The following is a 72,089-nucleotide window of genomic DNA, read 5'->3' on the forward strand; positions in this document are numbered from 1 at the left end:
TTGATGAAGTTTGCTCATGTTTTTATCCTCTCCCATACTTTGTGGTAGATTAATTTCCTATTGTTAGATTTTTATTTTTTAATTTTTTCAATATTTGCTTATTTATTTATTTAGACAGAGAGAGATATAGAGGGGAAAAAAGGAGGGGCGTGGATGTGTCAGGGCCTCCTTCCACTGTAAATGAACTCTAGATGCATGTGTCACTAGAGCATCTGGGTTTACATGGGTACTAGGGAATTGAATGTGGACTGCCAGGGTTTGCAAGCAAGTGCCTATAACTGCTGAGTGTTATCTACAGCCCAATTGTTGAATTTTAAGAGTCATTTTTTTTAGATAAAACTCCTTTAGCAGACATGTGGTTTGCAAATAATTTATTCCTGTGAGGGGTTTGAATTTATTCTCATGACAATATCTCTCATGGAGTAAAACTTCTTAAGTTTTATGAAAGTTTTCCAAGATTTTAGCTTTTGGTATTGTATGTAACACCTTACCTCCCAAACTCATGATCACATAGATGTTCTTCTGTATTTTCTTCTAGAAATGCTATTATTTTATATTTAGTTCTATGATGTATTTGAGTTATTTTGTGAAATATGTTAGATATGGGTTAAGATTTATTTATTTTTATTTTTTTAATTTTTTTGTTAATTTTTTATTTATTTACTTGAGAGCGACAGACATAGAGAGAAAGACAGATAGAGGGAGAGAGAGAGAATGGGCGCGCCAGGGCTTCCAGCCACTGCAAACGAACTCCAGACGCGTGTGCCCCCTTGTGCATCTGGCTAATGTGGGACCTGGGGAACCGAGCCTCGAACCGGGGTCCTTAGGCTTCACAGGCAAGCACTTAACCGCTAAGCCATCTCTCCAGCCCAAGATTTATTTCTCCTTTTTTGCAGATGGATGTCCAGTTGGGCTAGTGCTGGTTGTTGAAAGTATAATTCTTTCTCCATTCAATTCCTTTGCACCTTTGCCAAATGTCAGTAGATGGTCTTTGTGTGGGCTTATTTCTAAGCTTCCTAATATGTTCTGTTGTTAGATTTATCTGTCATTTTCATATTGCAGTACCATCTTGGTTAATGTAGCTTTAAACAGTGTCTTGAAATGTGGTAGTGCGTGACCTTAAAACTTGTTCTTTCTCAGAGGGGTTTGTTGTCCTAATTATTTTGACATTGTCATTTCAATTTTACAAATAGCTTGATATTTACAAAACAACCACTTGCTCTAATTTTCATTGTGTCCTACACCAAACTTAAGAATACTGACTTAACAATGTTGATTATTCCAATTTATAAACACCAAAATATGTTTCTCTCTTTTTTTTTTTTTTTTGGAGGTAGGGCCTCACTCTAATTCAGGTTGACCTGGAATTCACTATATAGTCTCAGGGTGGCCTCAAACTCATGGCGATCCTCCTACCTCTGCCTCCCGAGTGCTGGGATTAAAGGTGTGTGCCACCACGCCCGGCTTCAATGTTTCTCTTTTAAAATATATCTCCTAATTTTTTTAAATGAGTGTTTTTTTTTTTTCATTTTCAGCATGCAGGTCCTGCATACATCTTGTTACATTTATACTTAAATGGTTTCATTTTGATAATGTTATAAATTATGTTTAAAATCTTCCAATTACAGTTTACTTTTGATATATAAAATTCAAGTTAGATGTTGACCTTGAATCCTTTGGTCTTGCTAATATGACTTATTACTTCTAAAATCTTTCAAGAGTTCTTCAGTGTTTTCAATACATACAGTTATGCTGTCTGAAAACAATCGGTTTTCTTTCTTTCCTTTCTATATGTATTTTACTTATCTTTTTCTTGCCTTACTGCATACACAAGAACTTCTATTACTGGACAAACAAGGATTGTGGGGGGCTGGAGAGATGGCTCAGAGTTTAAGGCACTTGCCTATAAAACCTAATGACCAGAATTCACTCATGTAAAACCAGATGCATGAAGTGGTGAATGTGTCTGGAGTTCAACTGCAGAAGCTGGAGGCTCTGGCACATGCCTTTAATTACAGCACTCAGGAGGATAGGAGTGAGTTTGAGGCCAGCCTGAGACTACATAGTGAATTGTTGGGCTAGCATTAGACTCTACCTTAAAAAAAGCAATAAACAAATAAATAAATAAAATAATGTCAAGGTATGGTCAGGTAATGTGTAATCTCAACACTTGGGAGGCTGAAGCAGGTAATCATGAGTTCCAGGCCATCCTGAGCCATAAGACAAGACCCTGCCTCAAAAAATGGATAGAAAGCCTTTAATCCCAGCACTCAGGAGGCAGATGTAGGAGAAGAGGCATGAGTTCGAGGCCACCCTGAAACTACATAGTGAATTCCAGGTCAGCCTGGGCTAGTGTGAGACCCTTCCTCAAAAAACAAAACCAAAAAACAAAAATTAGATAGAAAAATATATACCATGCCAACAACAATAAGAAAACTAGAGCAGCTATGCTATTATCAGATAAAGGAATTTAAAATTACAGAATTGTACTGTAAATAGTGTTGTGTGATAATCATAAAACACTCAACCTATCACAAAGGAAAACAATATCTGTACTGGGAATTTACATGAACTTGAATGTAAAAGACAATAAGGAACACATTAATAAACTATTAAATTATTATAGACATTCAGCAATGTTGCAGGACATAAGGACAATATAAAAACCAAGCCTGACCCTCAGCAAAATATCTAATCCACACTATGGAGCTGGGTGGAAATAGAGACAATGGCATGGTTTTTTCTGAATGATACTCCTGCTTTAGGATTTGGGTACTAGATTAGAGATGGGTAACATCTTCAATCTTCTTACTTTGTCTCTCCTAGGCAGTTGGTGTTCACCATATTTTCAGCTCTCTGTGGTAAAACTGAAGACACTTTCTAAAGAGTAGTAATTGGGCAGGAGAGCCCCAACTGCTCAGCTGTATCTACTCAAAACTTAGCCTCTACAACATAGTTCAAGGTAGGGTAACTTCTACCTTCTAGAAAGATAATTATGATGCTCCAAGGCTAAGTCTATATTGCAAGAACTATCTGTATTATTAATTTTGAATGCTGCTGGAGTGTTTTCATACTATTGAGCTGGGATAGAGAAGGAAAGAGAATCTTATTTCCAGTGCAATAGATTGTAATTGTCCCTTTTAGGTTTTAATATATATTCTTGCAGAAGTAATCCTTCATTTACTGTATGTCCTTAGAACCACTTCTAAAACTTTATTATTTATGTATTTAGTAAGTTCGTTTATTGAGTCAGAGTTTCATTACGTAGCTGATTGGACTGGTACTCCCTATGTAGATCTAGCTAGATTTGAACTTCAGGTGATCCTCCTGCTTCTGCATTCTGACTTGGGATTACAGGACTGTGCAACAACACCAGGCTTTTATTTGTTATTGATTTATCTTCCATTTTTGTCATTCCCATATACATATATAATGCATTTTTATACTTTATTTTTATTTTTTTATCTGTGAGAGAGGGAGAGAATGAGCATGCCCAGGTCCTCCAGCCACTGAATATGAACTCCAAACACATGTGTCACCATGTGCATCTGGCTAACATGGGCTCTGAGGAATTGAAAATGGGTCTTTGGGCTTCACAGATAACTGCCTTAATGATTAAGCTATCTCCCCAGCTACTGTAATGTATTTTGATCTTATTTTCCCTAATTAGCCTCTATTAGTGCCCTTCCCAATAACACTTTTCTTCATTCCCAATAAGGCACATCTTACTTTCACACCCCCCCTTTTTTTCTTTTCTTTTTTCTTTTTTTCTTTTTCTTTTTTTTTTTTTTTTTTGATGTAGGGTCTCACTATAGCTCAGACTGACCTGGAATTCACTCTGTATTCTCAGGATGGCCTCAAACTCATGGCGATCCTCCTACCTCTGCCTCCTGAGTGCTGGGATTAAAGGCGTATGCTACCACACCCGGCTTTCACCCCTTCTTATTTAATCCATTTAGTTAAATTAGGGTTGCTAGCATAATCATGAGTGGAAGGTTATTTATTCTGGAATGGGCAATTTGTCAGTCGCTACACTGTTGATGAATCTGATTTCCCTTCTCACAGCAACAATTAGCTACCTTTGGGCAGTGTGGGAGGTCTTGGGTCTTATGTATCCTTCTCCATTGATGTAGTATTGATGGGCTCAATCGTGTGCTGGACATTACAGTTACTGTGAACTCATCAGTGTAATGGCTGTGTTGCATCCAAAAGACAGTACTTGCAGCCCTCTTCCCCATCCTCCTGCTCTTACAGACTTTCCACATTCTCTTCCACAGGGCCACACAAAACCTGGGCTGGCCTAGAACTCACTATATATCCAAGGATGACCTTTAAATTCCTTATCCTCCTACTTCTACCCCAACTGTTGAGATTATAAGCATGTGCCTGACTCCACAGATTTTAATTGATTTTATATTTTTAAATAAATTTCAGTTTTTCTGGGAAATGACTTTTCAAACATAATAATGTTGCTATATCAGAAGTATAAAAACCAAAACCGTGTTATATTCTCTGCCTGATATCCTAAGATCTTTGTAATATCTGATTCTGGTTCTGCTGATAGATAGCATTATATTCTTTGAATGTTTTATTTTTAAAATTTAATTTCATTTTATTTTTTCTGAATTTTTTAAACATTTTCCATGATTATAAAATTATCCCATGGTAATACCCTCCCTCCCCCCTTTTCCCCTTTGAAATTCCATTCTCCATCATATGTCCTCTCCATCTCAATAAGTCTCTCTTTTATTTTGATGTCATGATCTTTCCCTCCTCTTATGATGGTCTTGTGTAGGTAGTGTCAGGCACTATGAGGTCATGGAAATCCAGGCCATTTTTTGTCTGGAGGGAGCACATTGTAAGGAGTCCTACCCTTCCTTTGGCTCTTACATTCTCTCTGCCACCTCTTCCACATTAGACCCTGAGCCTTGGAAGGTGTGATCGAGATGTTACTCAATATTCCAGTCACTTCTTTCCAGCATTATGATACCTTCTGAGTCATCCCAAGGTCACTGCCATCTGAAAAGACAAGATTCTCTCCCCAAAGTGAGAGTAGCATTAATATAAGGGTATGAATATTAAGAAGTGCTTACTGGGCAGTTTGATAAGCATAGTATATACGTTTTTCCAAATATCAGCAGATGTTACACTCCTAGGGCTCAAGACTACCCCTGTTTTAAGTTTTCAGTATCAGGGATGTATTCCCTCCCTTGGAGCAGGCCTCCAGTCCAATTGGAGGGCATTTGGTTTCCACCATGACAGATGTGCCACTATTGCAACTGTTGGCTCATTTGGCCTGGCTGGCCAATTATAAGGCTTGCAGTGTCCACTGTTGAGTATCTTATCTTTCTCCCATTTAACTGCATGTAAAAAGGCTTCTTCCAGCTTTCTGTCAGCTAGTCTACATGGAGGAGGTTATTAGCTCAGTTCCAGCAGGATTTCTCAGTGGCCTTGCAGCCCAAGTATGTAGAGTCTTCAGCAATAGGGTCTTACCATAGATTCCTGGTGGGAAGCCAAGGGCCTTGTTAATGGCCTATAATGTTTTGGGGGCATCAGAGACCTCCCTGGCCAACAACTCACTGAAAGGTATCCCATCCGTGGCACTGAAAATTTTCTAGCAACAATCTACGGCTCCTGAGTATTCCATTGTCCAAAACCGGAGGATTCCATATGATTTATTTGCATCCTCTTAGATTTTGATTATCCCTCCCTCCACCTTTCCTTTACTCAATATCCTCCCCTGACCTCACTTTGGGCCTTTTCACCCCTTTAATCTATTCTTTTACCTACACATATATAATACCAACCGATTAAGTACCCTCCTCCCTTCCTTTCTCTTCCCTTTGTATCTCTTTTTTAGCTTACTGGCCACTGCTACTGAGTTTATTCCTTCTCACACAGAAGCCCAATCATCTGTAGCTAAGATCCACATATGAGAGAGAACATGCAGCGCTTGGCTTCCTGGGCCTGGGTTACCTCACTTAGTATAATCCTTTCCAGATCCATCCATTTTTCTGCATATTTCAGAACTTCATTTTTCTTTACCGCTGAGTAGAACTCCATTGTATAAATGTGCCATATCTTCATTATCAACTCATCATTGAGAGACATCTAGGCTGGTTCCATTTCCCAGCTATTATAAATTGAGCAGCAATAAACTTGATTGAACATGTACTTCTAGGGAAATGAGATGAGTCCTTAGGATATATGCCTAGGAGTGCTATAGCTGGGTCATATGGTAGATCAATCTTTAGCTGTTTTAGGAACCTCCACACTGATTTCCACAATGGCTGGACCAGATTACATTCCCAACAGCAGTGTAGAAGGTTTCCTCTTTTTCCACATCCCCGCCACCATTTATGATCATTTGTTTTCATGATGGTAGTCAATCTGACAGGAGTGATATGGAATCTCAATGTAGTTTTAATCTGCATTTCCCTGATGACTAGGGACGTAGAACATTTTTTTAGATGCTTATATGTCCTCCGTATTTCTTCCTTTGAGAACGCTCTATTTAGCCCCACAGCCCATTTTTAATTGGCTTGTTTGATTTCTTACTATTTAACTTTTTCAGCTCTTTGTATATCCTAGATATTAATCCTCTGTCAGTTATATAGCTGTCTAAGATTTTTTTCCCATTCTGTAGTTTGCCTCTTTGCTTTATTCAGTGTCCTTTGCAGTACAAAGAATGTTTTATTTTCTTATCTTTTCACATTTCTTATATTTTTTACTTGAAATATAGATGTCTTTAAGGGAGGAATTGCATGTGTTCATGTCTCTCTTCCTTATGTAATGCTGAATTTAGCAAAGATGCCCCTCCATCCGATTGAAGTGGATTTCCCTTAGCGACTTCAAGATAGATTTTATTTTTCTTGCAGATTAAGATTTGTTTACTACTGCAATGAAGGAAATAAATGGTGTAGCTAGAAATTCACTATTAACTGTTGATTGGTTATTGTCTTCTCATAATTGGTAGTGAGGCATATACTTTTAGATTATTGTTCTATCTTCCCTTAAGCAACCTAGCAGGGTTTCATTTCATAAGAAAATCCTGAAATTAGTACAAACCCCTTTATATATGAAGTCCTCAGGCACTTCACCTACTCTCATGCCAACCCCCCAATTTTTAGAAATTCATTAACAGTTGCTACCTCAGTTGTCTTACCAGACTGCATAGTGTTTGTTGACATATATTCTAGATAAGTGAACACGTGGGTACTATCTCTCCCACAAAGTGTCCATTTCATATATTTGGGATAATTGTTTACCCTGTGACCTCAGTTACTTGATGATCTTAAAATTATTATTCAAGGCTGGAGAGATGGTTTAGCAGTTAAGGCATTTGCCTGGGAAGCCTAAGGACTCAGGTTTGCTTCCCCAGTACCCATGTAAACCATATGCAAGAGGTAGCACATGCATCTGGAGTTTGTTTGCAGTAGCTAGAGGCCCTGGCATACCCATTCTGTTCCCTGATTTCTCTGCCTCTTTCTCACTCTCTCCCAAATAAATAAATAAAAATAAATATTTTTGTAGTTTGTCCAACTTCCTGTTATGTCACTCCTGTTCATTTTAAAATTTAAATATTATATTCACTTTGAAGTGATTTTTGATTTCTAGAAGCAATACAGATTCTTGCTTTAGTGGCTTATGGGACAAAACGAGTAGGGCTCCAGTTATAAAATTGAATTTTTTTCCCTGTAGAGGACAAGATATACCTTGGGGGTAGTTGAGACTTTTGTAGGAATGGAAACCAAGCTCCATAACAGGAAAATAAAATAATAAAATAAAAAGAATTTGTCCTTGTCAGAGCCAGTAGCAATTTGGGTTTTACCAAATAATTTGCAGGCTATGAGAAAGAGAATTTAACCATTCTCTCAGGATCCAGTGAAAGAGCCACTAGGACAGTTAGTGTAGAGAAGCAGTTGCTCCTACTCCCAGAAGAGCCTTAGATGTGTATGGTCCCTTTGGGTGTTTTGTGGCAACTTCATTTCTATGTCTGACTATTGCAGCATTTCTGGTGCTCAAGTCAGCCCAAGCCCTAGAGATTTTGCCTCTCAGACTACTCAGACTTACAACTTCAGAGAACATCCAAACAATCACATAGCTCAAAATTGGGGAGCCACTGTAGTCAAGTTGTGAATTGGTGTAATGGCATAGCAAACAACATCATTTGCCATTGTTTTTTTGTCTTCTGAGGAAATAATACCACTTTCCTTTAATCCTAAATACATACTTGGACAATAAAGTAAAGAAAAAATTCAAATCCAACCAGACATGGTGGCTCATGCTTATAATCTCAGCACTCAGGAGGCTGAGGTGGGAAGATCACCATGAGTTCCAGGCCAGGCTAGGCTACAAAGTGAGTTCCAGGTCAGTCTGCACTAGAGTGAGACTCTGCCTCAAAAAATTCAAGTCCTTTGATTTAGGAAACAAAACTACTTAAGGATTGTCTATTAAAGCCAAATAAACCTGGATTTCAATGTAAACTCTTCTACTTACCAGTATATTGCTTTGTATAAATCATATATCTCCTCTGGGTACAGTCTCTGTAGGCAAACTTCATGGTAGCTTTGAGTTTTTCAGTCATATTGAAGTTCTTGATTCTCATCCAACTAGATCACGCTTTCCCTTCCCATCTCTCCTTAATTTCCCCTGTCTTTCTATCCTGCCTTATAGAATAAAGTGCAGAAGCAATTGAGTAAGATACTTGACATCAGCATCTGGCCTACACACACACACACACACACACACACACACACACACACGAATGTGAAGGGCTGGGGAGATGTCTCAATAGTTAAAGGCAGTTGCTTGAAAAGGTTGATGACTTGGATTTGATTCCTTAGTACCCAAGTAAAGTAAAATGCACAAGGTGGCACATGTGCCTGGAGTTCATTTGCAGTGGCAGGAGGCACTAGTGCAACTATATTATCCCTCTCGATGTCCCTCTCTAAATAAATAATTTTTTTTAAATTAAAAGACAGTAAGGCATTACAGTGCATGTCTTTAATCCCAGTACTCAAGAGGCTGAGGTGAGAGGATTGTTATAAGTTCAAGGTCAGCCTAAGACTATGGAGTGAGCTCCAGGTCAGTCTGGGCTAGAGTGAAACCCTGCTCATTTCTTTCTATATTTTTGTTCATTTTTATTTATTTATTTGAGAGTGACAGAGAGAGAGAGAGAAAGAGGGGGAGACAGAGAGAAAAGGGGAGAGAATGGGCGCACCAGGGCCTCCAGCCCCTGCAAACAAACTCCAGACGGCTGCATCCCCTTATGCATCTGGCTAACATGGGTCCTGGGGAATCAAGCCTCAAACTGGGGTCCTTAGGCTTCACAGGAAAGTGCTTAACCACTAAGCCATCTCTCCAGCCCAATTTTTAAAAAAAATACCGAATATCATTAACCATTAGGAAGATGCAAATCAAAATCATTGTTAGATGCTACTTGCATCAACTAATGTTGCTATAATAAATATAACAAGTGTTGGCAAGGATATTAAGAAACTGAAATTTTCATACACTGCTAGTAGTATTGTCAAATTTGATGGTTATTTTTAATTTTTTTATTTATGAGAGAGAGAAAGAGATGAGGGAAGAGAGAGATAATGGGTTTGCTAGGCCCTCTTGCCAGTGCAAATGAGCTCCAGATGCATGCCATCACCACTTTGTGCATCTGGCTTTGCATGGGTACTGGGGAATTGAGCCCAGGCTGGCAGGGTTTGCAAGCAAGTGTCTTTAACCACTCAGAAATCTCCTCAGCCTTCACAGTTACTTTAGAAAACATCTTTGTAGTTCTTCATAATTTATACAGTTATTATACAACTTAGTGATTCAATTAAGTATATACCTAAGAAAACTTAAATGATGTTTGCATACAAAGCTTATACACAAATAGTTACTAACGATGATGTCATAACATGGATGAATCTTGACAACCTTATGGAAAGTTAAAGAGGCAGACACAGGAGCCCCATATTGTATGACTACATATATATGTAAACTATCCAGAATGGGCAAATTCATTGAGAAATAAAAGATAAAATTATATGACGGAAGCAAGGGACAAAGTGAAATAGGTACATCATTTTGCACTAATGAGTACAGGGCTTCTTTTTATGGTGGTAAAAATACCTATCTTAGTTTTCAGTTTCTGCTAATGTAGTAAAACTACTGGATTTTATGGCCTGTGAATTACACTTCAATAAAGCTGCTTGAAATATTAAAATATGCATGTTATGCAGAAATATGAAGGTCGAAATCAGAAGAAACCATGTATATTTATGGCACTGAGACGGTAAAATGGCAAGGCAGATTGAAGTGTTTATCTTAAAAATAACAACCTCTTTTGAATTATTGGATTTTTATGTTGGTGTAGGTATCCATTTTATTTTTAAAAATGAACTAAAAGTAGAAGAAACACGCATTGTGGAGACAAGTCAAAAGAGATTCAGATGGCTGGGATCTGATGTGGAAGCCATAATTCTGTAAAATATTTTGAGACAAATACTCTACTAGTATTGTCAAACTTTGAAATCTAGAGCTATACTCATTTAGCAAAGAATTATAACCTCTCTCCTGCTGTTTCTTTGAGGTGGCAAGTTTATATTGTTAAGAATTAAATTACATGAGCCAAGTGTGATGGCTCATGCCAGTTACCCCAGCATTTGGGAGGTGGAGTCAGGATTATTAGAAGTTCAAGACCAGCCAAAGCTAGGTTGAGGCCAGCTGGGTGGGAAAGTTACATGCTTAAGTGTATGGATTCGATTAGGAGCAGAACTGGAGCAAGCGCTGAGGTCTCCCAATCCAAATGATTATTAATATATTTATTTCTTAAGCTTCTATTAGGTGTTGTATTGTAGCAGAAAGAACAAGATAAATTCTTTGCTTTAAAAAGGGAAAGTTGGGTTGGCGAGATGGCTTAGCGGTTAAGGCACTTGCCTGTGAAGCCGAAGCTTAAGGACTCAGCTTTGATTCCCCAGGACTGACATAAGCCAGATGCAAGAGGTGGTGCATGCATCTGGAATTCATTTGCAGTGGCTGGAGGCCCTAGTGTGCTCATTCTCTCTCTCTCTCTTCCTTTTTCTCTCTCCTTCTCTTTCTCTCTCTCAAATAAATACATTTTTTTTAAGTAAAGAGAAAGTCTAGGAGCTGTGAATGTAGCTCAGTTGGTAAAATGCCTGCCTTTCATGCAGGAAGCCATGGAGTTCAATCCTCAGTATTCATAAAACCGAGTCTGGTGGTGCATGCCTATAATATCAGCACTGGAGAAAGTGGAAGCAGCAGGACCAGAAGTTCAAGGTCATCTTCTGATACATAGCCAAGTTCAAGGCCAGACTGGACCACATGGGCCTTTGTCTCAAGAAAAAAAAAAAAAGAAGAAAAAGAAAACTTTAGAAAGGACATGTATGTATACCAATGATATCTGACAAATAATAGTTAAATTTTAGAAACTATATTTCCACATCTCTTTTTAGTATTAACAACTATAAAGTGAGATGAGGGACATCCTAAATAGTTCAGATGGTAACACAACAGATATTCAACTTACCAGAGGCATTCGGAAAATCAAAGGGGCTTTCTTTCCAGGAGGACTTTAGCACACCAGCACCAATAGGGGCCAATTGGGTCCAGGACCCAAGAGGGGGTACAATGCTCAGTAAATATGCCATTATCTAGGGGAGGATGGTACCCACCTTTCAGTTTTCTGCTTCTATTCCTGGGCATAGGCAAGACTTCCTTCAGCCCTCCAAGTGTCTGCTAATGCAGGGGAAGGTAAGAGGCAACACAAGACAGCAACTGTACTAAACACCACATCTACTTCACTCCACTATCCTTGAAAGGTAAGTTTGATCCACATTTCATGCATAACAATGAAGCTATGTCATTGGTAGGAAAAACGATTCCTCCAAATTTAAGTTCCAAAAGTAATGTGAATTTGCCTATCATTTTCCATTCTGACAAGACCTTCAAGTCTTTCCACTGCCTTCATAAGCTCTACAAGTAGTTATTTTGATTGTCTGGAACACAGTGGTTTCTTATTTTGTATAACTTTTATTTCTTTTATGAAAAAAGTCATATATATGAAAGGAGGAAGTAAATGAGAAAGAGAGTAATCTCATATCCCATCACACAGAGAAAACCCTATTTCTGTTGGGGTTACTCAGTTGTATAGTTTTCTTTATGTGTAGATTTATTATATAACAATATACACTGTTTTTCAAGAATTGTCTGATACTGCATCTGTGGTTATGCAAACTGTTTATTGTTGTCTACAGCGTACCATGAACATCTCTTCCATGCACATGGGTGAAAGTCCTGTACTAAAAGACAGAGGACTGTCTGCTGGTAACGAGTGACACCTAAAGGACAGTATCAGCATAAGGTTAAAGCACATAGCCCGGCAAATGCCTGCCAGGGAAAGCAAGGCTGGCAATATTTCCCATCAGAGAAATCAGAATTAAAGGCCAAAGACTTTAAACATATGGAGCATCTTCTAAATCCTTCTGGCCCCTCCCTCCGCCCCGGACTCCTCGGACACCCCTGTGGCCCCTGGGGGCGAACGCATCCTGGGCCTCTCTCTGCATCCAGTGAAAACCTCCCATTTTCTGCTTTTTCCTGAGCTCCTCCTGAGCCCTTGACACATCTGCACAATCTCTCACCACCTCCTCACTGCTCAAGTGCCTGTCCTGTGAGTCCTCCTGAGAGTCCTTGGGGGAATCATCTGTCCCCCTGTCCGTTTTTCGTTTTGCTTTCCGGGGCACATAATCTTCAGCAGGGCGCTTTTCGGCTGCCCTGGGCTCACTGGCTGGCTTGGCCTGGGACTCGGGCTTCCCCTCCCCTGGGGGCTTGCCCTCCCCTCCCGACTTCCCCTGACTGTCTGGCTCGCCCTGGTCTTTTGCTTGGCCCTGCTCGTCTGGCTCTCCCTCATCCTCGGACTTTCCTTGGCGCGCAGGCTTCCCTTCTGAGTCTGACTTGTCTTCATCTGGATTCCCTTCATCTTCTGTACTTCCTTCATCTTCTGCCATTCTCTTGTTTTCTGGCTTTCCTTCATTTTCTTTGTAGAACTGTTCCATGTTGAGATTTTCCTCTTTTTCCTGGCCTACAAGAAAAATACAGATTCTTGAGGGTTTATGGTATAGAACATGGCGGTAATAGTTGCTGTCCTTGACTCATACTTGTCCTGTGAATCACCTTGTAAGTGGACTCCACTCTTACATTCATTCTTTTCCTTCCCACTTAATAACTAACCTTGCACAAAGTTCCACAGGTGTTTGTCCCTACAGTTCAGGGAACATGCTGAGAGCTGTGTAGAAGTGTATTGGTTCCCAAACTTTATTGTGGCCTAGGATATGCCCATACCAGTACTAAACTGGGTAGTTCCAATTTAAACAGAACATGCAGGAATCCGAGCAGTCTTATCTCCTTTACCCCCATGTCTGCCAGTGTAATGCCTATAACTATAGACAGGACAGAACAATATCCAGTTATCAAATTTCAGGGCTACTCTGGTATTCTTCAAAGGACACCACAAATATCACACTTTTCTCTCACTTTAATACTTTGTACTCTAGCCTCACCAGTCATAAAACATCCATTCCCTTGGGACATTGGCAAGAATTATGTGTCCTGGAACTGCACTAAGGCTTATTAGAGGAGATATGGCAAACAGTGGCCTCTCCAACTTTTTGCTTTGGTTTAAGTCACTCCTACTTCTAGGGGTCATGGTGCAGATAACCTTCTCCCACTGACCTGCACTGCAATTACAGGATTTTCCTTTTCTTGGTTGAATTGGTGTCCACAACCGCAGACCTGCAAACCTGCAGAAAGACAGGAAACAGATGGTGGACAGAGGATTGTGGAAGCAAATGACCGGCAAGTAGGACACACACTCTTCAAAACTTTCCCAACTTTTACCATCCTCTTGTCCTTTCTCTTTCATTCTCCGACTCTCCTTTTATAGTTCTCTCATAAAAGCTCCCCTTTTTCTAATACTGGTAAGTGACAAAACATATTTCTAAGGTGTTTTTATGTTTCTGAAGCCCCACCCCAAATTCTCTCTCACTTCACTAAAATGAGTGTGATGTTAAGAAAGCAGATTCTACCCCACTCAGGTCTCCACATTCCCCTCAATCAGAGCACCCAGATACCACACCATTTCTCTGAAAATGGAGAAGGTAGAGGCAGCAGGTGCAGGGCAGATATGGCCATAGCACTCCTGTCATCTCTTCTTCCCCACATACACACACACAAAAAAACACACATTTCCCTGAAATGAAAGAGACAAAGTATTTCTTCACTCCTATACTTTTAGTCTATGATACCACCTCTGAACCCTTCTTAGTTCCGAAGCCACTAATTCTCAACAGGAAGCAGAACCCCAGCCAAAACCTGCTTCCTTCCTCTGTAGCAAAACTCACCCCAGGCCCTCTCATGCCACCATTTCAGGGTCAAAAATGGTTGGAGAAGGTGAAGGGATAGGAAGAGCTTAGACCTGGACCAGGATCAGGCCACCTTCCATATTCTGAGGTCACTGCCTGTGCTACTACTCTAAAGGGATTAGTTCATTTCCCCCCACCACCAACCCCTCCTCCAGCACCTCTTCTCTATTAGGTATATGTAGCTCCATTGCTGGCTTCCTAGGAGATCCCAATTGGTACTCAGTCTCTACTCCCGATCCCTCTCCAGCCCCTCACTTCATCCATTTCTTGCACCAAATGGGTTGGCATCTGGAAAGGAGTAGAGAATCCAGTCTTGGATCTGCTCTGGTCTTTGCCTTCTGTCATCTCTACTGAGTGATCTGCAGGCAGTGAGGAATTTATAGCTATTCCAGGGAGATGACTCCTTCTCACATTTCCCTCTGCCAGAAACCCACATTTCTCTAGGGAAATAAGAGCTGCTACCCTCTCTCTCCCCAAACACTCACACAATTTCCTGCGCCAAAATGAATGGGGGTGGAAAGGAGGTGGTATCTGGAAAGCAAGCGCAATTCTTTCCTCATTACTGTCTGTTCATTACCACCCCTCCCTCAGCGATCTCCCGGCTCACACTGACCTGCAGCGATATAGGGCAGTTGCTTCCCCTCTGACTCTCAGTCTCAAGTCTGCCTTTCTCCACGGAGATAAGGAGCTGGTACCTGGAGGAAAGAGACTTCTGCATACGTTGGCTCCTGATCACGTGAGAAAAACGTCACCACGGGCTCGGGTCCCTCGTTCCCCCCTCCCAGCACCAGAAAGTGCGTCAGGAGCCAGCCCACTTCTTCCCTCACTACCCCCACCTCCTTCTCTCCCTTCCCCCACAGCACGGGGCCCAGTCATTCATTTTGGTCTTTGGTAATCCCAGAGGTCAAATGACCCTGGACATATCCTGTGGTATGTGTTTAGTCTTGTGTGGTTATTATGAGTGGGTGTTGGGGGGGGAGGTGTACCTTCTCCTAGGACGACTGGCTGTTAATGTCTCTGAGGAATTTTTTTTTTTTTTTGTCATTCTCGCCTTTTATCTCAAGGCATCTACTTCTTCAATCTGCTTCTCCACTTAGCCACTGATGCTCAATCTGCTCCTGGTCTAGACCTTCACACAAAGGGCACAGAGTTGATTGTTAAATACGGAAGCAAAGAGAGAGAGAGAGAGAGAGAGAGAGAGAGAGAGAGAGAGAGAGAGAGAGAGAGAGAGAGAGAGAGAGATTTTATTTTATTTCTAATATTTTCGTTTTATTTAACTTACTCTTCTGAGCATGAGTTGTTCTTATAGACACGAAATTAAATGAGGTTGTTTCAGTTAGGATAAAGTGCTTAAGATGGAGATGTGGATGGGGAACAAAATTCCAAAACATTTCCACTCAAAAGTTTGGAATTGAATTGAATCTGATACATACAAAACATACATTTTTTTTTTTCATGAATTGCTGGTACTATCTTGTATTGTTTTTAAAACATGCATAATTATTTAATGTTCCCAATTTCTGAATCCCTGATAGACATGCCAAAATCTGATGATTGACAGAATGTCAGCTTTGCAAATATAGGCTATGGCTATTTTCATTCATAGGTTTAGCTTTGGAGAAAGGAAACAGGTTTAGGTACCAGGTAGTCCAGATTGTGGTGGTTTCAGAGGCTGTGCATCATCCTTCCTGCCCTGGCAGGAGGAAAAGAATGTGCTGCCCATTTACCCATGTCCATGTTCCAGAGCTGCTTCTCTCCTCCTGCATTCAAGCACCAGACTCTGCTGAGACCATCTCTCCAAAAGATGCTCTCCTTAATGCATGCATTTATTTAGCTTATTACCTTGGCCCCACAAATACCCTCTAGGATAGCAGCCCTAATAAAGAGGAGACGGTGTGCTATTCCTGTCATGGAAACATGAACAGATCACTTCTACCCTCGTGCTTTTCACGGTATACATAAAACCTGGGGAAGTAATAATTGCTGCAGGGAGAGATCTCGGACCTGCCTGCTTTCTGCTTTTATTTACAGTTTCTCACTAGAAGCCTTCCTGGACTCAGCTATCTCTGACCTGACTTGGAAAATACAGTCTTCTGGGTCTTTCTACTCTGCTATCATGAAGCAAACAGGTGGACGTTTAAGGAGTCCCCACCTACAACCAAGTTGCCTGTTTATATGACATTAATCAAGAAAAACACATGTGAAATTTTGGCTCTCTAATAATAGTTTTGGTATATTTGCTATGTGAGTTATAATTATGAATTTCATGTATTTTATGAGAACAGTACATTTGGAGATTCATTAGGCAAAGATGACAGATCTAGTAGTTTCATTATTTAAGGATATGAACTCATAGTCAAACATATGTAAGTTCACAGCATTAGTAACCAAACAAGAGCTGTTTGTGTCTTGATTTTGTATTCCTAGCCTATAGAACTAAGAGAGAAAAAAAATGTGTGCATGGTATTTTTTTATGGAAGCACAAATAAATATAGTAGCTTTTTGATCATTTTTAAACCAGTAAGTATAGTATTTGGACTTTCTCCTTTTTCTATGATTATTTCCATTATTTGGAGTTATTAGAATTTCTTTATGAATTCCAGAAAGCATTTTTCTATTCTTAAAAATAGGTGTTGAATTTTTAAAATATTTTATTTATTTATTTGATAAATAGATAGAGAGATATAGACAGATATAGAGAGAATGGGCCTGCCAGGGGCTCTAGCCACTGTAAATGAACTCCAGACACTTGTGTCACCTTGTGTATCTGGATTTATGTGGGTACTAGGGAATTGAAACTGAATCCTTTTGTTTTATAGGCAAACGCCTTAACCACTAAGCCATCTTTCCAGCCCAGTTGCTGAACTTTTTATAGAGATTATATTGAATCTGTATATTATTTGGGGCAATACTTGCATCTTAACAAGCTTAAAATATTAATCAGTGAACATGAGAAGTCTTTCTAATTAGAGTCTTCTTAAATTATTTTAATATTTTATAGTTTTTATTGTATAAATGTTTTACCTTCATGGCTACATATATTTCTAAAGCAATTCATATTTATTTTGATGTTCTTATAAATGGAATTGTTTTCTTTGCAGCTTTTTTGTACTCATCACTTTGTTTTGAAGTATTGTGGATTAGAATCTTGGGCTTCACATGTGCCATACAAGTGCTCTATCACTGAGTTATATCTCCAACCTGCTTTTTCTAGTTTGGCTTTTGAAGACAGGGTCTTTCTATATAACACTGGGCGGCCTGATATTCTCGATATTGCCCAGGATGGGCTTGAACTAATCATAATCCTTCTACCTCAGTCTCCAGAGTTCTGAGAGTATAGTTTTGCACCAACACATGTTGCTTGGACCCTTCATAGCTATAAATAAAAATGCAACTTATTTATAAAATAAGTTTCTGAAAGTTTAGTGAATTGCTTTGTTAGTTATAACATTTTTGAAAATTTTAGGGTTCTCTATGTATGAAATCATGGTATCTGTGAATAGAAATAATTATACTTCCTCCTTTCCAATATGGATGAAGAAAGCATTATGTCTACCTGCTTGTAGGAACCCATTAAGGTATTTAAAGTTCTGTTAAATGTGGGGTTTTTTTTAGAGATTTTTTTTTCTAGCATTATGTAATTTAAGAAGTGAAATGTGTATCTTGCTTACTATCAGTAATGTTTAGACCTCCAAAGCAGATGAGGAGTACTCTGATGAGACTTTGTATTGTGATTTTAGTAAATGTAGAAATATGTAATTTTGATTTATGTTTTGGATATCCATGAGGATAGAGGTCCCAAAGTTATTTTCTCTAGAGGGGATATCTCTTTGGAAATGGCCCAAGTGTGTATAAAGCTGTGCAAGACTGTTTTTTTCTGATTAGTTAAGCCAGTGCTAAAAGCATTGCCTAACATTTGGCTAATTGTACTGACCCTTAGTTTCTATTGTTTATCAGGTTTGGCATGGTTAAGGGATGGGAAACGGGAGCATTCCACTTAGTTCCATAGCTTATAATAGTGATAATTTCATCCCTAGAATCTGTAAACTTCCATGCCTTTATACTAAGTTAAATCTCAATGAGCTCTCCAAGTAGCTAATAATTCTGGAAAGGACTAATTTCCAGTATTATGGCATCAGGCAAAAGATTGAGGCTTGAGGGTGCCATCCCCTCCTACAAGTGGATTATGAGAAAGGACCAAGATTTGACTCCATTGTATATCAAGGAAACCTTGGTAGTTCTGCTGAGCTTTATTGGTGTTCTTTCTATTATTCAGGCCATAGTTGGCAATTCTACACACAGTATACCAGAGTCAGGGTTTATGAGAGACTCTACTTCCAGAATAGCCTAGTATGTGGGCAGCAATTTTATTTTAATGCATATAGTATAGGAACAAGAATGGTGGTGTATTTATTGGAGGGAATTGTCCTCCAAAGCCTCATGTGTTTTGAATACTTGGTCCCAAGTTGGAAGTAATTTCTAGGGCCTTTAAGAGGTAGAACCTTGCTGGAGGAGGTGTGTCACTGGGGTGGACTTTATGGTAATATTACCTAGCTATAAGCACAATACTCAGACTACTTCCTTCCTGATGCTGTGAAGATGTGATGTGATCCAGTGTTACAGTTACTTTCTCATTCCTGGGACAAACACCTAACCAGAAGCAGCTTATGCTAGGAAATGGTTTCTTTCATGCTTACAGATTCCAAGGGAAGCTTTATCATGGTGGAAGCATCTGCCTCACTTCATTGTACAACTATAGCAGAGAGACAAAAGTCTGCACCAGCAAGCATGTACTGATGCCTGGATTCAAGATCCCCAGTACCTACTCCAGCAAGGGTCCACCCACTGAAGACTAATTAGGAAGTTTAATAAAAATTACCTTAGGCTATGGGTCCATTTACATTTAAACCACAACATTCTGCCACTGGCCCCCATAAATTCATGATCATCTCACAATGCAAAAGATACTGCTTCCAACTTCAAAAGTCCCCATACCACTTTTAAAACTGTTCAAAAGTCCAAAGTCTTGCCAGGTGTGCATACTTTTAATCCCAGCACTTGGGAGACAGAGATAGGAGGATGGCCTTGAGATTGAAACCAACCTGGAACTACAGAGTGAGTTCCAAGTAGGCAGTGACTTCCTCCTTGGAAAAGTCAAGCAAACAAACAAAAAAGACCAAAGTCTCATCTGGGATTTAATACTGTTTCTTAACTGTGAGCCCTGTAAAATCAAAACACAAGTTACAGACTTCCAACACGTAATGGCACAGGGTAACTATTCCCATTGTGAAAAGAAGGCATAACAATGAGAGACTTGACCAGTGCAAAAATAATATACAGCAGGCAAACCTCAAACATTTGTAGTTCCAAATCCAAAAACTGTAGCCAGTAACGAAGTGTCTGAGTTTCTAATTCTGCCCCTCACAGCCCAAAGAAAATTTTATTCTGAGCTGGCAGCTCTCCTTGGAGCTGTTCCACAGTCCTGGCATCCAAACTCTGGGGTCTCCATTTCAACCCATGGTTCATTTTCATAGCTCCATACAATAGCCTTACAGAATCTTCATTCAGGGATTTCAACCCTGCATCACATTGTCACATTTTAGCAGTTCCTGGAACCATGTGCACTTCATGACCCATTTTCCTGCATTCTCATGCTTCCAAAACCAGTACCAGATGGGCAGCATAACCAAATTTGTAAAACCCATATGGTGGGGTGGGGATAAAGATTGACCTTGAAGAGCACAATACTCCTTCAAAATTCTTTTTTTTATTTTTTATTTTTATTTTTTTGGTTTTTTGAGGTAGGGTCTCAGTCTAGCCCAGGCTGACCTGGAATTCACTATGTATTCTCAGGGTGGCCTTGAACTCATGGTGATCCTCCTACCTCTGCCTCCCAAGTGCTGGGATTAAAGGCGTGCGCTGCCATGCCCAGCTCCTTCAAAATTCTTTAGGAACTTTGCTTTCAAAAGAATTTGCATTATTACTAGCTTGAACCTTTCAAGTTGGGTTTTGCCTCTTTATTACTATCCCAGTACAAAATAGTTGTACCATCTTTAATGGTGGCACTCTCCTTAACAATTACAGCTTAAATCTATAATCAGCCTCTGTGCCTATAACTTCAAACTTGCTTACATTTCTTACTGTGACAAACTTTACATCTTTCATGTCTTTTTGTTCTATACCTTCTGCCAATCATGCCAGTCCATTACTTCTAAATTCAATTTTGCTCATCTTCTCAGGATAAGGGTGGAACACAGCCAGCATTTCTGCTAGTAGCCCAGTTCCAACAATATTCTTTCTTTCTTGGAAACTTCATAAACCAAGCCTTCACAATCCGCAGTTGTCTTTGCATTTAGAATTTTCAAGCTTTCACCATAATAGCCAATCAAGATCTGTTTACAACACAGTCCATACAACCAAATCATTCCATATTCCTCTCACAAACACATTCCAAAAGACCAAAACCCACAGACAGATTCATGTCATTAATGACCCCACTTTTTTGTACCATTTTATATTGTAGTTAACTTTGCATTACTGGGACAAAATACCTTACCAAAATCAGTTTATGGGGGGGATGGTTTATTTTGGCTTACATTCTTGAGTGAAAGCTTCATGATGGCAGAGGAAAGCCATGGTATGAGCTGCAGCTGGACCTCACCTCTGCCATGATAGTTGGAAATAGCAGCAAGAGAGTGAGCCATCTAACACTAGCAAGCCAGGGCTAATAAATTTCCAGACCCACCCCCAGCAGTACACCTCCACCAGCAAAGTTCCTCCTCCTAAACTGCCATCAGCTTGGAATCAAGTATTCAAAACATATGAGTTGCCAGACATGGTGGCACATGCCTTTAATCCCAGCACTTGGGAGGCAGAGGTAGTAGGATTGCCATGAGTTCAAGGCCACTCTGAGACTACATAGTAAATTCCAGGTCAGCCAGAGCTAGAGTGAGACCCTACCTCGAAACAAAAACAAAAGCAAAAAATCAAAATATATGAGTTTATGGGAAACACCTAACTTAAACCACCACACCCAAATTTCCTGCTTATGCCATGCCTTCCCTACTATGATGAAACATCCCCTTAAAACTGTAAGCTGAAATAAATACTTGCCTTACATAAGTTGCTTCTGGTCAGATGTGTTGTCCTAGCAATGCTACAAGGGCTTTAATATTAGAAGCCCACAAGCAACTTATGGTCATTATAGGTGGTTCATAAAATTCATGAAGCATCAAAGAAAGACTCTTATATTTCTATAGAAAAGTAGCCTGGGACTACAGAGTGAGTTTCAGGTCAGTCTGGGCTAGAGTGGGACCCTGCCTTGGAAACAAAAACAAAAACAAAAACAAAAACAAAAAATAAAGTAGTCTTTAATACCACTGATAGGAATACCTACCCTGTTGCTACCATCCTTCACTGACATTAGAATCCATCATGTTCAGATTGCCAATGAGGGCTAAAGACCAGTGGCTCTCCAGGAACCCTCCAGGACTTCAGCATCAGATTCAGATTGCTGAGACATCCAGCCTCGTGGCTGATCAGGTACCAGGTTCTCAGATAATCCAGCCTGAAGACAATCACTGTTTGACTGCCCAGCCTTTATTATGTAAAACAATAAAAATAAATCTCCTTTATAATAGTCATTTCATAGGTTCTGTTCTTCTAGAGAACTCTAGCTAGTACAGATGAATTGATTTGTAAGTGGCAACATGAGTAAGATTAAGTTAAATTTGTAAATGAGGCATGTTGCATCCAGAACCTAGAAAGGAATGAAGTATAAATTTTTAAAAAATATTTCATTTTTTTTATTTATTTGAGAAAGAGAAAGCAAAGGGGAAAGAGAGAGTAAGGGAGAGAATGGGCACACCAAGGCCTTTAGCCACTGCAACCAAACTCCAGATGCATGCACCACTTTGTTCATTGAGCTTACATGTGTACTGAGGAATCAAACCTGGGTCCTTTGACTTTGCAGATCAGCACCTTAACTACCAAGCCATCTCTCCAATCCTATAGAGCAAATTTTTATGTTCCTATTAGTGTGTCAGATGGATTTTCTTGGAAGAAGATGTTATCAATGTTGTATTATATCAGTACACTTGGTAAAAGTAGGTGCAATTAAGGTATTTTCTTTTAGACTGTAATGACAATGCTGTTGAAGTAACTTGTGGGACAGCTAGTAAATGTGTATTGTTTCCTTGGGGGCAATAGCAGACTCTACCTGAGATATATTGATATAGTCCTTGACTAAATCATACTAGTGAAAGATAAAATAACAAAATCTTTACAAGTAATTGATAAGATTAAGTTATATTGTGTACAGGGACATAAATAAATAGGACCACAGCTTCAAATTTGGATTTAATTTTAATTCATAACACAGTATTCATTTTCCTTAAGGCTTAAAAAGAAGAAAATTGGGCTGCAAATGGAGGAGTAATGGAATTAGTCACCACTTTGTTGATTAGGTCTTAATAAGTTTTATTCCCTAAAGCCTCTGTTTTAATTTACATTGGGTCATCTTAAGTATTTCAAATGGGGGTGTAAATGGTTATTATTTTATCAAGCCAATTTGTAATTATAAATGCCCCTAATTCATTACTCATAGTGTCAGAGCGTTTCTGTCTACTATGGGATATTTTATTGTAATGAATTCTATTATTATAGGAAATTTAGTCAATATTATATTTAAAATGTAGGATATATTTTTCATTATCTTATATTTAGATACTTTTATAAGCTTGTTGGTAGTACCATGCTCAAGTTTAGTTGGATCCGCTGTAATAATCATGATAAGACCTCAGTACTATTAAGTTTTGAAACATTGCCAGTTAATGCAATGTTTCAGGTATGCACAGGTATGACCAGAACTTGTATGTTTAGACCCTTGTATCTGTAGAATTTTAAGTCATGTAGAAAAAAAAGAGGACTTATTAACCAAAATTAGAATAACAATCAAGTAGATAAGCTGACCCATTCTGTGGATAGTGGTCAACCTCTTTCCTCAGCCACCCTGTCATTGCCCAATGGGCCCATGAACAAAGTGGCCATGCAGGCTGTGCATGGGCCCAACAAGATGGACTTACACTAACTAAGGCTGACCTGGCTATGGCTACTGGTGAGTGCCAAATCTGCCAGCAGCAGAGGCCAACTCTGAGCCCCTGATATGTTAGCATTCCTCGGGGTGACCATTCAGCAACTTGGTGGCAAGTTGACTACATTGGACCTCTTCCATCATGGAAAGGGCAGCGTTTTGTCCTTACTGGAATAGTCACTTATTCTCTCCTGCACGTAGTGCTTCTCCAAAGCTACCATGGTCTTACCATGTGCCCCACCACCCTGAAGCAGCTGGCTTGACAGAATGGTAAAATGGCCTTTTAAAGAAACAGATACTGTACCAACTAGGTGGCAATAGCTTGGAGGTCTGGGGGAGTGTCCTCCAGCAGGCTGTATATACTCTGAATCATTGTCCTATACATAGTGCTGTTTCTCCTATAGCCTGGATTCATGGGTCCAGGAATCAAGGGGTGGAAATGGGAATGGTCCCACTTACCATCAGCCCAAGTGACCCATTAGCCAAATGTTTGCTCCCCGTTCCTGCAGCCTTACACTCTGCTGGCCTAGAGGTCCTGGTTCCAGAGGGGGGAGTGCTTTTGCCAGGAGGCACAAAAAAAAAAAAAACATTCCATTGAACTGGAAGCTCCCCCCTGTCCACTTTGGGCTCCTGATGCCCTTGAGTGAACAGGCTATGAAAGGAGTTATGGTGGTGGCAGAGATGATTGATCCAGACTACCAGGGGTAAATTGGACTTCTCCTCCACAATGGAGATAAGGAAGAGTATGTCTGGAGTTCAGGAGATCCTTTAGGGCATCTCTTGGTGTTACCATGCCCCTTTATCAAAGTCAATGGACAACTGCAACAACCCAATCAAGGCAGTGTGATAAATGGCCTAGGTCCTTTAGGAATGAAGGTATGGGTCACCCCTCCAGGTAAAGAATCAAGACCTGCTGAAGTGCTTGCTGAAGGTGGAGGAAATACAGAATGGATAGAAGAAGAAGACAGTTACAAATACCAGCTAAGGCCACGTGACCAGCTACAGAAACAAGGAATGTAATTGCCATGTGTGTTTCTGTCTTACCTTGTTAAGAATGTTTGTACATACTTATACCAATATTAAAATGCTTTTGTTCTTCCACTATTTCTGTATTAGGAAATTAATACTGATTAAGATCATATAGGCAGTTAGGCTCTGTTGAATTTGTATTTGAATTATATTAGAGACTGAGCATTCCTTATGGAACCTTGCTTTGTATGGGTTGGGGGCGGGGAGATTGTGTGTTTCTGGTTGTACGAGGGATAGATATATCACGTTAGGCAGAGTCATGACCTTGTACTGTCTTCATTTGGAAATTAAGTACAATGTAAGGAGATATGGTTTGGTGTCAAGTTGACAAGGGGTGGACTTGTGATGGTTAAGTTTGTGTCAACTTGATCTGTTTAGGAATCCACAAACATTCCTCATAAGTGGGTCTTTGAGATTGCTTCCAGGAAGGATTAACTAAAGGAGGAATCCTTCCCCCAGGGTGAGCCCTTACCCCAGAGTTGGCGCCTCCCCTATCCCGAGGGGAGGCTTTATCAAAAGAAGCTCTGGGAAGAACGGTATTCTCCTCCCCTCCCACCTGGTTGCTGGTGCTGCTTGCAGTTTGCCTGTTTAAAACCTGTCAATTTCTTTTTATTTATTTATTTATTTGAGAGTGGCAGACAGAGAGAGAGAAAGAGGGATAGATGGAGGGAGGAAGAGATATAAAGAGAGAGAATGGGCACATCAGGGCCTCCAGCCACTGCAAAAGAACTCCAGATGCATGTGTCACCATGTGCATCTGACTTATATGGGTACTGGGGAATCAAGCCTTGAACCAGGGTCAGGCTTCACAGGCAAGCGCTTAACCGCTAAGCCATCTTTCCAATTTCCTGTCAGTTTCTTTTTGATGGCATCTTTAGAGCTAGGATGAATCATCTTGCTTTTTTAAAAATATTTTTGTTCATTATTTATTTATTTATTTGAGAGACAGACACAGAGAGAAAGACACATAGAGGGAGAGAGAGAGAATGGGTGCACCAGGGCTTCCAGCCACTGCAAACGAACTCCAGATGCGTGCGCCCCTTGTGCATCTGGCTAAGGTGGGACCTGGGGAACCGAGCCTCGAACCAGGGTCCTTAGGCTTCACAGGCAAGCGCTTAACTGCTAAGCCATCTCTCCAGCCCTCATGTTGCTTTTTAACAGAGTACTTTCAGGAGCCCAGAATATAAATACTAGGTCTTCTTTCTTAGATTCTTTTGTTTCATATGTGATGTCGTACAATGCATACCAGCAATCATTCAGAGGTGGCAGCTTCACAAAAGATGTGTAGCGGTCCACTTCAGTATCACTAATATTACCCACCAAGATCTGCTTTGCTTCCTCTACCATGATTTTTCTGTTGTCATCGCTTAAACAGAAGAGAACTGCTTTCTTTTTTTTTGTTAATCTCCTCTTGTGCAGAAGATTGTCCTACTTTCATATCATTAAAAACATTGACGACTTTATCATTCACTGTAACTCCAGATGCCATAGTGCCAGTGGCTGTGGCTGCAAAGGCGACAGGCGCTCCGGCTTGGTGGTGGCACTCTATTTTTTATATTAATTATTTGTGTATGTATGAAAGAGAGGGGTGGGAGAGAGAAACAAGAATGGGCATGCCAGGCCCTCCTGCCACTACATACAAAATCTAGACACATGCACCAATTTGTGAGTCTGGCTTTTTGTGAGTACTGGAATTGAATCCTGGGTCCAGAAGCTTTGCAAGTAAGCACCTTTAACCAATGAGACATCTCTCCAGTCATGTTTGTGTTTAAATCAACCATTTGTGGATTAAGTGAGGAGTATGTTGAGAATGCTATTCTATCTCATACATTATATTCTTATCTGCAATTTTGACAGTTATCTTATAGGTTATAGTATATATCTTTAAACTATCAAGATCTACCTTTCAATATAGAGTACGAAAGAACTTCCATTAATGTTGTATACTTTCATTTGCTGCTGTCCTTTGTGTTATAATTGACATGCATTTTATTGCTGTATATGTTATAAATCTTACAATATGCCACAAGTTGTGGCTCATTATAACATTCATGATATTTATTTCCCTTCCCAGATAACTTTGTTCTCTTCTGTCTAATGTTCAATGACTGAAAGTTATTTCATATATTTTGTGAAGATTTTAGATATTTCAGTTAGTGAGGCAAACCTAATCCCTGTTACTCCATTTTCATTGGAATCATAAATGTGGCTTAATGTTTTAAAAGATGGATAATCATACAGGCTTCATTTCATTAGTATCTACAGGGCACCTCCCTAATGGAAACTAGAAAAGTCATGCTGTAGCATTTTATTAATTCATATAGTGCCCCTATATTTATTTTCTAAATTTCTATCAATAATGTGCTTATTTAGAAAAAAAAAAAAATTGGGGCTGGAGATGGCTCAGTGGTTAAAGGTGTTTGCTTACAAAGCCTGACTGTCCAAGTTCAATTCCCCAGTACCCATGAAAAGCTAGATGCACAAAGTGGCATGTCCATCTTGAGTTCATTTGCAATGTTAAGAGGCACTGGTGCACCCATACTCACTTCTGTCTGTCTCTATCAGTCTCTCTCTCAAATGAAAAAAAATATATATATATTTATGTGTATGTATACACACACATATATATGTATACACACACACACACATATATATGCACACACACACACAAATTGTTTTATTAAATGAACTATTACTTGCATTATCTCAGCTTTGTTAGATGTTGATACCATCCTATAGTACCTAGGAGCATGTGAAATGATCACACAACACACAAGAGTTTAAAGGAGAGGCAGGGGCCTCCACTGGAGTAAAGCCCCATCCTGAAATTACTTACAGCTTTTTATTAAAAGTTTAAGGCAAAGCTGGGCATGGTGGTGCATGCCTTTAATCCCAGCACTCAGGAGGCAGATGTAGGAGGATCACCGTGAGTTCGAGGCCACCCTGAGACTACAGAGTGAATTCCAGGGTAGCCTGGACTAGAGTGAGACCCTACCTCAAAAACCCAAAATAAATAAATAAATAAAATTTCAAGGCAGTAAAAGCTATGGGGAATCTAGGCTGAACTGAAAAACAGTTTATTATTCTTGGCATAAGGCAGATCACGTGTTGTTGACTCATGCTTATTATATCAGAAATCTTTGGAGCTGTTGAGTTCCTTGTGTCCTAGAAGCTCACACTGAAGCTGAGTATTGTTCCATGTCCCCAGGCTTAGCTTATGCAAAGATTAACCTGTTGTGGATAAGTGTGATATCCAATTAGATTGTTACAAATATAAATGTATCCAAAATGTATATTAGCTATCATTGGTCAAATAGCACTTTCTTTCTTTTCTTTTAATAGTTTTATTTTTATTTGTGAGTCAGGGACAGAAAGCAAGAGAACGAATGCATGCCAGAGCCTCTCACCAGTGCAAACAAACTCCAGATGCATGTTCCCCCTTGTGCTTCTGGCTTAGGTGGGTTCTGCAGAATCGAATGGAGGTCCTTTGGCTTTGTAGGCAAGTGCCTTAACTGTTAAGCCAACTCTCCTGCACCCAGCACTATCTTTCTTGATCAGTTTTCAATCATACCGTCGACAAGGATTTATTGGATGTCCACGATGAGCTTTCTCTCAATGTTCAATCATTATGTATATATCAAGCCTTAAAAAATATTCTTTCAGCTGAGAGGGGATGTTCATGCCTGTAATCTTAGTAATTGGGAGACTGAGACAGGAGGATCTCTGTGAGTTCAAGGTTAGCCTGGACTACATAGTGATATTAGATATGGGCTACAGAGTAAGATTGTGTCCAAAGAAACAAAATGACATTTAAATATTGGTTCAAGCTGTGTGAGACTAAACTTCAAATATGGATATTTTCATAATTAGTCAATGATAAATCCTATAAACCAAAAATTACAGCAGCAATGAGCTATGTTATTGGAACAGGGCTTTGTGAACCAGTGAATACCCTTAATCTTACTGCCTGTACTTTGCCAACATTGTAGAGCTTTGTATATGGCATATGTGTATATATATATATATGTATGTTCATAATGTATTGGGGTGCACATGTATATGCACATGTAAAGGCTGGTTCTCAACATCATATATCTTCTCAATGACACTCCACCTTATGTTTTGAGATGTTTTTGGTTTGCTCTCACTGAACCCATAGCTCATAGATTTGGCTAGACTAACTAGCCAGTAAGGCAAGGCCCAGGGATCCTGTCTCCACTTCCCCAGCTCAGGGTTACAGGTGTGTACCAGTAGAGCATTTATGTGGGTGCTGTGGATGTACATTCAGATCCTCATGCATACATGCCAAATACTTTATCTAGTGAGTCATCTCCCTAGCCCTGAACTTATGAGCTTTTATGGAATAATCTGTCTATCCCTTTTGTGATGGAGACAAGAAAGCTTACTGCACTGTGTATAGCAATACTTGGGCAAATGCACAGACCCTTATATATGGCTGATCCTCCTATGGAACCTTATGCCCCATTCACTTCTTGCCTTTCATCTACCTATATGGACCCTGTTCACTAATGTGTTATTCCCTTGGATGGCCCTTCAGACTTCTAAAGCTATTAACAGATAAAGTGAACTGGTTAGCAGAGGAATCTTTATCCAGCAACTAGAATACTAAATTTATCTTTCTCTGAGAGATTGGTAGGGAAACCTGGATCTGCCTGCACATGAGGGATACACATTTGTCTTATCTTCTAGCGTGGCTAAGTTGTCATGTGACTGTTGACAGCAATTTCCTCTGATCTGAAACATTCTCTCCTAGAAGGAAGAGGCAGGCTCATACGACTCAGGAGATTGAACAACTCACTGATCTTGGGACATTTTTGAAACAAGAGTACATGGACTCTTCCAAAGTTGTAGTAAACAACTGCTCAGGAGAGCAACTCTCTGATCAGCAAGCTGTCTGTAAGTTGTGCAGTCAGCACCAGTAATGCAGCTTCCATGGGTTAGCATCTGTGGGTGGGCATTCTAATGATGCAGCTGCCTTTGAGTCATTCTCCTGCAAGTAGCCCCTCACCCGTGGTCTGTAAGTAACCCAAGTAAACTCGTTGGTTCATCAATTTAGACTTTGCTCTTTCGTTTGTTCCCTATCTGGGATGAATGGATTTGCTCACGTCTCCCTAGGAAAACTTTAATCAAGAGTGACATGTAAACTTCATTTTTTCTCATGCAGGAACTGCTGAGTATTTCTCAGCCAGTATAGGCAGAACATCTATTTTCCACTGAAGCTGATGCCAATATTGGCAATCAGGATTAAAAAGTCTGGTAGGGAATAAAAGCCTCTTTGCTCATAAGTTTGCAACTGTAGCTTTTATAAACTTGTCTTGTTTTTCAAGTGCCTGCAAGAAAATGGAAGGCTTTGGAATTAGGCATATGATTCATACTGGGGTTTATGATGTTTTACCTACCTTCCCACCATGGATTCCGAAGTGCTTTTGTGATGTTACAGTCTAAGGCTGCATATTAGAATCAGATGTTTTACAAATGAGTTATAAATATCACTTGCACAACTACTGAACTCTGACAACATAATGTAAAAACAGCCATAGAAATATGTAAATTAGTAAGTTAAGTAAATTAATATGTTCCAAAAAACTTTAAGGATGCTGAAACTAAAATTCCTGGAGAACTGAACCTGGGTTCTTTGGCTTTGCTGGCAAGTGCCTTAATTGCTAAGCCATCTCTCCAGCCCCAAATCCTAACTTTCAAATTTACTTCTGCTAAAAACTGACATGCCTAGTGTTCAGAGGCCCGGGATTTGATCCTTTGTACCATAAACATCAAATATCCTGTCTTCATACATGAAATGTACTTGTTTTCACCCACTTATACTCTAAGGGGAGCATTGTTTTATAAGACCTATTTGGACATAACACCAAGAGTCCTCAATGTGGTTTTCATAAAGATCTCCACATTTTGGTAGCCTCTGATACACTGATGCGACTTTCTGATATCCAATTCATTATAGAACAAAATTTTATAGTGATAGGATTCAGGTAAATGTGAGCTGGTATGAAGAAAGTGACTATATTGGATCATTCAGTGAGCTGTTCTCTCATACATCTTATGTAGTTTTCTGAACTGGGGAGAATATACTACTCTAAAAGAAATAGACAAGATCTTCCAAAAATAGATAAAACAGGGAGGGTCCTGTCTATTCTTTTTTAGAGCAGAGGGAGGACTCATCAGATGTTCCACAAGAATTAACATTTCTCACCTTGAAGATTTGTAGCAGTAGGGGTCCAGTGTACGAAGCATGAACTAACACACTGAACAATCTCCAAGGGAAATGATGAGAATGGGCCAGTGCATCAAAGGAAGCAGCTATCCTTTGTCCCACAGGATTCAGGAGGATAGGGAAGACTTCACCTTAGAAACACCCACAAATAACTGTGCTTATGTCAAGGGAAAGAAAACTTGGAGAAAGCTCACAAACTTACTACCTCACCTAGTCCATACAGCAGCCCTGGGAGCAAATTTCTTTTTTCCATATTATCAAAAAGCACAATGATCTTTAAAGATCCCAGAGGTAAACTAAATCTGAGATTCTATCACAAGAGCTGGGTATGGTGGCACAAACCTTTAATGCCAGCGCTTGGAAGGCTAAGGTAGGTGGATCAACATGAGTTCAAGGCCACACTGGGACTATCAAGTGAATTACAGGTCAGCCTGGGCTAGAGCAAGACCCTACCTTGAAAATCCAACCCCCCCCAAAAGGAGATCCTATCACAAGTATTTAGTAAGTTCTCTATTTGTTTTTGTAAGTTGATGAAACTATGTATTCAGTCTTATAAAGTAAAACAAAAAATATAAATAAAATGACAAGGGTGCTTTTTTCAAATTGCTTTATTAATTTCACAATATATAATGTGCATTTTTCCATGCAATAGATTAATTCACCTAACAAAAATGTGGACTGGGTAAAAACAACACTCATTTAGAAGTTGGCAATAGGAAACCTACAAGAAACAAGTAACACCAAAAGATTTACAAGGGTACATCACGAACATGTAAGTTTAGGTAATGGAGTTGTCCTATTATCTCCAAGAAAACCTTAGGGTTCAGGGCATTAGGCAAAACTCATCATGATGGTCATGGTGAGGGGGGTCAGTGCTAACTGCCCGCAGGCTGTGACTCAACTGCCTTTCCCTCAGCTTCTCCATAAGCTGTCTCACCTCCTCCCCAAACCTTTCCATGTTCTCTTCTCTCATCCTAGCCTGGGGCTCTCCAAGCCTATGCATCAGGTCCAATCTATGGTGCAGGTTGGGCTGCCTAGCACGGTACCTCCTGCGACTTCCTCTAGGCACACAGTGTTCACCAGCTTCCAAAGGCAGAGCCACCAGCTCCCTTTTATTAGAATTGGGCTGCTTTTCTTCCATTTCCTGATGGGCATTTTCTACGTTGAGACTCCCTGCCCCTTGTTCTTTGGACTCCATTGCTCCTAAGAGACAAGAGAGGAATAGATTCCCCCTCGCCCCCCCCCTCCCCCCCGTGGACTGATCAGCACCGAGGACAGAGGTCCTACTATGCACCTTTTAAATTTCATTTTGCAAACAGGAGGTCCAACACGCCCTCTAGGGGACACAACTCAAGCCCCTCCCGCCTCAAAGCCCACCATTTTCCCGCAGATCCATATCCAAGACCTCTGCAGACACCAAAATGGAGGCCAGGGATGGAGGGGAAGGGTAGGGGGTGGAGAAAATTGGGGTTAGGGGTATCAAACTGGGTTTTCCACACTTTTCTTCCTCCATTTCCCGCCCCCTCCCCGCAGCCGAGCCCCTGCACCGACCTGGGCCTATCCTTGCCTCCTCCAGCTGATTCTCCGCCCCAGGTGCGTCGCCGCGACTGTCGGCCAGGCGACCTGCAGACAGCAGGGACGGGGTGGGGGGGGCAAGGACGGCTGCAGCCAGGCGCCCGCGCCGAACCCCGCTCCGCGCCTCCCTCCCTCCCTCCGGTCCGACCCCCACCCCCACCCCTATTCCCACCCCAGGCGGTTCCCTCCAGCCCGGGCCAGGGTCCCGCCCCCTCCCCACCACCATCTTCTGTAGCCCGCGGACTGGGGACGGGAGAGGGACAGGGTGTGGGCCGAGCTGGCGCGAGCGGCGCAGGCAGGTGTCTCCAGACGGCCGGGTCTGGGCGTCCCGAGCGGCCCTCCCGCGGGGTCCGCGGCCGCCCGCCAGGCCTAGGGCCGGCCACCACCGCCCGCAGCCCGACGCCGAGGGAGGGTCCGGCTCCACTCCCGCGACTAGGAACCCCCGGCGGCTCCCTCACCGGCTCCTCTTCGGCCGGCCACCGCCTGGTCCCGACCGCCCCCGGCCTGCGCGCCCTCTGCGCCGGCAGCAGCAGCAGCAGCAGCAGGTGCCCCGCCAGAGAGGGAGCGACGGAGGCGGCGAGACACCACACTCCAGCGGTGGGGCGCTGGAGCCTGAGGCGCGCCAGGCTGCGTCGTCCAGTCACGTGAGTCCCGCGTCCAGGACCAGAGCCCCGCCCCTCCCTCGCACAGGACCAGAGCCCCGCCCCTCCCTCGCACAGGACCAGAGCCCCGCCCCTCGCTTCCACAGCCTCCCCCTCCTCCCGCCAGCCACCCGGAGTGGGGCGGCACGGGGCGGGGCGACCGGACCAAGCCCCTTCCTCAGCCTGGGGTCTGAGCGCTCCTGCCTGGGGCCTGTCTCCACCCTAAGCTTCTTTGTGTGTTGTAGGGCCTTTCTCTGACTGTGGCCAAGGGCAGGATCTTCTCAGGGGGATGTGCGCCATTCCCACTTCTCTACTTGCCTCTGTTGTCTTGCTCCTGCGGTCCACCTCCTTACTCCTGTTGTTTTAACTACCAATTTTTTCCGTTTTCTCTAAACAAAAATCTGTGGCAGACGTTACACTAAACGAGCCGGAGTGGATTTTTCTCATTTATGATGCTTTTCTGCATTACTCTTTTGATTCTAAATAAAAGGATACATACATACATACATACATACATACATACATACATATATATATATGTATGTATATGTATGTATATATATATATATTTTTTTTTTTTCTTAAAGTAAGGGATAAAAGCTTGCTGAGACTCAATCTTGTAGCCAGCCCAGCAATAGGAAAGCTGAGGCAGGGAGATTCGAATTTAATACAAGTCTGGGCTGTTGAGACCTGGTCTCATTTAAAATAGAAAGAAAAATTGGTTTGTTTGAAAAACAGGTTTAAATTTGGAAGAAAAAAAAAACCCAACCATCTGTCTCTTCTGCTAACTCATCATATAAATATAGACTACAGGCAGCTGCTTTTTTTAGAACTTGGAAAAGGACAGGACAGCTGAGGGCTCCTCTTATGAGGGCACCCCTAGACATGCAAGATATTTCCACGAGGTGAGCCAATGAGTTTATAGTGCAACCAAACCTTGCCAGATTTTCAGAATGAAAAGAAAATCACTCTCACAACTTTCTTCCTCAGATGGTAATAAGTGTGTCCATATTTACAGGTCTGTGACCATGTATTTAATCCCAGGTGTTAACCTATTTCAGGACTATGAATGTAAATTCAGTTACATGATCAATATATGATATAATTTTATTTATATGTTAGTAATGAGCAGTGGGAAAGTAAAATGTAGAAATGTCACTTATACTAATTTTTTTTCAAAATGTGATATATTTAGAAGTAAGTTTATTAGTTATTAAAAGTTATTAATGTAAAAATCTATACAATGAAAACTGTAAAGTAAACATCAAAATAAATGAAAGCATATACAACGGTAATCTCTTTTTGAAATTCAGTGCTCCAAATTGATTTATATATTTTGTGTAATCAAACCTCAAATTCCTGCAGACATTTTATTGACAACTTCCATAAATATAAGTAATATATTGTGATCATAATCCCTTTCCACCACCCTCTCTTTTCCCCCTCTCAAATCCCTCCTCCACTGAATCCTTTCTTCTCTCTTCTATTTTGATGTTATCATCTTTTCCTCCTATTATATAGGTCTTATGTAGGTAGCATCAGCCTCTGTGAGGTCATGAATATCTGGGTCACTTTGTGTCAGGAAGACAGTATTGTAAGCTCTACTCCCTTTCCTTTGGCTCTTACATTCTTTCTTCAACCATTTCCAAAATGGTCCCTGAGCCTTGAAAGGAATGATAGAGATGTCTCAGTGATAAAACTCCAGCGTCTTTTCTTCTCAGCCCATTGGTGAGTATTTTTTTTGGGGGGGTGAGTATTTTTTTGAGGTAGGGTTTCACTCTAGCTCAGGCTGACCTGGAATTCATTAGGTAGTCTCTGGGTGGCCTTGAACTCACAGCAATCTTCCTTCCTCTACCTCCCAAGTTCTGGGATTAAAGGCATGCACCACCTTGCGTGACTCACTTTCGTGAGATTTGAATCACTGCAGCAGTCATGGTCATCTGAAAAGAGAAGTTTCTCTAACCAAAAGTGAAAGTAGTGCTACTATAATAGCGTAAACATAAGTATTCAGAGGGCAGTTTGGTGAGCATAATATATCCATTTAGTCACACAATAGTAGTAGTTTCAACACTAGGGCTTATGATCTCCCAAGCCATAGGCTTTTGGTTAGGTTTTTAGTATCAGACAGGAATTCCTTTCCATGGAGGAGGCCTCATGTCCAATCAGAGAACAGTTGGTTTCCCACATAACAGACATGCCACCATTGCACCAATTGGTACTTTTGGCCAGCTTGTCAGCCATAAAGCTCCTACAGACATCTTTTTTATAAATTGGGAAAGTTAAACTCCAAATTTATGCAGAAAAGCCAAAGATCTAGAAGGGACAAATCAATTTTGTAAAAAACAAAAAACTTCACAGTTCTGGAAGATTTCAAGATAAGTTGCCAAAATAAAAGCAATGTGGTAACAAATGGAAACATTCACTTATAGATAAATGGAACACAATGGAGTCCAGAAATAGACCTATGTATATATGGCCAATTCATTTTTGACAAGATAATCTGGGGTTGGGGAGATGGCTCAGTGGGTAAAAGGCTACCATGTAAGCATGAGGATGTGATTTAGACCCCGAGCAACCAAGTAAAATCCAGACATAATCCTGGAGCAACCATATTGTTCTCACTAGTCTATCTAAACTGGTGAGCTCTAGGTAGAGTGGGAAACCCTATCTCAAAGAATATTGGTTGAAATACAAGATGTTGACCTCTGGCTTCTACATAGATACATACCCACATGCAAACACACACACACACACACACACACACACACACACACACCATACATTCATATACATGTAAAATAGTTAAGTAATTTTGGCTTGAGTTTAGGACAGAATTTTCAACAATTTTTGAAATAGCCTTAAACACAATTCTGGCATTTTATGCTACATATTTATGTGAAGATGTGTTTTCAACATTGAAGATTATAAAATAAAAATATCAGTCAATTAAAAGCTACAAGTCCTAGGGGTGTAACATCTGCTGCTGTCTGGCTAAATGTATATACTATGGTCATCAAACTGCCCAGTAAGCACTTCTCTTAATGTTCATACCCATATATTGATGCTACTCTCACTTTTGGTAGAGAACCTTCTCTTTTCAGATGACAGTGACCTTGGGATGACTCAGAAGGTACCATGGTCCTGAGAAGAAGTGACAGAGGAGTGCTCAGCACTGCAATATCTCTATCAAAACTTCCAAGGCTCAGGGTCCATTGTGGAAGAGGAGGTGGAAAAATCTAAGAGCCAAAGGAAGGGTAAGACTCCTTCCAATGTGCTCCCCTTAGACACAAAATGGCCTGGATATCCATGACTTCACAGTGCCTGATACCTACATAAGACCATCATAACAGGAGGAAAAATCATGGCATCAAAATAAAAGAGAGACTGATTGAGAGAGGGAGGGGATATGATGGAGAATGGAGTTTCAAAGGGGAAAGTGGGGGAAGGGAGGGCATTACCATGGGATATTTTTTATAGTCATAGAAATTGTTAATAAAAAATTTGAGGGTGGGGAGGGAGGGAATTACCATGGGATATATTTTATAATCATGAAAAATGTTAATAAAAATTTAAAAAATTTGATAAGTAGCCGGGCGTGGTGGTGCACTCGAGAGGCAGAGGTAGGAGGATCGCTGTGGGTTCAAGGCCACCCTGAGACTCCATAGTGAATTACAGGTCAGTCTGGGCCAGAGTGAGACCTTACCTTGAAAAACCAAAAAACGAAAAAAAAATTGATAAGAAAAAAAAATCAGTCAACTCTGAAAAGCATTAAAAGTGCTTTCCATCCTGTAGTATTAAATATTCAGCCAAGAGCTGGGCATGGTGGTGCACGCCTTTAATCACAGCACTTGGGAGGCAGAGGTAAGGATCACCATGAGTTCAAGACCACCCTGAGACTACATAGTGAATTCCAGGTCAGCCTGAACTAGAGGGAGACCCTACCTCGAAAAACAAAACAAAACAAAACAAAACAAAAAATCAGCCGAGATTTAATTATTTTAAAAATATTTTATGTGTGAATATATGTATGTATGTATTTGAGACAGAAAGTGATATGCAGAAAGAGTCAAAGAGAGTGCTTATAGACCTGTCAGGGTCTTTAGCCATTATAAATAAACTCCATACACATGCACCACTTTGTGCACCTGGCTTAACATGGGTACTGAGGAATTGAACCTGGACCATCAGGGTTTTCAAGCGAATGCCTTTAACTTCTGAGACATATCTCCAACTCCAAGACTTAATTCTTTCTGTAATAATACAATAAAGATATATCTGTTCAGTTTGCATTTTTTTCAAGGTAGGGTTTCATTCTAGCCTGGGCTGACTGGAATTCACTTTGTAGTGTCAGGGTGGCCCCAAACTCATAACAATCCTCCTACCTCTGCCTCACAAGTGCTGAGATCAAAGGCATGCCCCACCATGCCTTGCTGTAATTTTTACTATATCTTTAATAAATGGTAAAATTATGTTTGTGTGCCAAGGAGTTTTTTTTAAATAAATTTCTTTATGATTTATTGTGTAAATAAAAGCCAGGCATAGTAGTGTGTTCCTGTAATCCCCAAACTGGATCCCAGGAGAATCCCCAGGACTAGCTGACTACATAGCCAAATCAGTGGGCTCTGGATTCTATGAAAGACTCTGTCTCAAAAAAGGAGGTGGAGGGCTGGAGAGAAGACTTAGGGGTTAAGGTGTTTGCCTGCAAAGCCAAAGGATCCCGGTTTGATTCTCCAGGACCCATGTAAGCCAGATGCACAAGGGGGCACATGCATGTGGAGTTTATTTTCAGTGGCTAGAGGCCCTGGCCTGCCTATTCTACCCCCCCCCTCCAACTCTTTCTGTCTCTCAAATAAATAAAATATACTATTTTTTAAGGAGGTGGAGAACAGTTGAGGAAAATAGAACACATTGTTTTCTGGCCTCCATTCTCATGCATGCACACATGAGCCCACACACATATGAACATACACACACATATACCATACACACAAATATGTAAAAACAAAACTAAACAAAATTAAAAGGGAATGAAGATAATCCAATGGGGAAGGTATGGTTTTTTAAACAACTGTAACAACTGGAAATAATTTATTGGACCAAAAGAAGCTTTTCCTTTTTTATTTTTACTTCAAGTTAGGGTATTGCTCTAGCCTAGACTGACCTGAAATTCACTATGTAGTCTCAGGGTGGCCTCAAGCTCATGGCAATCCTCCTACCTCTGTCTCCCCAGTGTCGGGATTAAAGTCATGTGTCACAATGCCTGGACTAGAAGCTTTTCTTTTATTTTGTGGAAGTTTGAATGTGAAATGTCCCCCATAGCATCAGGTGTTTCTGATTAAGCCTCATATTCACTCCCAAGTTGTTGGCAGTTTGGAAGGTGGAGCCATGCTGGAGTAAGTGTGTCACTTGGGGTTGGGCTTGGGATAGTATAGGCCAAACCCTCTTGACAGAGCTAGCTCACTCTTACTGCTTCCTGCCAGCTGCTGTCGCAAGATGTGACGTCCTGCCTTTCTTGTGCCATGCTTTCTCCACCATGATGAGTCTTCCTTTAGAAACTATAAGCCTTTCCTCCCATCAACTGCTTTTGGTTTGGTGTTTTGTCCAGGTAATGAATAGATAACTGCAGCATACTTTGACAATGTATAGATTAATTCAAAAGAGAATATGTAGGCTGGAGACATAGCTTAGGGGTTAAGTGCTTGCCTGTGAAGCCTAAGGACCCGGGTTCGAGGCTTGGTTCCCCAGGACCCACATTAGCCAGATGCACAAGGGGGCGCACACATCTGGAGTTTGTTTGCACTGGCTGGAAGCCCTGGCACGCCCTTTCTCAATCTCTCTCTCTCTCTCTGTCACTCTCAAATAAATAAATAAAAAATGAACAAAAAAAATTAAAAAAGAGAATATGTGCATAAATATAAAACCTGAAATTATAAAAATTTTTAATTAAAACATAAAAATTCTACAATCTTAGACAATGAAGATTCCTTAGGTAGAATACAAAGGGTAAAGATAACAAAGAGAACATTGAGAAGTTAGAATTTTTGTATTTTTCAAAAATTCCTTTTAAAACAAGTGGGTAAGAAAAATATAGGAGGAAACCAGGCATGATAATGAGTGCCAGTACTTGAGAAGTTATTTACTCCTTGAGGCCAGAAGCTTCAGAACAGCTTAGGCAACATAGTAAGATCCTGTTTCAAAAACAAACAAACAAACAGACAAAAACACTAATTCATCTAGCAAAGGGTTTCAATCCAGAACGCATATATTCCTAAAACTCAAACTAAGGAGGCAATGATGCAATAAAAGTTCAAAAATAAGTGTTCAAAAGTAAATGTACAAATTACCAATGAAGTCTTTTGAATGGTTAAAGTTAAGAAGTTTCCTGGAGGGGTTGGAGAGATGGCTCAGCAGTTAAGTCTCTTACAAAAGCCTGATGGCCAGAGTTAGATTCCCTAGTACCCATGCAAAGCCAGATGCACAAAGTGGTGCATCTGCAATTTGTTTGCAGCAGCAAGAGATCTTGGCATACCCATTCTCATTGTCTCTCTCTCTCTCTCTGTTTACAAGTAAATATTTAAAAAAAAAAAGAAATTGGACTGTTCTTGGTACTGGAACGACCAGAACTCTCAGTCACTGATGGCAAGAAGTTAAACCATAGATAGGTTTTTTTTTGTGGCAATTTCTAGAAAAATTAAATTACATTTACCATCATTGCCAAGAAACTTAACCCTTGGGAATTTTGCCCACACAATTCAAAACATACTTCCTTAAAAATATTAGTACAGAACTGAAGGTTCAGGCCAGGCGTGATGGTACACACCTTTAATCCCAGCACTCAGAAGGCTAAGGTAGAAGGACCACTGTGAGTTTGAAGCTAGCTTGAGGGTACATAATGAATTCCAGGTCAGCCTGGCCTTGAGCTAGAACCTACCTCGAAAACCCGAAAATATATAAATAAATGAATTAAATAAATGAACATTCATATCAATTTCACTTATAATAGCTTCAAAGTGAATTGAATTTATCAAAAAATGAATGAATAAAACTTTATGTTCACACATCTAAACACTACTAAGCAATAAAAAGTAATAAACTACTAATACAAGCAATAACATAGATGGATCTTTAAATTATGCTTAGGGAGAACTATCAGACACTAAAAAGTGTCTTCTATATGATTATATTAGCATAACTTTTTGCATAAGGAAATAAAATATACATTAATATAAACTGGATCAATTTTTTTTTATCTGACTTAAGGTTGAGAATTTTCTGACTATAAATGGGTGTAACAGAAATTATTCAGCTAAGAAAAATGTATTACATCTTTATAGTTATTCCACAACTAACTGACAAATACATTTATTGGTAGCTATTAGCTTATTATAAGTGGCCTTCATTATATTAAGGAATGCTCCTTTTATACCTAATTTACACAGCATTTTCACAATGAAGAATTGTTGAAATTTAATAAATGCCTTTTCTGCAACTATTGAGATGATCACATGTTTTTGTCCATTCTGTTGATTTGATATATTGCATTTATTGATTTGTGTATTGAATATTCTTTGTATTCCTGGGATGAATCCCATTATGTCACAGCAAATAATATTTTCTGGTAAATAATATTTTTAATGTGCTGGTGGATTCAGTTTGATAGAATATTTTGAAGAGTTTTCCATCTTTGTTTATCAAACAAAGATTGGTCTGTAATTTTGTTTTCTTTCCATGTGCATGCGCATGTTTTTACATCCTTACTGGGCTAATTTTAATTTTAAAGATTTTATTGATAACCTCCATACATATACACAATGTATCCTTTTTGTGTATTTTTAAGAGTTTAAAAGAGTAAATTTTATTTTAATGTAAGGGGTAAATGAAGTAGAGAGAACACCGACTCCTCCGGAAGGAAGGGATTCCAGAGCTGGAAAATCCACTGCCCCAGTGGGAACTGGGAGAAGTCTGGCCTTGATGTCATGCTTATCCTCCTACCTGAACCTCTCATGTGCCAGAATTACCGTTAATAGCAGCCATACCTAGCATGTAACTTCTTTTCTACTTTTCTTGTAGTCCTTTTTCTTTTATTTCTTTTTCTTATAGTCCTCATGATGTCATTTACTCTAGTAGTGTGTTTTGATTCCTTGTGTATTAGATTTGATTTCTCTATTGGATTTTTGCTTTGTAATAACCATGAGACTTAAGAAAAGTTTTAAACTGTAACCAGCTATTTTGAAATGATAATAACTTAAAATTATAGTAGATAATAAGCAAATATAGAATGAAAGAACATATACTAAAAGAAAATTCAACACTTATGCTCTATTACTCATAACATTCTAAATTTCTAATTGCCCAATGTACATAATTATATATTTTCTACCTCTTAACATATTAATGGAGTTCTATTAATTTTACTTATTTTGTAGTCTTTATAGTAAAAATAGGAATTGTTTATTACCATAATTATAGTATTGAAACATTCTGAAGTTGTTTATACAATTATTCTTAGTAGTCAGTTTTTTACCTTACCAAGTTTTTGTCACACTCACTAATATTTTATTTTAAAAATTTCCTTTTTATTTATTTACACATGTGTGTGTGTGTGTGTGTGTGTCACTTGTCATTATAAATGAATACCAGACATTTGCACTGCTTCTTGCAGCTGGCTTGCGTTGTTTGTTTGGGAACTAAATTCAGGGCCAGTAGACATTGCAAGCAAGCACCTTTAACTGTTGAGCTACCTTCCCAAGCCCCATCATTAATATCTCTTTCAATTTGAAGAACTCTATTTTAACTTACTTGTAGGATAGACTTAGTGGAGTTATATAGCCTCTTGACTTTCATTTGGGCATGTCCTTATTTCTCTTTTCTTTCTAAACTATGGAATTTTGGGTACAGTATATTTTTGTTTATTTTTCTAAGACAACTTCCTATTATTTAACCTTGGCCAGCCTGTAACTTACCATGTACGTCAGGCTGATTTTAACCTTGTGATGATCTTTCTGCCTCTGGCTCTTGAGTGATGAAAATTACACATGTGCAACTACCACACTTGGCTTACTTTCCTTTTTTAATTTAATTTAAATTTTTTTTGAGGTATGGACTTAATCTAGCCCAGGGTGACCTGGGATTCACTCTGAAGTACAGGCTAGCCTTGAACTCATGGCTGTTCCTCCTACCTTAGTCTCCTGATGATGGGATGGAAGGCAAGCACTACCACCTCCTGCCTGGGAAGTTTTTTTTGGTTGAAAAACTTTTCCCTTCAGTAGTATAAGAATCTCATGCTACTTTCTCTTAGTCTGTAAGATTTCTGCTGAGAAGCTGGTGTCAGGTGAATTGGAATACATATATATGTATTTGTTTCTTTTCTCTTGCTGCATTTTTCCCCTTTCTCTGTGTGTGCATGCATATGTACACACTCGTGCACAAATATGCACATGTGGAGATCCAAGGACAACCTCAGGTGTCAGTCCATATTTTCCATTTTTTTTTTTGAGGCATGGTCCTTTGTTTTCTGCTATGTTTGTCAGGCAAGCTGGCCCATGAGCTTCCAGGAATTCTCTTCTTTCCACCTTCCATCTCACCATAGGCAAAAGGGGATTACAGATACTTGTGCTACTGTGTCTAGGTTTACATGGGTTCTGAGGATCCAAATATAGGTATTGGTATTCCCGCATGTGTGGCAAGCACTTTATCTACTGAGCTATATTTTCATTTGTGTCTCTTTTACCTTTGAGAACTTGTTTATAAGCTTGTCTTGGGTTTATGTGGTTAAATCTGGCTGGTGACCTTTGACCTTCATGTTCCTGGATATTTCTGTCCTACTTTTCTAGGTTTGGTAAGTTTCCTGTTATTATTCCTTGAATAATATATTACCTTGATGCCAATCTCAAGTTTCTCTTGAACATCAATAATCTAAATACTGGGCTGGAGAGATGGCTTAGCGGTTAAGCGCTTGCCTGTGAAGCCTAAGGACCCCGGTTCCAGGCTCGGTTCCCCAGGTCCCACGTTAGCCAGATGCACAAGGGGCACACGCGTCTGGAGTTCGTTTGCAGTGGCTGGAGGCCCTGGCGTGCCCATTCTCTCTCTCTCCCTCTATCTGTCTTTCTCTCTGTGTCTGTCGCTCTCAAATAAATAAATAAAATTTAAAAAAATAAAATAAAAAAATAATAATCTAAATACTTCCTCAAAGTTCACGTAAGTTTCTTCTTCCCTCTACATTTGTTCTTCTCCAACTTTATATATTTTAAGTTTTTAATTATTTAAGAGAGAGAGATTGGGCATGCCAGGGCCTCTTACTTCTGCAAACACCAGATGCAGGGGCCATTTTGTATGTCTGCTTTACATGAGTACTGAGGAACCAGGCTGGTATGCTTTGCAAGCAAGCACTTTTTACAACTGAGCAATCTCCCCAGCCTCCAGCTTTATATTTTTAAAAATAGCTTATCTTCAAGCTCACTAGCTCTCTCATGTGTTTGATCTATCTTAATATTAATACCTTTTATTGTGTCTTACATTTCACTGAATATATTTTTCAACTAAAGAATTTTTGTTTGATTTTTATAAATTTCTTCCATCTCATTATTAATTTTTGTTAAAGAATTTAGAAAGTTTTCTGTTTTCTTCTAGTTCATTGAGTTTGCCTTATATAACACCCATTTTAAGCTCTCTGGAGTTTTCTCATACTGGTCGGTTTCTAACATCTTATTCTGTATATTAGGTGGTATTACTGCTTATTGACATGTGATGCCATCTGAACACTGAAGGACTAGATAGATATTTATCCAGTCTTCCTAATCTGGCTTTCTTTGTGCTGATCTTCCTAGGAATTTGACCCAGGATTTTTATTTTGACTGAAACTGTAGTCACTTCCTCTATTCAGCAATGGATCAATCCCAGATCTAGGTTTGATGAGAGTCTGCTTTTGATGTATTGTCAATGTGTTATTTATGTGCTGTCCAATATAGCCTGTCTCCACAAGCCTCTTCCTGGGGCCTGAACAGGCTCAGGTACCTCATCTGCACTTCCTACACTACTTAAGCCACTGATTCTGCCAGTTGGCCTAAATTTCCATGGGTGGTCAGACTTCAGGCTCCTCTGTTCCACTTGTGGTTACCAAGACCACGAAAATGTGCTATAATCTGAACCTACAGTCTTTCAAGACCACATTGCTGTGAACTACTTATTAATGAGGTGGATTCCTCATTTTATAAGACTGCTACCACAATATAAATGTGATAGTAGCTGGAAATAGAAGTCTGATAGATTTGGGTCTCATGTGTTCTCCGGGTACTAGAACTGTTTCAGAAACTTCTTCTGCAGACAGGCCTCAGTATGGAAGCCATTAGGATCTTTCCAGTACTCAGCACTAAGCTACAGGCAAAATCCTGTGTTTGTTACCTTATTCTACTCCTAGAGAATGTGGTCTTGCTTCATTATAGCAATATAAATACAAGAATAAAACAATGAAAAGTACACAAATATAGATTGTCTTAAATAAATTATCATATAATTTATTTTCATAAAATAAAATATAAAGGTACATTTAATGATCAGATCTTTTCATGATTTGTTCTATGGGCAATAAAAATAAGATAAGAAACAGTATGCTCAGTGGTATAATACATATACATATATTTGTGTAAAGATAGGATGTAATAGATATATAAACAATCTTCGTTACTGAATATATCTATGTAACTAATTTTTTGGACTACTGTTGATCCAATGTAGGGCTTTGTACATGCATAGGAAGTACTATATCACTGAACCATGTTTCTAGCCTGATGTAATTTAATATTAAAGGAAATTATTTTTATGCCTAAAATCATCAGAAGTGAAAATGTAAGCAAATACAAACTAGAATTTTAACATAATTTTTCCATATCATAAAGAAATGATCATCACTACCTATCACTTTCTTTACACATTTACCTAGGATACACATTAAGCTATATAGGGATACTCAAAACATATTGGTTCCATGACATTATTTCTTATCTCCAACAAGAATGTATTTCACACATACTAGTCCAGAATTAGGAAGGAAATTATGGTCAAGCTGACTATTCATTTTTATGAAGTCAAATGTTTTCTACTTTGTTGTTCTGCTGCCTCTTAGATTGTTCTTATACTTAACCTAAGTTTGAGAATATGAGAAAGAGGAATGAGGAAGTAGAAAGCAAGTCATTATTATTTTCACTTTTTCTTAATTAATTGAGCACTTTACTGTATAAACATATGACATATAGGTCATCAAGTTATACTCTTTTTAAAAATATTCTTTTATTTTTGAAATTTTATTTATTTATTTGCAAGCACAGAGAGAGAGATAGAAATAAGAGAGACAGACAGAGAGAGAATGGGCATGCTAGGGCCTCTAGCCACTGCAAACGTACTCCAGAAGCATATGCCCTTGTGCATCTGGCTTATGTGGATCCTGGGGAATCGAACCTGGGTCCTTTGGCTTTGCAGGCAAATGCCTTAACTGCTAAGCCATCTCTCCAGCCCTCAAGTTTTACTCTTATGTTATCTCTCCCTCACCTACATTCCACTGAGGGCCCTTCACGGTGGAGTTATGGGTATTCCCTGTGGGGTTATGAAAGTACCAGTCAGTCTCTATGGTGGGGACAATGCCTCAGGATATTCCTTCCCACACTGTAGCTCTTTCTGCCTGAGAACTTCCTGCAGAGAAATGGCAGTCGATATTACGGAGGTTCAAAACTCATCAAAGTCGAAAATTAGAGGCTGCAGAGCTCAATATTAAAGGAAACTTGTAACATGCCCTCCAGGGCTTATGGAACATTGCAATTCACTTTTAAAAGAAATGACAAAGTAGTTGTATGCTCCACATCTTCTCACATTCCATTGTAACAAATTTGGACATGCAGGTATACTATCTGCGAGAAATCTTAAGAATCTACTTTGTAGTTGATGTTAGCTCTTATAAAACTTCAGGGAGAGAAGTCCTATTACTTAGAGTAACATAGAGGAAATTATCACTGAGAACAAATAACAGTCTGGCTAAAATGTGTATATCAGTTACATTTTCACTGCTGGGACAAAAATGATCGGACAGCTAACAGTTCCAAAGGGTAGAGTCCATCATGGATGGGAAGGCAGGGCAGACCATAGAAAGAGGCTGGTCTCATATCATCATGCCTGCAGACAGGAAGCAAAGAGAAACAAACCAAAACAGAACAATTGTGGGGCTGGATATAACATCTAAAGTTCTGCCCCTATACCCAGTGACGTACTTCCTCTAGAAAATTTACCTCCTAAATGTTCCATAGCCTTAAAAGACAGTACTATCAGCTACAGATTAAGTATTTAAACCTTTGAGACTATGGAGGGGCATTTTACATTCAATGAAGCACATTCCACCCTGACCTCCATAGATTCTATGGACATCTTGATGCAAAATGCATTCAGTGTGACTTTCAAAGTCCCCCCCCCACTCCTTTTTTTAGGTAGGATCTTGCTTTAGCCCAGGCTGACCAGGAATTCACTCAGTAGTTTTAGGGTGGCCTTGAACTCATGGTGATCATCCACCCCTGCCTCCTTAGTGCTGAGATTAAAGGCATGTGCCACTATGTCCAGCTAAAGACCCTATAGTTTTCCTACTCCCAACACAGTTCAAAAGTATAAAATCTCACAGAAATCTCTTACCTGTGATCCCTGTAAAATCAAAACACAAGTTACATATTTATACTACACAAAGGTACAGAGTGAAATCCCTATTGCAAAATGGAGGAATAGGATCATAGCAAGAAAACATTATACCAAAGCAAGACCAAACCCAGCAGGGTGAACACCAAATCCTGAAGTTCCATGTCTGGTATATGATACTGTTGAAATCCTTTGGGTTCTGAAAGGCTTCAGTAACATTGGCCCTCCAATTGTGTTGCCTGTAGCCTCTCTTATGGGCTTAGATCCACCCTGAGCCCACAGTTTTCCTTGGTGAACTTTGGGTGGTCCTATTGTCTCTAACATCCTGGGGTCTCCATAGTTCACATTCACAGCTTCACACAATGTCTTCTCATGGACTCTCTGCAGGGATTTGACTCTACCTTACATTGTTTAGCATCAGTGGCTCTCTGGAACTGTGGCAAAATATTCTATGACCCTCTCTGTCTTGTATTTTTCATGTCTCCATAATCAGTAGTACCAAGTGTATAATGTTGCCATGTTTTGCCCTTACATTGAGATGAAGCTGCCTCAGTATGTTGACTTGGGGAGCAAAGATACCTTATAATATTATTCATTCAGGCCTTATACTTTTAAGATAATTTGCATTTTTACTAGCTTAAACCTTCAATGGGTTGTATTTTGACCTCAGGACATCTTCCCTATTGTCTCACTGCAGAGCAGTTTGTTTATCATTAGTAGTGTTAATCTCTTTAACAATTATAGCAAAGTGTCTATAGTCTCTTCTGCGTGGGACTTTAAACATGCTCACATTTATTTCTCTGCCAGATCTCACATTTTCCATGTCTTTTTGCTCTGTATTTTGCTTTTATTTAAGAAAAGATATTTTAAAATATTTTATTCATTTATTTGTTTGAGAGAGAAAGAGACAGACAGAGAGAGAGAGAGAGAGAAAAGGAATGGGCATGCCAGGGCCTCCAACCACTGCAAATGAACTCCAGATGTGTCCCCTTGTGTATCTGGCTTGCATGGGTCCTGGAGAATCGAACTGGGATCCTTTGGCTTTGCAGGCAAATGCCTTAAATGCTAAGCCATCTCTCCAGCTGCTTTTTTTAAACTATAGATTCGAATAATATTTACTACAGATTTAAATAAAAGTTGCTTAAAAAAGCCATAGCACAGACGCAATGCTATTCTGCCTTGAAATTTCCTCTACCAAACACATTAGTCTTTAAATCCTTTAAATCCAGCCTCACTCAGGTTCCCAGGAAACAGGCAGAATGCAGCCATTTTGTTTTCCAGAATATCATACAAGTTGCCTCTACATCATTTCCAAATAGAATCCTTTTTCTCCTCGGAAACTTCATCATGAACTGAGTGGGCACAGTTCACATTTCTCTTAGCCTATTGTCCTTCTAAACCCCTGCCAGAAAAGTCCATTAAATTCTGCTTACAGCATTGTAGGGCTTCTCTAGGTCAAAATTCCAAAGTCTCTCATGTTCTTCCTGCAAATTAGTTCCAAAAATCCAAGAAGTACATTGTCAAATTTCTTGCAGTCACAGCCCTACTTCTAGATATTAATTTTATCTATTAGTTCTTTCTTGTTTGGGGGACAAAATATATGACCCAAAACAGCTTATGGGTAGAAAACAGTTTAATTTGGCTTGTGGTTCCAGAGAGTAGAGTCCATTGGGGTGAGGAAGGCATGGAAAGCCAAAGTGGGAAACTGGCATCACACAGTCACACCAGCAGACAGGAAGGAGAGAGGGAGAGAATAAGAATAATACATGAGACACAGTAAAACATCTTAACCACCTCCTTCTGCAGTACACAGTGACACACTTCCTCCAGGAAGGTTATACCTCCTAAAGATTCTACAACCTTTCAGGACAGTGCCACTAGCTGGAAATTAAGTACTCAAACACATGAGCTTATGGGAGACATTTTACATTTAAACCACCACAAGTGGTTTCACAACTTTTACAAAGTTGGTTACCTGAAAAATATCCACAAACAAATCAATATAGTGCAAAATAGGCTGGGATAGAGTGAGACTCTACTTTGAAAAAACAAAACCCAGCCAGGTATGATGGCGCATGCCTTTAATCTCAGCACTCGGGAGGCAGAGGTAGGAGGATTGCTGTGAGTTCGAGGCTGTACTGAGACTACATAGTGAATTCCAGGTCAGCCTGCGTGAGAGAAAAAGCCTGTCTCAATTTTTTTTTAAAATTAAGTTTATTAAAGGCATTGTGGGATAAAGTGAAGTTAATCTTTAACTAATAACTTTAATAATTTTTCAAACATCCAAAATTAATTTAATAATAATAATTTAACTTAGGTCATTTTGATTACTTTGAGACTTAGGTTTTTTATTTTAGGCTGACATCAAACTTGTAATGTAGCCAAGAATGACCTTGTACTTATGATCTTCCTGCCTCCATTTACTGAGTGGTGAGATTACAGGCATTCAGCACCACACCCAGTTTTTGCAGCGTTAGGAGTCATACACAAAGCTTTCTGTATGCTAGCAAGAACTCTACTAACTCAACTATATCCCCAGCCCAATTTTGATTTTTTTCTTTAGAATGGATGCCCAGCAATGGATTTGTAGACTCAATCAGGGGTGCATATTGTAATGTACTTCTTTTTTTTTAATTTTTTTAAGATTTTTATTTATTTTTATTTGAGAGTGACAGAGAGAGAAAGAAGCAGATAGAGAGTGAGAGAGAGAATAGGCGCGCCAGGGCTTCCAGCCACTGCAAAAGAACTCCAGATGTGTGCGCCCCCTTGTGCATCTGGCTAACGTGGGTCCTGGGGAATTGAGCCTCGAACCAGGGTCCTTAGGCTTCACAGGCAAGCGCTTAACCGCTACGCCATCTCTCCAGCCCTTGTAATGTACTTCTTAATAGAAATGTTAACAAACTTAGATACCATTACTTGCAAATAAATGGAAAACCCTATAGGAAGACCACTGGGCATGGTGGCACACATATGAATTTCAGCATTTAGGAGATTGAGACAGGCAAATCATGAATTTAAGACAAGCCTTGACTACATTGGAAGTTCTTTGAGGGGGGCGGATAGGAGAGGAGAAGAAGAGAGAGGGGAGGGTAGGGAAGGGAAGAAAAGATTTACATGATCTGAAGAGAAACGAGAATGGGAAGGGAAGAAGAAAGAGATGATCTTTTAGGAGAATGCAGAACAGATTTCCTAACTCCATGTCATAGAGTGCTTGCATTAGACAATTTTCCGACAATAAACTTTATCAATATACACCTTTAAAAACAACCAAGGGGACTACTGCCTGCAAAGCATGCTAATTAAATGTAAGGTAACAGGATTTAGGGTCCTGATACAGGTCTCTTCTATCTATCCCATCCTAATTTTAGGTCCTTCTCTGAGACTCAGATTAAGGTACTTTTTCTCCTTGCATTTTCTATTTGGTGCCAAACTTGCCATTGTCTTATTCTGAAACCTATTAACCCAGAAAATCCTCTCTTTATTCATTCCACCCATTATTACTCTCCAACTGGCTTCAGGTGAAGGGCTATATGACCAACCTTAGAGAGAGTATATTTCTCACTCATTTAGAAGTCTTCTCTCAGAAGAGTAGTGCTAGGCAGCTAGAGAGCAACCCCTCCAAATAACAACTGATTTATAAATTCACAAAGATAAGGCAGTAGAATAAAGAAGATGGAAAAGAAAATAGGGATATACCGAGACAGGCCTCATTTTTAATTTGGATTGATTCCTGTGCTTGGCACTAACCAGTTATGTGACCTTGGATATCTTATTTAAATATTTCTGAAATGTAAAGAGAGAAGACGGAGGAAGGAACACTAGAGAATCAGCTGTCATAATAGTTCAGCTGTAAGATGATAAGGACCTAAATCAGGAGAGTGCCAGAATCAGCTGTCACAGTGAAGACAGGGTTTACTAATTATGGAAGGCATGAGAACCATACAAGGCTTTGAGGCAACATGACTAGAAAAGTTAAGGAAGATTCGGGCTAATTAATATCAATAGCATAAGATCTCATTTAAAGATAAATTTTAGTATTAGTAGAGAATTAAAACTTTATCTTGGTTCCTTTATACCTATAAATACTAAATGCCATCATCTATACAGGGGTAAATTTTGTTGTAGTCACTATTTAAAACCTCAAGTTTAATCTCTCTGTGTGGGTTAATTTCAAAACTATATATATGTATGTGTGTGTATGTATGTATAGCTGTAGGTATATATGTGAATATATATATATATATATACATAATATATAAAAACCTATTTATGTGTACATAAATACATATACATATAAATATGTATACATATGTATGCATGCAATCATTCAAAATTTCATTCTTGTTTTTGTTCAGCAGAGAATATCCATTTAAGATAAAAGTGCTTCAAAACTAAAACAATCAAGGGGACTATTCTTAGCCTTTCATAGTCTAAAGTGTTTTCATTGCTTTGCAAAGGCATAAATTTCAAATGTTGTTTTTGGGAATTTTTTTTGTTGTTGTTTTTTGAGGTAGTGTCTCATTCTAGCCCAGGCTGACTTGGAATTCACTATGCAGTCTCAGTGCAGCCTCGAACTCACAGAAACCCTCCTACCTCTGCCTCTCAAGTGCTGAGATTAAAGGCATGTGCCAACATGCCGGGCTGGGTTTTGTTTTTTCAAGGTAGGGTCTCACTTTATCACAGCCTGATCTGGAACTCACTCTCATCCTAGGCTGGCCTCAAACTCACAGTGATCCTCTTACCACCACACCCTGAGGTTTTTGTTTTGATCACTCTTCTTAAATAACTTTAGAAATGTGACTTACATACAATAAATTGTACACAAAGTAAGTGTACATTTCAAATAAGTAATGACTATTGACAACCATGAAATCACTATATTTACTTTATCCAATATTTGCATTACTCCAGAAAGTCATACATCTTTACAATCAGTAAACCCAACAGTTTTTATTCCAGGAAACCGGTAATCCAGCCCCTATCACTGGGCAGGGCTTTCTGTTCAAGAATGTTGGATAAGAGGTATGCTATTGCATGTATTCTTTTGTGTTTCGTTTCATCAATGTTATTATCTGCTCAGCCGTGTGTGCCTATTTATTTTTCTATATATATGCTTAGTTATATATTGTTGCATTACAAATTATACCTATCCTTAGTGACCAAAAATAACAAACATTTGTCATCTCAGTTTCTGTGAGCCATGAAAGTAGGTACAGTTTACTTGGATGTGACATCTCCAGGTTTCTCACAAAGCTAAAATGAAGGTGTTGATAAGCCATAGTCACATGTTACTATTCAATTAAGAGGGATTCCTTTCCTAACTTGCAAAGTGAGCACTGTCTATTTTCTGACTACAGATGCAATGTACCAGCTGGTTCATGTTCCTTTCATCATTCTTTCCCTGCCATGATGGGCTATGTCCTCTGCACTGTAAGCCAAAATAAATCCTTCCTCACTCAAGTCATTTCTTGCCAGGTATTTGGTCACAATAACAAAATTAACTACTTCAGAAATTTTGTACCAAGGAGGGTGAATATTGCTATGTTAAACCTGCTTATTCTTATCATCAACTATATATTACTTTACTGACAACCAAAGAGAGTACCATCCTCATGTTAGAACAGCTATTATCAAAAAATAACGACCAGTGCTAATGAGGATGTGGAGAAAAGGAACTCTTATATACTGTTTGTGGAAATTGAAATTAATTTGGAAGTTACTCAAAACCTGAAAAATATAACTTATGATCTAGCATTTCTACTCCTGGGTAGATAAAGACAGTAGTTTTTTGCATACACACATGTGTAGATTGTGTGGTATGTGTGTACATGTGTATGTGGTATATACATATGTGTGTGCACTATATACCCATGTGTGTACACACCATATGCATGTACATTGAGAGGCCAGAGGAGGACATCAGTTGTCCTCTTTCACTCATCTTTATGTTTCCTTGACAAGGAGCAAATAAAATATGATCTCATTTATATATATGAAATCTAGAAATGTTGAAGTTACAGAAACAGTAAAGAGATTTGTTATTATCAGGTTCAAGAGATGGGACACTAGGGATATGTGGTAAATTAATATAAAATTTGGTTAGGAGAAAAAGCTCAAGAGGTACCATGTACAGCATTGTAACTATAGTTAATAGTAAAATATTCTCAAAAATTACTAAGTAGATTTTTCCTTTTCTCAGGACAATAAATACTCACATATTAATACATGTATTCATTTACCTGATTTAGCCATTCCATTATATACAAATATTTCAAAATGTTGTACATGGTAAGTATAAATGTTTTTTTTGTCTTTTTAAATTAAAATCATTATTTAAAAATTCTGGTTAGGCATGGTTGTGCACACCTTTAATCCCAACACTTGGGAGGCAGAGGCAGGAGGCTTGCCATGAGTTTGAGGCCACCCTGAGACAACATAGTGAATTCCAAGTCAGCCTGAGCTAGAGCGACACCCTACCTTGAAGAAAAAACAACAACAACAACAACAAAAAAACAAAAAAAAATTCTGTCTCCACTTACTGTGTGACTATAGACAGGTTGGTATATATATATACATATATATATATTGGTTTTTCAAGGTAGGGTGTCACTCTAGCCCAGGCTGACCTGGAATTCACTCTGTATTCTCAGGGTGACCTCAGACACACAGTGATTCTCCTACCTCTGCCTCCCAAATTCTGGGATTAAAGGCATGTGCCACCACACACGGCTAAATTTGGTAATTTTTATATCCTTTAGTTTCTCAGTAGTAGCATTATGAATATTATTGGATATTAATTCAGTTAATGTGTGTAAAGTGCCTAAAAGAGTACTTGTGATGTAAGAAAGATTATAGAGTGGTAGACACTATTAGCATTCTTTTTTGTTATAATGACAATACTGAACTTCCTACATTTCTTTATCTCTTACTCCCTTACATTTCTTTATCTCTTACTCTAATCTATCCTTTACAAATTTTGGGGAGAGAAGGCTGTAATTATTGTTCTGTGCATTAGGGCTGGCTTAGAAGCCTTTTTAAAGCTTTTATGGGGGTATCTGGCTACAGTTGTTGGAGGCTGTTGAGAATATTCAATTCTTTTGTGTTCTAACCTCTGAGTCCCATACTAATATTTGAGAAACAAGTCAAATGTAACTCAGCATTTCATTTCCATACCCAAACTTTTTAAAAAGTTGTGTATGTGTATTAATGGTGTGTGTGTATGTGAATGTGAAGGATGGTACCAAAACACATGTGTGGAGGTAGTAATACAACTTTCAGGTGCTCACTGTCATCTTCCACCATATTTGGAGGCAGTGCTTCTTTTTTTAAAGAATGTTTTATTTATTTATTTGAGAGAGAGGGAGAGAGAGAGAGGAGGGAGAATGGGCATACCAAGATCTTCAGCCACAGCAAATGAATCCCAGATAAATGTGCCACCTTGTGCATGTGGCTTACATGTTACTGACAAATAGATCTAGGTCCTTAGGCTTCACACACAAGCACCTTAATTGTTAAGCCATCTCTCCATCCCCTAAAGCAGTCTTTGTTGTTCAATTCTGGTGGTACAGGAGCTTCTCATTCTCTTATCTCCTCCCATCTTGCCCTAGGGACACTGGGAATACAGATACATTAGAGTGCTTGGCTTTCATATAGGTGCTAAGGATCTGAACTCAGGTATTCATGCTTGTGGAACAAGTACTTTATCCACCGACACATTTCTCCAGCCCCCTGCATCCAGCTTTTACCTGGGTTTGGGGAATCTCACCTCAGGTATTCATGTTTGTGCAGCAAGTACATTACCCAGAGAGCAATCTCCATAGCCTAATACCATACCCAAACTTTTTACTTATAAACATAGACCTCTGTGAAACACCCTGAAGAGCAAGTAGAGATGTTGCTATCTAAGTAGGAAGTTATATCTAACAGTAAACTCTTAAAAGATGAAGAGAAATAATGTAATCCAGTGATATGATAATTGTTGCTAAAAATCATCACTCTATTGGAAAATAACAAGACATAAGGCAAAAGTAACCAGTAAATGTTCTTATACTAGTGTATGAGCTGATGATTATCTTCATTTAATAGTGCTAGTGGAGCCAAAGTAGGAACTAGATGGATTTCCAAGATCCTTAGAAGGAAATCCTTGGGGCTTAGTCATTGATTGAAGTAGCTAGTACTTGTCAATCATATATGAGTACCATCCACAAAGTATATCATTTAATCCTGACAACCCTATAAGGTACTTAAAACTATCAGCCTTATTTTATAGATGAAGCACAGATAAGTTTCGGTATTCAATTTTTACATTCAAGGTAAGTCAATGCAATTACTTCCAAATAGGAGGCTTCTTACTAACATATAAACTATTTAGAATCTGTATACTTACAGCCATTTATAACTAAATCTATCTGCATGAAAAGTTGATCACGAAGGACTCAGAAATTCTCCATCCTACCAGTGAATCCTTTAGGCTCTATCACAACTAATAATTCCTTAAAATCGTCACTACAAAGCCGGGTGTGGTGGCTCACGCCTTTAATCCCAGCACTTGAGAGGCAGAGGTAGGTGGATCGCTGTGAGTTCGAGGCCACCCTGAGACTCCATAGTGAATTCCAGGTCAGCCTGGGCCAGAAGTGATACCCTACTTCAAAGAAACCAAAAAAAAAAAAAAAATTGTCACAACATTAAAAAAAAATCTCTTCAGACCACTTAACTTTTTTTTTTTTTTCCCTAGAATCACTTATATCAAACTTACAGTGGAAACTACATCCATAATGAACAATAGTCTTCCTAAAAAAATAAATGTAAAGAACTTTTCATGGTCTCTTTTCCATTACATACATACATACATACACACACACACACACACACACACACACACACACAATTTATTTGTGACAGAGGAGAGAGAGAGAATGGACACACCAGGGCCTCCAGCCACTGCAAACAAACTACAGATGCATGTGCCACCTTGTGCGTCTGGCTAACGTGGGTCCTGGGGAATTGAACCTGAGTTCTTTGGCTTTACAGGCAAGTGTCTTAACTGCTAAGCCACCTCTCCACCCCTCCATTGCTTACTTTTAAGTTGAACAAATGAACAACAAATTCATTTATGTAAGTACTAATGTCTTTAGCAAGATACATTTGATATGATGGCTGACTAACTAGTTTCTGTTAGTGAATGATTACTCTGTACCACTGAGTAAGATCTGGGGAAAAAAAAGAGGACTGAAATGTCTAGAAGAAACAAAAAAATATTCTGAATGAGAGTAATGTTAAAGCAATAAAAGTATGTTTCTTGGTACAGACTGGGAGAAAGTGCATGAGACAGAAATCAAACTCGTAAATATTTGTGACTTATTTTCGAGATCTGAAAATCTAAGAACAAGAGCTGGCGGATTTTAATCTTAGTGAGCCGTGTAATAGAAGCACATCACATTCTCATAAGCCCTCCCCAAAAAGGGCGGGCTCCAAGTGCCCTGTATATTTTGAACTTCTAAAAATTTGTCTGCCTGAACAGTCTATATTTATATTATGACTTCATCAGAAACAGGTGCTTGAATCTTTCTGTCTTCCTATCTTGAATTTTTCCCCAAATGTACATATCTTTACCATGTTTCTAATTATGAAAGTTATATTACAGAAAAAATAGGAAAATGAAATTATCTGGACAGAAGTTAACAAAACCCAGTTATTATTATCTTCTTTCCTGCTTCATCAAACACAATCCAATTTGGTTTCAGAAATTAGATTACAAGGGAAATGGTGGCTAAGGAGAGAGTAGGTGGTTGTAAGACTGCTGCTTTCCTGTTCTTGAAGCCTAGAAAAAGATAAGTAATCATATCTGTCAATATAACCACTGAAAGAGTAGCAATGGTTAATAGAACTATGAGAATTCTAGTTCTCTGGTAATCAGAGAAAGGTACATTCCAAACATAGGGAGAAGGGGCCACTTTTGACCTCTGAAATTAGCAAAGACAAAAATGAGTGACAGGGCCTGATGTGGTGAGGTGGGAGGTTAGTAGGGCCATTTTTGTAGCATTGCTGTTGAGAGGGAGAAGTTTGGACCAGAGTTGGAGGATGATATAATCCCCACGTGATCAGAAGCTGACATGAGCCCAAGTCCTTATATTCCTCAGCTTCTTTCTCCTCTGGATACCAGCTCTTTCCTGCCTTGAAGACTTTTGTGCTAGTGGCCAAGGAGAAGAGGTAAATTATTTGACTTTTCCTGGGATGAGAGTGGGTGAATATTAGATACTGGCATAGATCCAGGTTTGCTTTCTTCAAATCCATGCAATTTTAAGTTGAAGGGAGTTAATTGTACATTTTTGAGAGAAGAACCTAGGGATAGGAAGAAATTTTGAGAGTCACCTGAAATTTTGTAATAGTTGAGAAAAAATTAGCTTCTCTCATTCTAGAAAGCTTTATCTTTATCCTTTTCCCTGACTTTCCCCAATTCTTTGGAGAAAATGTTAGACCTGGAATGTGAGTTGATAGATGGAGAAAGTGAAATCCTGGAATGGGAGCAAGAAAAGTTAAGATAAAATTTAAAATACTTCACTTTCTTTAATGCCAGCCTGCAATGGTGGGGCTTGAACAGGGAGGGAGGTGGTGGGTTTTATAAGGACAAGGTCTGAGGGCGAAGGGTGGGGAATGAGCACAGAATTCCTGAAGGAAAGTGACAGGTTCAAGAAGGGAACTGAGTAGTAGATAACTTGAAGGGGCCACAGTGATAAGAATCCTAGATTCTATATAATGCATGTCTGGTCTCTGGAGCTGCTTGATCCACTGAGAACTCTCTCCTTCTTGTCCTCCTTCTTGTTATTTGTAGGTCCTGGAACCTGTGTTCACAGATACCTCCAGGCTAAAAGAATTAAAAGTAAGGTGATCATGCAACTATACCATGCCTGCATAGGTCATTGTGAAGAAGAAACTTTGAATGGGATTTCTGAGGGATGGAGTCTGGAAGGGCAAAAGCTGGGTAAATTATTGGCTTCACTGGTTAGTTGGAGAGGCCATTAGCCTTGTCTGTTAGTAAAATGGTATGTTAAGGGCTGAGAGATGGGTAAAAGGGGAAGAAGACATTGAGAGGGAGCTGGGACATTTCCAATTTCTGAAGGCTGGACTTGTGTACTGGGTGTGGAAAGTGGGCTAGTATGTTGACTCAAAAGAGAAACTGATTGAAAAGTAAGAAAGTAACCAATCTTTACATTTTCTTCCTGGAATTAAGGAGAAAACAACACTGCCATGCAAAAATCCTGCAAAGAGAATGAAGGAAAGCCCAAGTGCAGCAATGTGCCGAAGAGAGAAGAAGATCCCTGTGGAGCATTTGAAGGCCAACAAAGGGAAGGGAATTTTAGACAGAGACTACTTCAGTCTCTTGAAGAATTTAAAGAAGACATAGATTATAGGCATTTTAAGGATGAAGATATGGCAGGAGAGGGAGATGAGATGGAAAGGTGTTTGGAAGAGATTAGAGGTCTAAGAAAAAAATTTAAGGCTCTGCACTCTAATCACAGCCATTCTAGGGACCGTCCTTATCCAATTTAAGGTATTTCCTCCTGATAATTCATATTCTGTTATTAATATTGCTACTGCTTTCTTTTTGTCTACATTCTCTTGTTAGATATTTCCTCTCATTTTTCACCAATCCCTCAGTGTTGGTTATAGTCTTATGTCAATCACATGCTGTTAACAACTAATCTTTTGATTCCTCCTCACTCATTTAATAAGGGTGTCATTCATTTACATGGGAAGATAGTCATCTAATGGTGTATTTTAAAGCCAAAATCAACTACAAAACGGTATATATACTTTATGTGTACATTTTTATATGCCATCATGAAACTTGTACACCAAAAGTTAAATCTCTATGTGATCTATATTGTCTTTCCATTTTGTACCTATGTGCATCTTCTCATTTGCCAAAACTGAATACATTTTTGTATATATAACATATTACTTGTGTTACACATAAAAATGAAAACAAATTGACACACATGAAAGAGGCTTGTCAATTACTTTTGGAAAGCAGTGAAACAGTGAACTTTTAATAACAGAAATGTAAAAAAAAGACATGTAAGCTGCAAATTACCTTTGGATTTCTCAGCTGAAGGAATAAACTGTCAATTATAGACTATCCATGCTTAAGACTTGGTTCTTTCTTTCTTGTTCTCTCTATCACATGGTTTCATATGCCCAAGGCTGGCCAGGAACTCACTATGCAACCAAGGATAACCTTGAACTTCTGATTCTCCTGCCTCCACTTCCTGAGTGCTAGGATTGCAGGTGTTAGTCACCATGCCCAGTTTATGTGGTTCTGAAGATTGAACCCAGGGCCTTGTACATGCAAGGCATGCACTGTATCAACTGAGCTACATTCTCAACCCAAGGCTTGGTTTTTGGAGGCGTGGTGAGGAGGGGAGGTGTTTGCCTCACAGGGCTCTTTTGTAGAAGAACTGCTGTGAGAACATAATTCTGAGCTGTGTGTGATAGGGCACAGTTTGTACCTGTGCATACAGAAGCCTAGCTTGTACAGAGCCATCTATTTGAAGGGCCCATTGTGAGAACAAGTCCAAAAGGAGAGGTGAGCCCTTTCTCCCCATCACTAATAATACTTTTTATTATCTTTTTTTTTAATTCAATTCATTCTAGTAGGAATGAATTGGTATCTCTGTGTCTTTTCCTTGCTTCTCTTTTTATTTCTCCTGCCTTTTATTTCTTACAATAACTAATGAAAGTCAGCATCTGTAACTTAAATGTTCCAGACTCCCTTCATAAATAGAAATCTTTCACCAGGGTAATAATGGGTATTCAACTTTTCTAAATCCAAGGAAAACCAATAAGTTTTTATTATTTATCAAACACAGAATAAACAATAATTGATTGTATTAATATTCTTGACAGGCGAGACATTCCATAAATAATCTTTTCTCCCCTATGTATATGATCTGTAGACTGACACTAGAAACAGCTACTCAAACCCTTACAATGATGATTTCAAGCTAGGACCTGGCACCTTCTGAGAGTTGTCTTGTATATAAAGGGATACTGTCAGTGATGTGATGACCCCCAATATAGCAAACAGTAATGTTTACTCCATGGTAAATAATCATATCTACATATATGTCTATGTATGTATTTAATGTTAAATAAAAGCTTTCCCCCCCCTAAATGAAATATTACAGTGTCCTAATATACAAATAAGTTTCAGGAAACTTGTCGACAGTGTTGACTGGTTGATGTGTTCTCCCTCTACATGCATGCAGAGGGTATATTCACTGCTCCCCATGAACCCCAGGGAAATCCTTGGCAAACCACATCTCATTATCTCCTGTCAATTCAAAGACTGGACATTCCTTCCTCTAGGGACACAAAAACGGTCTGCATGGGAGTCAAAGTGACTGCCAACCCTGCTTGCCCTCTTTACAGATAGTCAGAAGTACTACAGTTGGTATTTCATGTACTGACTATACTACCTCTTTAATCTAGATTGGTCTTGCTTTTCAGTCGCAATACATTCTAATAAATTAATATGTCTGCTTATATTAATATAGCTCTCACATTTGGTGTCACCTCTGCTTTTAGAACAGAGTAAATAGGGATAAACCTTCCTAAGGATGGAGAAAGTGCTGTGCATTCATTCCCAACTAGTATTCTTGTGCCTAATCTGGCTTCTGAACATGCCTGTCCTTTTTTTCCCTGTATATTCTAATCAAAGAAACCCTTGGACCAATACAGGAAATAGACATTTTTGTCCAAGAAATGTGGGCAAACATGGGATCCATCTTTGTATGCCATCAAAATTAAGCCACGCTGAACCTTAAAATTGTAGTTGGCATCATGTATATATGCCACAACTTGCAGTTGATTCTCGTGAATTTTGGAAAAAAAGCCTCAGTTTTTCTCATGTCTTCCAAACACATACAGCTTGGCCTGATACCCAGTGTTGCAGACAGGTTCATGTTGCTGTCAGAAAACATCTTACCAAAAGCAGCTCGTGATAGGAAAGGGTTTATTTTGGATTACAGACTCGAGGGGAAGCTCCATGATGGCAGAGGGAAATGATGGCATGACCTCCTAGCCAACATCAGGTAGACAATAGCAACAGGAGACTGTGCCAAACACTGGAAAAGGGAAGCTGGCTATTACACCCATAAACCCACCCCCAATAATACACCACCTCCAGGAGATTTCAATGCGTATATTGGGGACCTAGATTCAGAATACATAAGTTTGTGGGAGACACCTGATTCAAACCACCACACTCATCATACCATCCAGCAGACTTACAAACCTTAAGATATTGTGCTGAGCAGCATTTTTAAGGTGCTTACATTCAACTGATATATTTCAAGCAATGTTGAAAGACTTTACTGTTGCCACAAGAAATGTTCACCTCTCTTCTAAGTTCCCCTGGGATGAAAGTATGATTTTCAAGGCTTTGAGAAACCATTTCCCTTGTAAAATAAATAAATTAAAAAAACCAAAATGAATAAATAAATAAATAAATAAGTTTGAAGTATAATCTACAGATCAACCTTGCCATAGCTCCAGAATCGCCCACTGTCTCTATCATCCCCCAAAGATAATCTGTTCTGATGTCATAGTCTGCTAAATAATCCAGTTTATACGTTGCATCATTTTTAAAGGATTTTAACAATCCCTTGTATTTGACTTTACATTTCTTTCTAGAATGAACACAAGAAATCAGTTTCATGGAACTGTTGCTTTTCATCTCATGCTGGGGATCATGCTAACTCACGAGTCCCTGGAGTAATGCAACTTCCTTAGACAATGATTCTTGAGTCTGGGCCAGTCTTCTGATTGACAAGATACACCTCACTAAATAATACTTTGCTTAGTCCACTTTTTCATAAAGAGTTTTATATGACCACAGAAAAAATGAGGAAATAAAGAAACACACAAGGGAAGTTCCACAGACATCCCCTTTTAAATTTTAAGCCATCTGCAAATGGTGTGAAATGCCTTCATCCCTAGATACTTCTTCTTCTTCTTTTTTTTTTTTTTTACTTCTTTCTGGTCTTTTACAAATGTTGAGAAGTTTTTTTTTTTTTTGAAAAAATATTGAGCTGGAGGGAAGGCTTAGTGGTTAAGGTATTTTCCTGCAAAACCAAAGGACCCAGGTTCGATTCCCCAGGACCCACATTAGCCAGATGCACAAGGGAGTGCACACATCTGCAGTTTGATCGCAGTGCCTAAAGGTCCTGGCATGCCCATTCTCTCTTTCTCTCCCTCTTTCTCTGTCAAATAAATTATATATATATATATATATATATATATTTTTTTTTTTTTTTAAAGGGTGGCCTGGAGACATGGCTTAGCAGTTAAGGTGTTTGTCTGCAAAGTGAAAGGACCTCAGTTCAATTCCCCGGGACCCATATAAGCCAGATGCATAAGGTGGCACATGCATCTGGAGTTTGTTTGCAGTGGCTAGAAGTCCTGGTGTGCCCATTTTCTCTGTCTCTCTTTTCATTTCTCAAATAAGTAAATAAAATTCAAATATTGTTAAAAAATTGTTGAGATGCCACGATATTTTAATACCCAGGACATGAACACTCACTCACTCAGGACCAGTACTTTCATCAATTGCTTTAGCCTTCAGTCAGACCTTGCTTCTCCTTTTAAAAGTTGATTGTAGACAGTCATGGTGGTATACACCTTTAATCCCAGCCCTTGGGAGGCAGAGGTAGGAAGATCGCCATTTGTTCAAGGCAAACCTGAGACTACATAGTGAATTCCAGGTCAGCCTGAGCTGCAGTGAAACTCTACCTCAGAAAACCAAACAATCAAAAACAAAAAGGGCTGGAGAGATGGCTTAGTGGTTAAAGTGCTTGCCTGCAAAGCCAAAGGCCCAAGTTTGATTCCTCAGGACCCACATAGGCCAGAGGCACAAGGTGACACATATGTCTGGAGCTCGTGTGCAGTGGCTGGAGGCCCTGGCACGCCCATTCTCTTCCTCTCTCTCTCTCTCTCTCTCTCTCTCTCTCTCTCTCTCTCTCTCTCTCTCTCTCTCCTTCTTTCTCTAACATAAATAAAACTAAAATAAAGAGATGCTTACCAGATGGGCAGGCCTCTCTTAAAAATAAAAAAAAAGAAGCCGTGTGTGGTGGTGCATGCCTTTAATCCCAGCACTTGGGAAGCAGAGGTAGAAGGATTGTCATGAGTTTGAGGCCACCCTGAGACTCCATAGTGAATTCCAGGTCAGCCTGGGCTAGAGTGAGACCCTACCTCCAAAAATCAAATAAATAAATAAATAAATTTAAAAATTAAAAAAAGAAAAGGTTGATTGTTTGCTGATGTATGTATGTATGTATGTATATATATATATATATGTGTGTGTGTGTGTGTGTGTGTGTGTGTGTATAATTTTTTGTTACTTTTATTTACTTATTTGAGAGAGAAAGAGGCAGAGAGAGAGAAAGAATGGACACACCAGGACCTTCAGCTATTGCAAACGAACTTCAGACACGTGTGGCCCCTTGTGCATCTGGCTAACATGTGTCCTGGGGTATCCAGCCTCGAACCGGGGTCCTTAGGCTTCACAGGCAAACACTTAACCACTAAGCTGTCTCTCCAGCCCAGCTGATGTATATTTTTATTTATATATTATAAACATAAAAGTATGCATATTAGTATAGTACAATATAATATTTCAGTATGTGTATACAGTATAATGATTAAATCAGGTTAAAATATCTATCTTTAAAAATTTATCATTTGTTTATGGGGAAGACTTTCAAAATTCTTCTACCTTTTTGAAATAATTTTTAAAGATGAATGTTTTAATTGTTTTTTTTTCTTTTTAGTTTTTCGAGGTAGGGTCTCGTGCTAGTCCAGGATGACTTGTAATTCACTACGTAGTGTCAGGGTGGCCTCAAACTCATGGCGATCCTCTTATCTCTGCCTCCCGAGTGCTGGGATTAAAGACCTGCACCACCACACCTGTCTAAAAGATTTATTTCTTTTTATTTAATAAAGTTATTTATTTATTTGCAAGCAGAGAGAGAGAGAGAGAGATAGAGAGAGAGAGAGAGAGAGAGAGAGACTGTGCGTACCAGGGCCTCTAGCCACTGCAAATAAACTCCAGATGCATGTGCCACTTTATGCATGTGGCTTTACATGGATACTGGGAAAATGAACCCATGTTGTTAGGCTTTGTAAGAAAGTGCCTAAACCATTGAGCCATCCTTCAGCTCTCTTCTAATGTTTTAAAATGTATAGTATATTGTTGTTTTCTATAGTGCCTCTACAACACAATGACACACTGAACTTTCTGCTCCTATCTAAGTAGGTTAGTACCTATTGGTCAATATTTCCCTAATTTCCCCCACTTCTTAAGCTTCTCAGCTTCTGGTGACCATCATTCTACTCTGATTTGGAATGAGATTGACTTTTTTGGCCATTGAAAGCTTTTATTACCACGAAAGAAGCCAAGAAAGGATGGACCCCATGGATGACAGCTTCTGAGCATTTGTGAGCAGGGAGGGCTGACAGGATGGGATTCTGTTCATCACATGCAGCATCATGCAAGAGACAGGCACGTGAGGTTAGGGAGAAGCTTTTGCTGCCTAGCACACTATTGTAGCTCCAGTTGGTCAGCCTAGACCAGCAGACTTCCTCCCAGACAAAAGAAAGCCAGGGACAATAGTTGCTCAGATACTACATTCAAATGGAAGTCAAATTAGGCTGCTGACACTAGCGCATTTCACCCTGATCATAAAACAAGAGTGAGAAGGCAGCACAGGCATAAGGCTCTACTCCATAGCTTCTCTCCGATAAGAGGCTTTGAAACCTTAAACTGGCAGAGCCTTGGGCCTTGCAAACAGCATATAACTTACTTCCAAATCAACTTTTAAAGTGATTGCTACTTTTGTTACCTATTATTATTTGGATTTTCAACAAAATTAGTGGAGTAGGACCCAGTAGAGGAATCTCGCTTGATCTGGAAATTTTCTTGGAGAGCCCAAATGCCATAAAACCAAGTTCCCAAGATCTTTTAGTCTTCCTTTAGCCTTTCATTACCTTCTTCCATTTGCTTAGGCAATCTCATTCAATATTCTTTTTTTTTAAATCTTATTTATTTATTTATTTATTTGAGAGTGACAGACACAGAGAAAAAGACAGATAGAGGGAGAGAGAGAGAATGGGCGAGCCAGGGCTTCCAGCCTCTGCAAACGAACTCCAGACGCGTGCGCCCCCTTGTGCATCTGGCTAACGTGGGACCTGGGGAACCGAGCCTCGAACCGGGGTCCTTAGGCTTCACAGGCAAGCGCTTAAACGCTAAGCCATCTCTCCAGCCTCATTCAATATTCTTTTGCTTGATGTATTATGTGTCTTTTTCTAATATACATTGATAATCTTTATTTATTTATTTATTTACTTATTTATTTACTTATTTATTTATGAGAGAGAGAGAGAGTATGAGCGTGCAAGGTTCTCCTGCCACTGCAAAAGCCAGATACATGCACCACTTTGTGCATCTGGCTTTATGTGGATACTGCGAAATCAAACCTGAGCCATCAGGCTTCATAATCAAGTGTTAACTGCTGAGCCATCTCTCCAGCCGTACATTGATAACCTTCCACTGTTTCACTAATTGTGCATACAATTCTGCTTTCTTCAATAGTTCACAGATGTAGCTGGGATTTAACTGGATCACTCTGCTACAATCACTGATGGCTAGCTCTTTCTTGTCCTGTTTCACCATCTGAGCAGCTTTGAAAACAGATAGACCTGTCTTTCTGGAGGCAGGATGGGAACATCTGAATGCCTCAACTGTAAAAGCTTTCAGCTTCTATGTAATCTCCTTTTTTAAAAAAAAATAATTAATGAGAGAACATCAGGGTCTCTTGCCACTGTTAATGAACTCCAAATGCATGCACTACTTTGTACTTCTGGATTTAAGTGGGTACTGGGGAATTCAACCCAGCTGGCAGGCTTTGCAAGCAAATGCAATTAACCACTGAACTACCTCCACACCTTGTAATCTCCTTTCTTAAATTGTTCATTTCCTCCTTTAATTTATTGCTCTTTACTTTTCTGTTTCTCTTCATCTAGCATATATTTTTTGTTCAGTTAGGTATTCTTCATCTAGTTCAGAAGAACTCACATCATCTGATTTGATCTCAACCTTGTGCACTCCCAGTTCCTCCTCCTCAAACAAAGCAATGAAGTCATGAAACCATTCTTCTTCTCCCTGGTCCAGGTGGAGATGGGCCTCCTCATCAATGAACTGTTCCTCAGGGAATGCTGATCCTCAGGACCAGCAATTGGAGGGCTGGTCCATGCTCCTTCTGGAGAATCTATAACCTTCAAACCAGCAAGCAGAGCCTCTGGAACCTTACAGTTCTCTGACTTCTCCACGATTCTGAATTCAATGAGGGAGGTTAGGCTGAATGTGGCCTCACATTTCCTCCAGTCTCCACCATCTAGCTTTGGAGAGAGATTAACTTTTGATAAATTTCACACACAAGAAAATTATGTGTCACTTGTCCTTCTGTGTCTGATTTCTTTCTTTCTTTTCTTCTTCTTCTTTTTTTTTTTTTTTTGTCTGTTTTGTGTTTGAGAAAGGTTCAAGGCAGGCTGGAACTCACCGTGTAGTCCAGACTGACCTTGAACTAATGAACCTCCTGATTCGACCTCCCACAGGCATGCACCACAATGCCCAGCTAGTTTATTTCACCTAACACATTGTCTCTAGTTCCATCTATACTTTCTCAGACAACAGAATTTTATACTTTCACATATTTGAATACGATTCATAATGTTGTATCATATATATATATATATATATATATATATATATATATATATATATATATAGTCAAAATAGATTTGAAGTTTTAAAATATGACAAAAAAGTCCACTGCATACTAATATATATGTGTGTGTGTGTGTGTGTGTGTGTGTATGTATATGTCACATTTCCTACCTATTTTTATGTGGATTGAATCATTGGTTATTTATTTATTTATTTTTTTGCTATTGAAGTAGCACTCCAATAAAGCTGAGAGTGCAAATGATTCAATATATTGAATTCAGTTCCTTTGTGTATATACTTAAGAATTGAATTCTTGATCATATAGTACTTAAATGTTTAGCTTTCTGTGGCATATCATACTTTTCTCCATAATGGCTGCACTATTTTTACATTCCCACCAACAGTGTTCAAGAGTTCTCTTGTCTCAGCATCCTCATGAGCACTTGTTATCTTCTATCTTTTTTTCATGTTGTTTGGTGTATATGTTTGTAATTTTTATAACTTACTGATGAATTCAACATTTTGTTTAATATGCAGTGGACTTTTTTGTCATATTTTAAAACTTCAAATCTATTTTGACTAATGTGGTGATTTGAATGTGAATGTATATCCTCCAACAGCCTGAGGTATTCTTCATTAAGCTTGGAACTTAAGTCTCCAACAGTATGATGGAGGGTATGTCAAAGGGGGTGGATTTTAAGTCCAGCCCTAAGGTGTGTTCAGAGCAGTTGGAGCTTGGCTGTTCCTGTTTGCTGGCTGTTGGTGCTTGCTGCTTTATGCACTTGTTTCTCCCTGCAATGGATCTATGGAAATGAGCCAGCTTCTTCTACCATTGATGGATTCTGTAAGCCTGTAATAAACCCTTTCCTCCCATAAGCTGTTTCTGGTTGAGTGTTTGTCTAGCAATGAAAAAGTAACTGCCACAACTAACAATACTATAGACACAAAATCTCTCTTCTGGTTACAAATTAGGTGTTAAAATTTTTTATTTATTTGAGAGAGAAAGACAGAGAGAGAGAGAGAGAGAGAGAGAGAGAGAAAATGAGAATGAAGCAGAGAGCGATAAAGAAGAGAGAGAAAGAGAGAGAGAAAGAGAGAGAGAGAGAGAGAGAGAGAGAGAGAGAGAGGGAGAGAGGGAGAACGGGCACTCCAGGGTCTCTGGCCACTCCAAACAAACTCCAGATGCTTGTGCAACCTTGTGCATCTGGCTTACTTGGTTACTGGAGATTCAAACCAGGGCCCTTAGGCTTTGCAGGCAAGTGCCTTAACCTCTAAGCAAACTCTCCATTCCTAAGTGTGTTTTGCACCCTTTCAATTTGAGTCCATTACTACCTTTGAGTCTCTTGTCTACAGTATATATGTGAATGATGACTTTTATATATCCTGGCAATATGTGTCTTCTTTCTACCACTTCTTTCCTGTGTGTTCTTCATTTTGTTTACTTGAGTTTTGGGGGTCAAATAGTTTTGATTTTATATGAATTTCCTTTTATGAATTTTTATTAAATATTTTTGAATTGATTACTATGGGTAATAAATTTAACCATTTATTTTTGCTTGTTTGTTTGTTTTCAGGCAATGTCTCACTCTAGTTCAAGCTGACCTGGAACGTGCTTTCTATCCTAGGCTGGTTTTGACCTCACAGTGATCCTCCTACCACAGCCTCCCAAATGCTAGGATTGAAGTATGAGCCACTATGCTTGGCTTGAGAATACATTTAATAACCTCAACTTAGAACAATCTAGCGTAAATTGATCCCAATTGAATTAATTTCATTATCATACACAATCTATGCTCCTATACCTCTCTGTCTACCTCTTTTAAGTTGTTGGTAGATAAACTGTATTTTTTACTTGCACCTAAATGAATTACATGGGGCTGGGGAGATGCCTCAGTGGGTAAAGTGCTAGCTGTGCAAGCATAAGGACCTGAATTTGGATACCCAGCACCAACATAAAATGCCAAGCATTGGTGGCATGTGTCTGTAATCCCAGTGCTGGGGAGGTGGTCAGGAGGAGGGCAGAGGTAAGGAATCGTAGGTATTTACTGGCTATGTAGTCTAACAAATTTGGTGAGTTCTTGGTTCAGGAAGAGACCCCATCTCAGAGGGCTCTATGAGTAAGACACTGGAAGACAACCTCTGGCATCCACATGCACACACATACAACACACACCTACACACATATGAACACACAACACACATACACCAAAAAAGTGAAGTTATAAGGCAAAAATACAATATTGGCTTTTATGTTTGCCCAGTTCATTTTATCTGACATCTTCATTTCTTCATACAACTTTCAGTTATTGTCTGATATCCTTTCATTTCAACATGATGGAAACTTTTCAGCATTCCTTGCAGGACAGATTTTTCAGGGCAAAAAAACCTTTTAATTTTTATTTGGCTGGAAATGACTTAACTTCTTCCTCATTTCTAAAGGATGGTTTTTACCAAATATAGAATTCTTGGTTGACAAGGTGTTATTTTCCCTTCAATATTTTAAATATGTCATTTTGCTGCTCACTTCTCTCTATAGTTTCTGATGACAAAGTAACTAATAATCTTATCAAACATCCATTGCACTTAATATGACACCTTTCTTATTTCCTTGAAGATTCTCTCTTTGTCTGTGCCTCTGAACAGTGAGATCTATTTTGGTTTACCCAACGTTAAATTTTTGAATATATGCAGTGAATAGTTTAAAATCTTTCAACTCTAGTGAAATATGCATTTCATTTAATATATTTTTCAACTGCAGAATTTTTTGTATTCTTTTGCAATTGATTTTTCTCCTATTGTTTTCTTGTATTTTAAAATCAATTCATTGACCATAGTTAATATTTAGGACAATTAAAATAGTTGCTTAAAACTATTGATCTATAGACTGGAGAGATGGCTTAGCAGTTAAGGAACTTGCTTGCAAAGCCAAAGGACCCAGGTTTCATTCCCCAGGACCCACGTAAACCAGATACACACTGTGGTGCATGTGTCTGGAGTTCATTTTCAGTGGCTACAGGCACACCAACTCTCTCTCTCTCTTTCTATCTGCCTGCTGCTTTTTTTTTCCTTTAGTTTTTCTAGGTAGGGTCTTCCTTGCTCTAGCCCAGGCTGTCCTGGAATTCACTATGTAGTCTGGTTTACGTGGGTCCTGGTATTGGTCTAATAAATCTGATTATGCATTCATTAGGTCTGTCATTTTAATTTCTTCATTTTCTCTTTGTTACTCTGTATGCCTTTTGGTGAACACTGAACATTTCAATAACATGTGTGATATCCTTTTAAAGTCAAATTCTTTATCTTCCTCAATATTAGTACAAGGACTGACTGAGGCCTTCATGACCCCACAGTGAATCCCATTAAACCCATTGAGGAGCACCCCAGGGAAACTGGAGCAGAGGAGAAGGGAATATATATATATATAAATTTGGTAATCTTGATTAAATCTTCAATACTTATACTGAGTTTTAAAAAGATGTTGTCAGTTACTATAGAATACATGTCTTTCAATATATCTATTCATCACTTTACTTCTGGCATTTTAATTTAAAATAAATTTATTTAAATAATTTGTTTATGTATTTATTTGTTTAAGAGAAAGAATGTGTGTGTGAGGGCCTTCAACCACTGCAAACAAACTCCAGATGCTTGTGCCATCATGTGCATCTGGCTTACGTGGGATCTGGAGAACCAAACCTGGATCCTTAGGCTTCTCAGGCTAAGCCATCCCTCCAGCCCAAGTTCTTGTACTTCGTTTGTGACCTTAGATAGTTCTCAGAAGAATGGGTTGCTATTAAAGAGTAAAGCTGCCCATTCACAGTCTGGATTCCTCCTTTACCATTGGATAACATCTACTATGTCAGTTACCTTCTTGTTGCTGGGACAACATACCCAACCAGAAAACAACTTATTGAAGACAAGTTTATTTTGGCTTACAGTTTCAAGGGGACGTCTATACTGGTGTAGAAAGTATGGCAGGAGCAGACACTCATATCTTCAGGAAGGAAGTACAAAGAAAGAATGCTGCAAGTGGACCTGAACTATAACACCTCAAGGCCCACCTGCAATGACAGGCTTTCTCTAACAAGACATCACCTCCTAAAGGTTCCACAGCTTTCGTGAACAGCAACAGCAACTGGGGATTAAGGATTCAGAAACATGAACTATATGTGGAGGGTATTTTACATCCAAACCACCACATGCACATATGCTCCCACTGTTACAATTACATATGATATGAGTCCATTATCAAAGACAAAGTTGATGGGGCTGTCCAATTTTGGACTTTTCCAAAACCCAAAGCTAAATAAACCTATTCTACCAAAGACAAAGTTGATGGGGCTGTCCAATTTTGGACTTTTCCAAACCTCAAAGCTGAATAAATCTATTCTGTTATAAAGTACTTGGTCTTGAGTATTTTGTTATAGAAATGAAAACTAATGGAGGCTAATGAAGAATATTAATAGAAAAATAAAAAGGAAGGTGATACTTTCTTTTTAGTATGCCTTAATTTTTTCTTGTCTTTCTGGGGATCAATCCCAGGGCCTGAGTTATTCTACCATGAAGCAACATTCTCAGCATTAAGTTGACCATTTTAACATTAAAAATGTATGTTTTAAATTTTAGTAATATTTCTTAACATTGACCTTACCATATTTTTTATAGTTACACCAGATTTCCTATGGGTATTACTAGCCAGTATTTTTTTCAACATCTTGACTTTCAATCATTCTCTATCCTTACATTTAAGGTGTGGCTCTTGGAGGCAGCATTATTTATTTTTATCTAATCTAACTAGAATACTCAACCTATTTAAAATTATTGATATTTGTGTTTATGGTTTTCACTATTTGATTCTTTTATTTGCAAGGAGAAAGAGAGAGAGAAAGAGGAGGAGGAGGAGAAGGAGGTAGGGAGGGGAGGGGAGGGGAGGAAAGGAGAGGATGGGTGAGCCAGGGCCTCTTTCAACTGCAAACAAACTTCAGACACATGTTCCACCTTGAACACCTGGATTTATGTGGGTCCTGGCAGAATTGAACCTAGGATGGCAGGCTTTGCAAGCAAGTGCCTTTCTCCTCTGAGCCATTTCCTCAGTCCCTTCTTGATTTTTTAATTGATCATCCTGTTCTACATTCCTAGTGATTTATTAGACCACATGTTCCTCATAGATAGAAATTATGAACCCCTGAAAGTAATCTTCAGAATTGTGTGCCCTAAGTATATGTATCCATTTATACAAGGTGTACATAGGTTCTGAGGAAAGAATCTATCACTATTATTAGTTTCTTATTTATAAAAAAAAGAAATTGTCACAGAACCAGAAAGAGACAGTATGAAACTAATTTCAATGTTCATACTCACAGAAACTCGCCTGTACTTCATCTTTAAATATTGCAAATCCCCTCTGTTTTCAGTCCCCACATTCTCCTTGACTAATCTCTCCCATTTCTGCAGTTGCTACTATAGTCTTAGGAAGAAAGACATTCATTCAATTTCACATCTCTACCTCAGAATTCTCTATTACTCTATTGACTTCTATGCCGTTCTTTTTTTGTATGCAGTTCTCAAGAGGAATTCACATCTAAAGATACCTCAACCTCAAAGCATACAAAAATAGTTC

The 72,089-nt window shown here is 39.2% G+C and overlaps 3 protein-coding genes and 1 pseudogene across 6 annotated transcripts; 1 reads left to right on the top strand and 3 right to left on the bottom strand.

The window, feature by feature from the left end:
• Positions 1 to 12,238: 12,238 nt before the first annotated feature.
• On the bottom strand, positions 12,239 to 15,182 carry Tceal5 (transcription elongation factor A like 5). Its single transcript, XM_012948934.2, has 3 exons — positions 15,049 to 15,182; positions 13,747 to 13,814; positions 12,239 to 13,096 (listed from the first exon to the last, which is right to left on the bottom strand). The coding sequence occupies exon 3, from the start codon at positions 13,068 to 13,070 to the stop codon at positions 12,471 to 12,473; it is 600 nt and encodes a 199-aa protein (XP_012804388.1). The 5' UTR covers positions 13,071 to 13,096; positions 13,747 to 13,814; positions 15,049 to 15,182; the 3' UTR covers positions 12,239 to 12,470.
• A 6,709-nt stretch (positions 15,183 to 21,891) lies between these two features.
• Positions 21,892 to 26,044, bottom strand: LOC101613446 (annotated as a pseudogene).
• A 5,351-nt stretch (positions 26,045 to 31,395) lies between these two features.
• On the bottom strand, positions 31,396 to 32,912 carry LOC101602213 (protein BEX1-like). Its single transcript, XM_004659181.2, has 3 exons — positions 32,839 to 32,912; positions 32,357 to 32,438; positions 31,396 to 32,008 (listed from the first exon to the last, which is right to left on the bottom strand). Exon 3 carries the CDS (start codon positions 32,001 to 32,003, stop codon positions 31,629 to 31,631), a length of 375 nt encoding a protein of 124 aa, XP_004659238.1. The 5' UTR covers positions 32,004 to 32,008; positions 32,357 to 32,438; positions 32,839 to 32,912; the 3' UTR covers positions 31,396 to 31,628.
• Positions 32,913 to 32,932: 20 nt separating this feature from the next.
• Positions 32,933 to 58,523, top strand: Tceal7 (transcription elongation factor A like 7). 4 transcript variants are annotated; one of them, XM_045140583.1, is made up of 5 exons: positions 51,656 to 51,711; positions 52,047 to 52,119; positions 56,829 to 56,898; positions 57,521 to 57,568; positions 57,920 to 58,523. In XM_045140583.1, exon 5 carries the CDS (start codon positions 57,937 to 57,939, stop codon positions 58,237 to 58,239), a length of 303 nt encoding a protein of 100 aa, XP_044996518.1. In that variant the 5' UTR covers positions 51,656 to 51,711; positions 52,047 to 52,119; positions 56,829 to 56,898; positions 57,521 to 57,568; positions 57,920 to 57,936; the 3' UTR covers positions 58,240 to 58,523. The 4 variants fall into 4 exon arrangements, with proteins under 4 accessions (XP_044996520.1, XP_044996517.1, XP_044996519.1 ...); XM_045140585.1 differs by lacking the exons at positions 51,656 to 51,711; positions 52,047 to 52,119 and adding an exon at positions 32,933 to 33,024 and having other exon boundaries at positions 57,521 to 57,573; XM_045140582.1 differs by lacking the exons at positions 51,656 to 51,711; positions 52,047 to 52,119 and adding an exon at positions 32,933 to 33,024.
• Positions 58,524 to 72,089: the final 13,566 nt, after the last annotated feature.

The sequence above is a fragment of the Jaculus jaculus genome, chromosome X (genome assembly GCF_020740685.1).
Source record: "Jaculus jaculus isolate mJacJac1 chromosome X, mJacJac1.mat.Y.cur, whole genome shotgun sequence".
Lineage (NCBI taxonomy): Eukaryota > Metazoa > Chordata > Mammalia > Rodentia > Dipodidae > Jaculus > Jaculus jaculus.

Excerpts from the sequence above, each read along its gene's own strand:
- Tceal5 (XM_012948934.2), bottom strand. The coding sequence starts at position 13,070 with ATGGAACAGTTCTACAAAGAAAATGAAGGAAAGCCAGAAAACAAGAGA.
- LOC101602213 (XM_004659181.2), bottom strand. The coding sequence starts at position 32,003 with ATGGAGTCCAAAGAACAAGGGGCAGGGAGTCTCAACGTAGAAAATGCC.
- Tceal7 (XM_045140585.1), top strand. The coding sequence starts at position 57,937 with ATGCAAAAATCCTGCAAAGAGAATGAAGGAAAGCCCAAGTGCAGCAAT.